The 72,089-nt window shown below is 40.0% G+C and overlaps 2 protein-coding genes and 4 non-coding genes across 6 annotated transcripts; 4 read left to right on the forward strand and 2 right to left on the reverse strand.

Moving 5' to 3' along the window:
• Positions 1-14,607: 14,607 nt before the first annotated feature.
• On the reverse strand, positions 14,608-23,489 carry gypc (glycophorin C (Gerbich blood group)). The gene is made up of 4 exons (XM_026159380.2): positions 23,351-23,489; positions 20,842-20,937; positions 17,490-17,528; positions 14,608-16,690 (listed from the first exon to the last, which is right to left on the reverse strand). The coding sequence occupies exons 2-4, from the start codon at positions 20,924-20,926 to the stop codon at positions 16,491-16,493; spliced, it is 324 nt and encodes a 107-aa protein (XP_026015165.2). The 5' UTR covers positions 20,927-20,937; positions 23,351-23,489; the 3' UTR covers positions 14,608-16,490.
• A 4,597-nt stretch (positions 23,490-28,086) lies between these two features.
• s100b (S100 calcium binding protein, beta (neural)) lies at positions 28,087-30,321 on the reverse strand. The gene is made up of 3 exons (XM_026159381.2): positions 30,108-30,321; positions 29,086-29,242; positions 28,087-28,957 (listed from the first exon to the last, which is right to left on the reverse strand). The coding sequence occupies exons 2-3, from the start codon at positions 29,221-29,223 to the stop codon at positions 28,811-28,813; spliced, it is 285 nt and encodes a 94-aa protein (XP_026015166.2). The 5' UTR covers positions 29,224-29,242; positions 30,108-30,321; the 3' UTR covers positions 28,087-28,810.
• Positions 30,322-65,497: 35,176 nt separating this feature from the next.
• Positions 65,498-65,570, forward strand: trnar-ucu (transfer RNA arginine (anticodon UCU)). Its single transcript has one exon. It is a non-coding gene; the product is annotated as a tRNA-Arg (tRNA).
• Positions 65,571-66,381: 811 nt separating this feature from the next.
• trnar-ucu (transfer RNA arginine (anticodon UCU)) lies at positions 66,382-66,454 on the forward strand. The gene has a single exon. It is a non-coding gene; the product is annotated as a tRNA-Arg (tRNA).
• Positions 66,455-67,265: 811 nt separating this feature from the next.
• On the forward strand, positions 67,266-67,338 carry trnar-ucu (transfer RNA arginine (anticodon UCU)). Its single transcript has one exon. It is a non-coding gene; the product is annotated as a tRNA-Arg (tRNA).
• Positions 67,339-70,560: 3,222 nt separating this feature from the next.
• trnar-ucu (transfer RNA arginine (anticodon UCU)) lies at positions 70,561-70,633 on the forward strand. The gene has a single exon. It is a non-coding gene; the product is annotated as a tRNA-Arg (tRNA).
• The last annotated feature ends 1,456 nt before the right edge of the window (positions 70,634-72,089 follow it).

The following is a 72,089-nucleotide window of genomic DNA, read 5'->3' on the forward strand; positions in this document are numbered from 1 at the left end:
ATCTGATGCTTTTAAAATAAATTATATATGTTACAGAAGAGCAGCATCCAAAGTAAAACAGACTAGTAGAGCAGCAATTTGCCTGTAATCATACGTCTTCACTATCAAAGCATTTTGCCGAAAGTTGTCAGTCCATCCAATATTTTCCAAAGTGTAGAGAAATATAGGGTGTAAACAAAGCTCACGTTGCAGCCACCAGTGCATCATTATTTTTCTTGTTTCCTGTGAGAAAGTTCATACAAATAAGACTTTTAATGTGACACTTTCCAAAACACTGGGACACTTGTGTGGTTACACAACCTCCTGCATTTGTTTTAGTTTCTGAATGCAGTTGCAAGAAAAACTTTGTTTGGAATTATGGTAGTAATACCAAAAGTATTTGTATATCCATCCATTCATCCACCCATCCATTTTCTGCTGTTTATCCGGGTCTGGGTCATGAGGGCAGCAGTCTAAGAAAAGTGCCCAGATGCCTCCCTCTTACCAACCATCTCTTCTAACTCTTCCCGGACACAGCGAGGCTTTCCCAGGCTCGCCGAGAGATGGAAATTGTCTCCTGGGTCTGCATGAGAGTCTCCTCCCAGAAGGACATGCTTGAAACACCTCACCTGGAGCCATCCTAATTAATTGTCTCAACCACCTCCGGGAGGGTTAGCACCTCAACTCTGAGTTCCTCCAAAGTGACCAAACTCCTCACCCTTGGAGAACCTGTGGCCTTGCTCACCTATGGTCACAGGTGAGTATGGGTGTCTTTAGCTCAGAAAGTAGAGCAGGTCATCTATCAGTTGGATGGTTGATAGTTTCATCCCTGCTGGCTGCTCCAGTCTGTATGCCAAATGTGCTTGGGCGAAATACAGTCCCTGAGTTGCTCTCCGATACAGCCACTGGTGTATGTAAAAAAGACTTAAAGGGAACCCCGGCTATTAAGACATGTTTGCGCTAAAATATGTACTGTGCTTCCAAAAATACGCCAAATGTTTTCCTTTTAAGCACATTTTATATAAAACCGATTTACCAGTAGGCCGCCATTGTTATTTATATCTCAATGCACTCTGGGTAGTGACATCATACGGTTTCACTGCATCCAGTTCACAGTTAGCAGCGCACTGGAAATGGCTTCTGTTCAACCTCTCCAGTTTGAACCAGAGCAAACCGAGAGAGAGAGGATGAAAATAGTCAACCAGCACTTAGTTTAGATGAAGATGAAAACAATCCGACACACAAAGACGCCAGAGCGACGGAAAACTACTGGTGTCTATGCTTGCCAATGGCAACGGAGACTGAGAGCGTTTGTTGTAAAGCACCAAAACTTTGAAGCCGTATGTCTTAATCCAGATGTTCTTTGGGCAGCCCTTGTTAGCCTCCATGACCGGTATCCGGTCTTTAAGGGATAATGTGATGAATCCTGCTTCCGGGCCCAAAGTAGTCTGCATTGTTTTAACGCTTTGAATCTTGTTCTATTTAATCACAACAAGCCCCAAAAATCAGTCAGTGATCACTGTCGGCCTCTCTCGGTTTTTATTACCGCGAATCATTTTAAAGCTCAGTTTTTAATCCCTTAAATACAGGCCATTTACCATTTACCAGCTAGCCCAACTTCAGTAACCCTACAAACGTTGCTGCTGTTTACTTTCCTGTCTTCATTTATGTTAGAAGTGATAGCAGAGCTGTACGTTTTAATTTGTTTCATAAATCCCTGAGTCAGACCATGGTATATTATATTTAGATGGAAGCTAGCGAGCTAACTTCCTGCTAACTTCTAACTCAGTTGAATGTCATAAATTCCGTTTTCATGGATGCCTGGATGTTAAACTTAATTGTTACACCTGGCAGAGCAGCCACACTGATCATTTTATTACAGATGAACAAATTTAAACAGTTTTTCAGCTCTCAGTAATGCTGCAGTGATCATTTGACTTTGGGACCTGCAGCGGAGTTTGGGCCCAGACATGGCTAATAACGACAGACTCAAAGACCGGATAGTGCTGGTCTACCAAGTCGTAACCAGATCACTAATAGGCAAGTTAATTAATACCGTTGCTACACCAATACATGTCATCGTCCCAGAATGCATTGTGTGCGGAAAAACATGGCTGCTCCCACGGCTCCAAAATAGTTTTAACAACAAAGATTTAATGAATAACAAAAATATTGTAGTTATTCACAAGTATGATTTTATGTAGTGGAGATAATTTGCATCATATTTAGAGTAACTTGTCATAATAGTCAGGGTTCCTTTTGAGCATAGAAAAAAGTGCTTGTTGGAATGGGTGAAGGTGCTTTTAGTAAGAACCAATCCATTTACCATTCATATAAGACCTGTCCCCAGGTGAGGGGATTGAGCCACCTTCAAACATTTCTTCAACACAGCAGACGACTGCAGAAGTGCCTTTCAGTCTCTGTGTCTCATGACCCTGAGATACTTAAATTCCTCCACTCCACCTTTCAGACTTTTAGGCACCAATAGGCTGCAAACTGCCTGGGGCATTTTAGCAATTGAATTTAAAAGTACAGCATCACTGGGAACTGATCTGATGTACTTAATGGACTGGCACTACTGTGCTTACTGTATAGAAAGCTTCTGTACTATATTTGAGCACTCAAAGTGCTTTTTATTACTCATTCATTCATTCATACAAGTGCTTTTAATCTAACATTCACATCTCCAGTGGATGCAACATTACAAATCAGGTTTCAATACCTTACTCAAGAACCCGTTGACCGGAGGAGCCACCATTCAAACTACTAACTTTGTAGTTAATAGATTTGCTCCACCTTCTGAGCCACAGCTGCCCTAAATCAGGCCAAACACTAAGATACTCCATATGCAGGAATGGGTTTCTTGCAACCTTTGTATATTTTTGCATATACAAAAAAAAGTAGTGCTCCCTGTAAATTACAGAGTAATTTGTGTCAAGGTTCCTTTGGCCTCCAGTGCTGATGTGCTGTTTCTATCCACCTCTCCCAGGTCTTTCCCCTGCTGGCTGATTTGTGGCTCATTGTTGCTGCAGCTCGGGAAGTAGAGCAGGTCACTTACTAATCAGAAGGTTGGTGCATCGATCCCTGACTGCTCTCGGCTGCATGCCAAATATCCTTAGATACTAACCCCAAGTTGCTCTCCAATGCATCCATTGAATGTTCCATTGAAAGAACTTACACAAAAAAAGTGTTTTTGTGAATGAGGCAAGTCAAAGTCTTTTAAGACCTCAGAGCAAAAAAGCAGTAAACCAGTCTATTTGCCATTCATTGGCAGTTACTCACCGGCAAATTGGTAGATTCCCTTAGATATGCTAGTGGTTTTTTCTAGTTGCCTGTAGTTCAATTCAATTCAGTTTTATTTATACAGTGCCAAATCACAAAAATAGTTGCCTTAAGGCACTTTATATTGTAAGGTAGACCCTACAATAATACATACAGAGAAAACCCCCAAAATCATATGACCCCTATGAGCAAGCGACAGTGGGAAGGAAAAACTCCCTTTTAACAGGAAGAAACCTCCGGCAGAACCAGGCTCAGGGAGGGGCGGCCATCTGCTGCGACCGGTTGGGGTGAGAGAAGGAAGACAGGATACAAGACATGCTGTGGAAGAGAGACAGAGGTTAATAACAAGTATGTTTCAGTGCAGAGAGGTCTGTTAACACATGACTGAGAACAGTGACTGAAGAAGAAAAACTCAATGCATCATGGGAATCCCCCGGCAGCCTATGTCTATTGCAGGATAACTAAGGGAGGATTCAGGGTCACCTGGTCCAGCCCTAACTATATGCTTTAGCAAAAAGAAAAGTTTTAAGCCTAAACTTGAAAGTAGAGATAGTGTCTGTCTCCTGAATCCAAACTGGAAGCTGGTTCCACAGAAGAGGGGCCTGAAAACTGAAGGCTCTCCCTCCCATTCTACTTTTAAATACTCTAGGAACAACAAGTAGGCCTGCAGAGCGAGAGCGAAGTGCTCTAATGAGGTGATATGGTACTACAAGGTCATTAAGATAAGATGGGGCCTGATTATTTAAGACCTTGTAAGTGAGGAGCAGGATTTTGAATTCAATTCTGGATTTAACAGGAAGCCAATGAAGGGAAGCCAATACAGGAGAAATATGCTCTCTCTTTCTAGTCCCTTTGTTTCAATAGTTCTCTTTGTAGGAATTCCCTGCTTTCTATCCTCACATCCAGATCTCCTCCCTTTCTCTGGATTACCCTCTGTTGCAAAAAACAGATTAGCTGATCTGTCTTCTTAAGAAATTTGGACCTCAGAATTCCTCGTTTCCCCACTTGAGCCCTTTTGTAATGCTGCATTCCAGACACCTTGGAGCTCAGATGTGGAAACAAGTTAGGGTGTTCTGGAAAAAGCAAGGAAAAAAAGGATTTGTTTTGCTCTTAACAAGGTAAAGCCATTCAAGTATCACTAGCAATACAGCACAATACTTGCTTTTAGAGCTTACAACCACCACTGTAGCACATTCATGGATAGAGCCTGATCAGTGCTCTGTGTGTGGTTTATTTAGTGAGTCACAAATATGCAACAGTGGCAGTACAGATTACAGATTAGTTTTATAGTTTCACTACTGTTTATGTTCAGTACCGCCATCTTGAAGTGGTAACCACTTTGCCAGTGGCAAATTTGAGTTGAGTGGGCGTTCCAGATTCAAACTCCAGCTGGGAACTTGGAAATTCTGACTTCCAACTTATTCGGGAATTCAGCATAAATAAGCTGTTTCATTTGGGTCCAGTGTTTAAATTGTTGTACTGCTTGTTACATTACTTTGGGTTACCCTGCAAAATGGCCAAAACATAACAGTTTTTTGTTGATTTCATTTCTAAATAATTGGAAATAACACACAGGTTTAGCCTCAGAGGCCTGGGATCAGGTCAAACTCCCAGTCAGTCACCCTCCCTTTTTGCGTCATAACTTTTGCACTGTCCACTTCCTGCTGTGACAAAACAAATTTCCCACGTGTGGGACTAATAAAGGTTATCTTATCTTATCTTATCTTATCTTATCTTATCTTATCCCCCTTGCGCACATGCATGTTTTTAGGAAAACCTTCTGGGATAAAGCCCTATTGTTTTGCAATTAAAAAAAAAAAACACTCCTCTGACGTTACAGCTCTATAAGTTGTTATATTATCATGTCATAAATATGCAAAGAATGCGTAAATATGCTGGCTTTCTTGTGTTGGAAAAGAGTCCACAAACCCTGGCTACAGATTCAAAACAACACTGTCCCGCTTTGACCCTTAATGCAGCCTGACTCACAGCCGAAGTGAATGGAGAAAAGTTTGGTAATCGGGGCCTGTCAGTGAAGGACGCACTCAAACAAACCCTCCCCATCTGAAAAACCCTCAGAGAGCTTCTTTCGCACGCGAAGGTGCCGCTCCGGCCCCCTCGTCCCGACATTCTCAGGTGGTGAATTCAGAGCGAGCGTGTGGGCGTGTATGCGGCCGCCCCTCGAGTTTTGGGGGGCCGACAGTCAAGACTGTTATTACACACACACACACACACACACACACACACACACACACACACACACACACACACACACACACACACACACACACACACACACACACACAGTGACTCGGCTCGTCTAGCCTCTTCGCTCATCTGGCATTGATTAACGTTACCCCACACACACACACACACTCACAGAAACATGAGTTGTGGTCTGTTACTGAGTAAATTGGGTTGGGATATACACACATAACACACACATATGTGCACACACACACCAAACAAAGAGTCATGTGACAGCGGCATCCCATGAACTCGATCACCCCTTCAAAATAAAAGCTGGCTTTGGGACTCTGTCTCTTGTTTTCTTGCTTTTTTGGAGGCCAAAACCTTTTCAGGACTTTCCAGGTGTGGCTTGTTAAACTGCAATTTAAGAATATTTAGTAATCTGAAACCTCTGACAATCCGTAGAAGAACTACAGATACTAACAATGTCATTTCAATCAGTTAAAGTGACAAATGCATCAGTTGTTGCGCACAACATTGTTTCTTCCAAGATATCCTGGTGGACATTAGCCAAACAACACATTTCTACAGTTCTAGTAGAAACAAATGCAACGAATGAAACAAAAGAGGCTTTTAAATAGATCAAATTGTTTCTGGGGAGGTCTTTTGCCCTTAATGACCTCCTCTGTTCCCTCAATAACGACAATTTTTCACACCTTGGTATGTGTCAACAAAGTTGTGGTTTAATGATGATAAGAATGGATTCTGGGGTTTTCCAATGGTAGCTGCATAGGCAGAGCCCACCCTCACTAACTTCTGATGCAAAACCAGTCATTTTGTTCTATAAGCTGGCCTGAAATATGAAAGAAACCTCTCAGCTTAGAGACAATTTCAAGGGTTACTCCTAGTCAACTTTCAGGGGTTAAAGGATTCGGTTCTAAAAAGAGAGCGGCTCAGCATTTCTACAAGCTCCGACCGACCACACCGGAGACGTACTTTGACACTCAGCACTAGGTCAAAAAAATCTGTCTTGTTAAATATGATATATGCGTCACATTTCTGTAATGATCTTTGTGGGACTGGTGGGTGGGACTCTGCCAAACTTCCTCTCCACTTCTCTGAAAAAGGCAGAAGAAATTAGCCGTCTTTCTGGGGAAATTCATATTGCCTTTTATCTTTTTTTTATTCCTTTCCCTGCTAAAAAAACAACAAAAAAGCAGTTCCAGCTCATTCTTTCCTTGGCTGCCGCACCGCTGTTGTTACCGAGAGCTCTGTTAGCTCAAAATCATTTGATGAACAATGAGCTAGTGAATCATACATAAAATTTCCCACTTTGGCGGAGCTCCAGTCACTCAACAGTTTGGGCCTTAATGGTGTTTTTTTGTAGAGGGAAAAACCTGACAAAGTCCAGACGTTTTTGTTACATCCTCACCTGCTTGATTCTTAGCGTGTACAGGAGAATTATGCAGATGCTGTCTCATCACAGGCTCATAAAGCTAAGAGTTAATGAACCATCACATTGTGCAGTTCAAAGCCGCCCTGTGAACTCTCTCCTCCTCTGCTGGTGTGAGTCAGGTCTGTTAGTTTTAGCTAAAACAAGCATCGGCAGCTGCTTAGTGTCACAATTGTATGATGCAGGTGGAAGCTTCCTTCAGGGGAATAAGAGAGCAAAGGGATTAGAGATGCCTGAGACATTTTTTAATCTAAAAAACTGTTAAAAAAATACATTCGGATCAGTGTATGAAAACTACGCAAACACCTGCTCTGGTTTGTTTTCAGTTATTCAAATGGGTGCCTGCGGAGGTGGATATTTGAGCAGGCGCGACCAAAATAAACAACACGTCCTTCAGTTCAACTATTCATTCAAAGAACCTCACACAGAATTTAACTATTTGAATATTGCGTGCAATTTTAAAACCAGTACAAGGAGATGGATAACTCCCTGTATCAGTACATAAAATATCTAGATCCTTACAAATTATAAACTAATGATGTAAAATTATCAGGTTAAGTCTTAAAGAATAAACATTTGACTTTCTGATTAGCCTGTGCGCTGAAAACAACAACAACAATGATCAATTTCCTCAGCGTGAACCAGGAAGTAAACCATCAGGAAGCTGTCCTGCATGAAGCTTTTATTATGAGCATCTTCTTCCTCTTTTTTTCAGCTGCTTTCTTTAGGGGGTCGCCACAGCTGATCATCTGCCTCCATGATCGTTGGCATGTGTCACACCAACCTTTTGCATGTCCTCCATCACTACATCCATGAACCTTCCCTGTGGTCTTCCTCTTTCCCCCCTGCCCGTCATTTTTGTGTTCATCAGCCTTTTTTTCCCAATGCATCCACTATCCCTCTTCCGCACGTGTCCACACCATCCCAGGCTGAGCTGTCCCTCTGATGTACTCATTTCTAATTTTGCCTATTCTCCCAGTGAAAATCTGATCATCTTCAGCTCAGTCTCTTATCTTTTTGCCAGTGCTGCCGTCTCCAAACCGTGCAACATAGCAGGTCTTGCTAATGTCTTGTAAATCTTCCCTTTACCCTTTCTGCTGTCACAAACCACCCCTGACACTCGTCTTCGCCCACTCCATCCTGCCTGCGCACTCTTCTTCACCTCTCTTGCGCACCGTCCGTGGCTTTGGGTGGTTGACCCCAGGTATTTAAACTCATCCACCTTCACTGTTACACCTCTCTCTCTCATTCAAACAAATGTATTCTGTTTTGCCTCTACTGACTTTCATTCCTCTTCTCTCCAGAGAATACTTCTACCTCTCTAGGCTCTCCTTCACCTGCTCCCTACTCTCACTACAGATCACTTAATTAGCAGCATGCAAAGAACTATGTAATAAGTTTTGCTGGGTGTCAAAAAGCCATGCAGATTCACAGCATTTCCCAGCAGAAGATGGCAGTATACTCTGTCATATTTGTTTGTTTTGTTGTACTTCTTCATGTTCCTGTTTCCATGTTTTTCTGACTCTTTCAGTTGTTATTTAGTTACCTTTGACATAAGTTTTTTCATGTGTCTTATTGTGCCTTTTCCCTCCTTTCTGCATTAACTGCCATTCCTTTGTTGTCCCCACTTGTGTCACTTTCCCCATGCAGCCCTCAGTGTGCTGTATATCTAGCCATTTCTTTGTCTTTGTCCATCTGTCCATCACCCTGTGTTACTGTGCTTCCTGGTTAATCTTGAATGAGTTTGTCTTACATGGTGTTCCACAGGGATCCATTTTAGCACCATTACTGTTTACCGGTTAACTTCAACAAGTTACCACAAGGTCAGCTGTTATCAGAAGCAGAATGACAGTTATGATAAGTATGCCGATGACATGTGATAACTGGATGGCTAATGCCTTTCTGCAGTCACATCCTGATAAGATGGAACTCCTGATCGTTGGAGCTAAAACTGAAAGTCTGGAAAAACTCTAAACTGTCCTAAAAATGTCACATGGATAAAGAATCTGACTGTGCTGAGGTTGTTACACTAGAACTGATTTTAATGTTACATACTGGGGACATACTAGTCAACAATGAACTAGCTTATCTTCGACTCCATCTCCACCTCCACCTTTTATGCTCCAAAGAACATACTGTCTCGATCACAGTTTAAAACCAACTGAAAAGATTCCTGTTTAGCCTTTCAGCAGTTGAATTCCTGATCTTTAGGATCCTTTTTACCTTACTTCTGAGTTTGTTAGTGGATATCAGTTTGTAGGTTTGATTAATTTTACTGGACTACTGTAAGAAAAATTATCTTTTCATTATACTTTTACTGCTTTCATTAGTTTTTATGCATGGACTACTATCCTATTTAAGGTTGCCTTTTGTTGTTTTTATTGGTATTTAATGTTTTCAAATTATTATTTTTTACTTACTTGCGTCTGTCTATTGATTTAACATTTCATTATCAACAGAGACTTATTTTGGTAGTATTTTCAAGGGGTTTTCTTTTTGGTTCTCCACATACATTTGTGTCCTCTTCTGAATAAACCCTGACTCTGCATGTCTGTGATTTTCATGTTGTGATTCTGAAAAATGCTTTAAAGATGATCTTCAGATGAGAGTTTGGCTTCAGGCCTCATCAGTTTCAAAGCAGCTGTCAGTAAAAATGACCATTCGGTCGCTGAACAGCTGCAGTCAGAGTTTGGTTTGCATTGCCGGCAGTAGTCAGACCTGTTTCTCGTGGGTGACTCTGCCAGGACTGCCCTTTATCACCAGTTCTGTTCATAACTTTCAGGATTTCTCAGCACACCTTTTTGGTGACCTCAGCATCACCTCTGCTTTTTGTGGACAATGTGGTTATTCTGGTTTTATCAGTTGGTGACCTTTAGCTCACACTTGGGAATGAGAAGTCGCACCTCCAAGTCTGAGGCCCTGGTTTTCAGCAGGAAAAGGGCGGAGTGAAACACTGGGATTGGGGATACAAGCAGTGTAAATGAGCTTCCTCTGAAGAGGGTCTTGGTTCTAAATTGGAGAAAGGGAGTGGTCATTCAAGACAAGCTCAGAGTAGAGGTGGTCTAAGCATCTGGTCTGGATGCCTCCGGGATGCCTCCTACTTCAGGTGTTCCAGGCATGTCAATCTGGGAGGAAGCGATGGAGCATACCCAGGAGAAACAGGAGGAATAACATCTGTTGGTTTGACTTGAGAACTAGAGGAGGGTCTGAGGTTCTGTGCTTAGATTGTCCATGTGACCCGATGGATGGATGGAAATTCAAAGCAAAGTATTAATCAAATTAGCAGTAATTTGATGATTTAATAAGAAGCATTCAGTGTTTCTGTTACAAGGTGGCTTAGGTGGGCTTGTGTGTGTGTTTTGTCTGAAGGCAGTTCATTTCAGTTAACAAGGGTCACATGGTTTCAATTTGCAGCTTTTATTGGCTGATAAACACGCAGATGTGATAAATTTACTCTGACACTCAGGCTCTGTGTGTGTGTGTGTGTTTAGATATTTAACAGTGTAACATGAGCACACTCCTGTTTCTATAAAGATAATAAGATCAGATTACTTTTCCTGTATTTAAATTCCCTCATTTGACTGCTCGCATCTCTTTCTTCATCTCTGATCTTTTGCTTTTTCTTCCGCCCTCTCCCTCTGCTTTCCCCCTCTTCTTTAAATTCAGTGGTATTGATCATAACTAAACTGACTTGAATGTGATCGCGCCCTCCGAGTCTGTTTCAGTGCAACAGCACACACTGCAGGCCAGTGTTGGCATTACACCCCAAAAGGGTTCATTTTCTGTCAGTTTTCTTGCTGTCAAAAGCCGAGAATTAAAGTAATTTAAACTCAAATACTATGTTTTAGACATTTCATATTTAATAGGTGTTTGATTCAGGAACAAGTGATGCTGAGAAAAAAGAGTTACTGGAGGAGAAAACCGAAGAAATTAAGTGAAGTGATGTGATTATCCCAGCTGAGAGGCAGGAGGCAGAGTCACCCTGGACCCTGTGTGAGTCTATCACAGATCATATGATTACAAATTTAGATATTTATTCTGAGTTGTTGTAGTTTTGATCATTTATGAACCTTTATTGCTGTTGTTTACAAGTAGGATGCTGCAAACCTAAAGAAACCAGGTCGCTGTACATGTGGTAAGAACTTGTTTGGATTTGGGTTTTTTGTTTATTTTATTTTCCTCATGTTTCAACTCACCAAAACGTCCACCCGGTTACCAGAAGTTACCAGAAGTCTGTGGTGACTCAAATCTAAAAACGAAGGCCAGACATTTGTATTCAAACCATCAGCAGCTTAGAGGAATAACAACAATAATCTGGCATTGTGGATCGGAGCTGAAAGTGAAACCGGCCGGACCACACACACACACCCTCAGCTCCTTCCTGCAGCGAGTCCAAGTCAAGCTTTGGATGGAGCTGATGGCTGTTACCCGAAAGCATGAGTCATCATGGACGACAGATCGAAGTAAAAACAAACATACTGAAGTTCTTCCACTCTGACGCATCCTGCTGCTGCTGGTCAGACACAAAACAGCAGCTTTGCCACATCAAGGCTTCGGTGGCTGTTGGGCTCAAGCTGCTTTTAGAGCCTCATGGCCACCAGGGAGCTGATTTCTTCTTGCAGGATATCTTTGCCATGCTACTGTCACGCCGTTTGGACCAGCTTTTAGCTTCATGTGGTGATCATTAAACTGATATTTATGTTGCAAACGGGATGAAAAATCTTTAATTTTGTATTTTAAATTAATCTGAGGTTCATCCAAAAGAACAGGCCCTCAAACGCTGTTTTCTCTAAATTATATCTTTTAAATATACAGTGGGGCAAAAAGGTATTTAGTCAGCCACCGATTGTGCAAGTTCCCCCACCTAAAATGATGACAGAGGTCAGTAATTTGCACCAGAGGTACACTTCAACTGTGAGAGACAGAATGTGAAAAAAAAAATCCATGAATCCACATGGTAGGATTTGTAAAGAATTTATTGGTAAATCAGGGTGGAAAATAAGTATTTGGTCAATAACAAAAATACAACTCAATACTTTGTAACATAACCTTTGTTGGCAATAACAGAGGTCAAACGTTTACTATAGGTCTTTACCAGGTTTGCACACACAGTAGCTGGTATTTTGGCCCATTCCTCCATGCAGATCTTCTCGAGAGCAGTGATGTTTTGGGGCTGTCGCCGAGCAACACGGACTTTCAACTCCCGCCACAGATTTTCTATGGGGTTGAGGTCTGGAGACTGGCTAGGCCACTCCAGGACTTTCAAATGCTTCTTACGGAGCCACTCCTTTGTTGCCCGGGCGGTGTGTTTTGGATCATTGTCATGTTGGAAGACCCAGCCTCGTTTCCTCTTCAAAGTTCTCACTGATGGAAGGAGGTTTTGGCTCAAAATCTCACGATACATGGCCCCATTCATTCTGTCCTTAACACGGATCAGTCGTCCTGTCCCCTTGGCAGAAAAACAGCCCCATAGCATGATGTTTCCACCCCCATGCTTCACAGTAGGTATGGTGTTCTTGGGATGCAACTCAGTATTCTTCTTCCTCCAAACACGACGAGTTGAGTTTATACCAAAAAGTTCTACTTTGGTTTCATCTGACCACATGACATTCTCCCAATCCTCTGCTGTATCATCCATGTGCTCTCTGGCAAACTTCAGACGGGCCTGGACATGCACTGGCTTCAGCAGCGGAACACGTCTGGCACTGCGGGATTTGATTCCCTGCCGTTGTAGTGTGTTACTGATGGTGACCTTTGTTGCTTTGGTCCCAGCTCTCTGCAGGTCATTCACCAGGTCCCCCCGTGTGGTTCTGGGATCTTTGCTCACCGTTCTCATGATCATTTTGACCCCACGGGATGAGATCTTGCGTGGAGCCCCAGATCGAGGGAGATTATCAGTGGTCTTGTATGTCTTCCATTTTCTGATGATTGCTCCCACAGTTGATTTTTTCACACCAAGCTGCTTGCCTATTGTAGATTCACTCTTCCCAGTCTGGTGCAGGTCTACAATACTTTTCCTGGTGTCCTTCGAAAGCTCTTTGGTCTTGGCCATGGCGGAGTTTGGAGTCTGACTGTTTGAGGCTGTGGACAGGTGTCTTTTATACAGATGATGAGTTCAAACAGGTGCCATTCATACAGGTAACGAGTGGGGGACAGAAAAGCTTCTTACAGAAGACGTTACAGGTCTGTGAGAGCCAGAGATTTTCCTTGTTTGAGGTGACCAAATATTTATTTTCCACCCTGATTTACGAATAAATTCTTTACAAATCCTACCATGTGGATTCATGGATTTTTTTTTCACATTCTGTCTCTCACAGTTGAAGTGTACCTCTGGTGCAAATTACTGACCTCTGTCATCATTGTAAGTGGGGGAACTTGCACAATCGGTGGCTGACTAAATACTTTTTTGCCCCACTGTAACTATATGTAAGCTTTTATTTATTATCAATAACGTGTGTAGATTTCTTCAGTGAAAAGACTGCATCCTTAAGGTTTGGGTTTAACATAAACACAGTTTAGTTAATGTGTAGAAAATGTTTCCTATGTTTTGTTTGGAAAAAAGCACATTTTTAGAAGAAACTGTTGATAAGTTGCAGTCACGCATAAGCCCCAACACAGTACTGCAGTACAGCACTTTGCGTGAGTGGACTCGGTCTTCGTTTGTAATTTCTTTATCTTTAAAAAGAAAGTAAGAAAAAGTGCTGGGCTGAAGGTCAGGAGTGCAGTTTCACATTTCAGCCACCAGAGGGGGTTTATCTTCAGCACATTGACGCACCAGAAAGTGACAGTGTCACAAAGTATCAAGTTTATTAATGTACTTTTAGAAAAACATCAGCAAATAAAATAGATTTTACTAAAACAGGATAAAATCAATAAAGTCTGCTGGAGCAGAAAACTGGAGCTTTGATGATGGGAAAACAGACAGAAATGCACCACTCTGGGCTGGAAATTTACAAAGATTTTTTCCTCCCTGCTGATTCATAACTGTCACATGTTAGTCAGACTCCAACCTGTAGTTAGTTGTTTATTACTTTGACCTCAAAATATGACAACAAACACAATGGAAAATCACCAGCAGTAAGCACTCCGGTAGATGTTTATCTTCATCTGCTAGGCTCATTTGAACTTTCAGCTTCTTTGGCAGGATGGTGCAAAAACTGCCTGACAACATAGAGACTCGCAACAGCTGTAAAAGTTTTAGAAATAAGAAGCTTGTGAAGAATGTGAGATCTGAGGCCAAATTCTTGAAACGCTGAGAAAAACAACTCAGTACTCAGGAACAAAAATGTTACCAACGTTAAAATAAAGGTTATTTAAACGTGTTGCTATTTATTTTGGTCATCAATCACGTGAATTGTTAATAATATGGACTCAGCGAGTTGTTTCTGTACGAAAATCTTTATGCTGGCCCCAAGGTGCACAACACAGCGAGAAAATGGTAAACACAAGATGTACACTGCTCTGCCAAGAAAGAAAAGTCTGCCTGGATTTAAGAGCTTTCCACTGGATTACTACTGCAGTCATTAATATATTTCTGCTGGCAAAAGCTTATTTAATGCTAACAGATGCTGTGAGAACTTCTTTCTTTTGTTAGACAACCATGTTGGAGGATGTATCGAAGGGATGTGGAGAAGATGTTACACTTTTTTTTTTTAACAACGAAGGCCATTTCTGAAACTGCAAAAACTGGACAATGATAAAAATCATGAAAAATAAAATAAAAATCTTTAATGATCATTTAAATATTTAGTGAAATCAAATCATAAAAAATGATAATAGAGCTCATGGCAAAGTTTAATAACCAAGTTAAGAGCACTTCCACAGGCAGTGTGAAGAGAAAATCAGGGGACTGGCATTAAAAGGCTGTACAGCCTTAAGGAAACCACCGATCAGTGATGCTAACTGAGAAAACAAAAGGACAGGGAGCAAGCAGACTGGGCTCAGGAGCAATGGGAAAAGGTCATGTCATCTGGTGAGCGCATATTTAGCTCCAGAGGGATGGGTGCTAGGGCTGTGCCATATTCACACTACAGGCACAACACAGGCACGTCTCACAGTGAGAGAGGGCTCTGAGTAAAAAAGAAAGCCACTTCAACAACCACCAACAAAATACAGTACGCTGCAAAATATGGAGGAAAAGTTGAGGCAAAAAATACATGGTTGAAGGCACGTGAGGAGCAGATGCTAGCAATCAAAAGGAAACAAAGTCAAGCTGGCATGGCTGGAGCTAGCTCCACTCTATAAGATTGGAAGAGCAAGAAGCAGATGGAAATTTCTAAGCAAGGTCAGGTTGAAATTATTTTTCAATTTTATTTTATTGTTCACCTTCTGAAGATTTACAAGGTTCAGTTATGTTAGCACTGTTAAGCTAATTATTTAAGCTATTTCCCTGCCTGGGCTACTTTTGTACCTAGATCTGACTAAGGTTGTGGCACAGTATGTAAGGCTACTATTGGACTATAATGCCACTGCAGCTTGGTGCTGGCACATTAACTAATCAACCATCAGTAACAGTAGCTCAATGGAAAAGAAGGAAAATGCCCTTTGTTTTGTTTGCACTCATAAATGCTGCTGTCTGAGATCAAATGTAATTCAGACACAAATATCATTATCACAAATGTCCTTTAAAAATGAAATTTTGAGGTTATATCAATCATCATTGGGATGAAGTAGCATGCCTAGTGCCAACAGTAGAGACCTGTGAGGGGAGTCTTATGATGTGAGGTTGAGTTCAGTTGGTCAGGTCTACGTTTATCAATGATTTATGTTCAAACGGTGAGGCCAGCTGACTGCCTGAATGTGCTGAATGACCAGGTTCTGCCTGCCCTGATGGTGCAGGCATCTTACCAGATGACAATGGCAGCATGAGGCATCATTTTCACGCATGGATTGGTCACAACAGAGTCCAGACCATAACCCCACCTTTGACATTTGCTGAAGAACCTTTTATGCAGCCATCTGACCGCACTCATGATCAATACACAGCCATGGAGAAAAATGAAGGCCAATCTGAAGGGAAATAAGTGTAACAATGCACTGAATAACTTTTCAGTTTTTTTAGTTTATGTTTTCTGCTGCTTTTAAAACTGTTTTTGTTCTTTTTGCAGTTTTTTCTGTTCTTTCTGTTTCATCTTCCCTCTCTTTTTTATTGTAGTTGAGCTCATCTTGGGTTTTTTTTTTCATTACTTTAAGTCTTGTGTTTTCTGCTTTTTTCTGTTTGGCACCTTGGGGCCACCATAGATTCAGGATACCACAGTCAGTCATAGCATGAAAATGCCTGCTTGTAATTTATGCAGCGTCGCTGCATTAAAGTGGAGCTTTTAAGGAGGGAACAATGTAAACACAGGTCTACCGAACACAAACCACATCTTAGTTTCTTTTGGTTGTTCACATTCCTGAGAAGGGCTCACATTTCAGACAGTCGTGCTTTGCTCACATTTAGTGGTGCCAACGTGCAAAGGTGCTCAGTGCAATTTTTAAAATCGGCTACTTCTAAAAACGTTAAACTTCCCTTCTCACATATTTGTTGTTTGCTGAGTGCAACAAAGCTACAAAGCTTTTGTCACTATTTCCCATTTCCCCCCCTTTATTTCTCCTCTTTGGCTGTCAGAGGTTCCTCAGATTGGAGCGCTTCATCAGAGCCAACAGAGTCGCCGTCACCGCTGTCGGCGTCCTCGTCTTTCTCCTCCATCTCGTTGGTCACGTATTCGCCTTTATGTCTGGACAGGCACCACATCAGCACGGTGATGACGCAGATCATTAACAACAGCACTACACTTACGATTCCTGTGACGACAGAGGGAAATATCATCACAGAGCCCCCAACTATGCATTTAAAGCATCACTTTCATTGCAATTCAACATAGAATTCAATATCCTGCCTATGGAGTCTGCTGTGTCTCTATTTTTACTTTTCACTTATAAAGCGAAGTTCATGTATTTCATGAACTGATATCTGTAATGAACTGACATAAAAACCTGATATATATTATTAACTGACATTTGCATTTAGTGAACATTTCTGCTGGAGTAACAATTATAACAAGAAAGAAAAACTAATAAAATAAAAACTTCTTTTAAAAATCCAAATTTAGAAACTTTAACACATTAAAGAATACTTCAATTTTATATCCCACTATTAGTAAAAACTTCATTAACTGAAACAAAAAATTCTGGAGAATACGAGACCTGTAAAAATTTTTCTTTTAACAAATTAGAACCAAATTTAATCAATTACTAAAATTATAGATTAAAGAGGTAGTTACATTTCCAAACATGTTCTTCTATTTCCTTATTTATCCCTTAGATTTAATAATTTAATTTAAATAAATCTACATCTACAGTTTAGTCTTTAAAACTTGCATTTTATATTTAAAGCTATTAGTATTATTATATTGGTCGATGATTATTTTATCACATTCCTGACTACATATGATTTGGTCGTTGGAAATAAGATTTGAAAATCATTAATCCGTACAGAACAAGTTATTAAGCAGAACATCTTTTTCATTCATGTGAACTGAAATAAAATTCAGCAGATTCACACTCATTGTTGAACATCATAAGAAAAGAAGTCACTTCTCACCACCAATCAAAGCGGCAAAATCTCCAGTGTCATAGGTTTCTGTAAAGACATGAAAATTAAGTCAAACTCAGGTGACGTTTGATATCTAAATCAAATGACATACAGTAGAGGTTAAAATACAAACTTCTGTGTCAGATTCATCTTGTAGAAAAGCTACAGAGGTCCAGATAAAAGTCAGTGACAAAGGCAAAGTGAAATTTTGAATCATTCTCTCAATCTACAGCCTCCTCGCTCATGTACTGTCACAAGCAGCAGCTCACAATATTAAGTTATCTGGGGGACACAAACAGCCGTTTGTGTTTACATTTTCCCTCAGAGTCCAGCCGTGTGTGGCATTCAAACAACGGCCGTCAATTTAAGAGCCTCAGTGTGTGTAGAAGCAACATGACTGCAAGGCCAAAAAGAAACGTTACACACCATATTTTAGAAAACAAGTGAGCAAAATCAAGAAAGATATATATATCAGTGTTTATGAGGTTTATGGTACCTAAAAGTTTCATAGTTTAAGAAAATCAAAGCCAAATTTAAAGGATAATAATGATGAAATTTGATGAGAAGTTGTTGTTTTAAGTTTGCTGATAATAAAAATGACTGTTTATGCAAACAGAGCTACTCTTTCACTTTTAACTTTCCAAAGATTTACCAAGAAAAAAAGTTTGCTGTAAGTTCCTGGAAAAGCATGTTAACTCATTAATACCAATACAACTGTTGTGTATAGGTGTGTTTGTTCAGAAATAACTATTTTTTGCTGTTCATGTACACAAATAGCCACTTTTTTTTCTTGTCACTGTGCATACATTTGTAACATATTTCAACAGGTAACAGTATCCGCTTCAAAAACTAACCTTTAATTGATTAACAATAATGCTTTTGAGGAACCTAATAAAAAGTAAAATTACTGTTCAGAAAAAAAAGCCAGTATCTTAAGAACATAACTTCCAGATACTGTTGATCTGCTATAGATAGTTTTAAGAGCTGATGCATCTTTTCTTTTGTCCTCCACTTGTTTAGTTCCTCAAATCTTTTAAGGACACACTGCACACCATGCTGAGATATGCCAAGTTTTCAACTAAAGCTCTTTGGGAATCAGCTTGTTGGTGCAAAAATATTATTTTATGTCTGTAACTGTGTTAACTTTGGTATTTAATAAATTAAAGAAATTTGAACAAATGATATATTTTTGTGACAGGCTGCTAGTAACAAAGTGCCTAAAGATGCTATTTGAAATTCATTCTTTGCTAAGTTGTCTGATATTTGTAGACACAACACTGGATCGAGGCAGCACGGTGGCACGGTGGTTAGCACTGTTGCTGCACAGCAAGAAGGTCCTGAGTTCAATTCCACCATCAGGCCGGGGTCTTTCTGTGTGGAGTTTGCATGTTCTCCCCGTGTCTGCGTGGGTTCCCTCCGGGTACTCCGGCTTCCTCCCACCGTCCAAAGACATGCAGCTTGTGGGGATAGGTTAATTGGATAATTCAAATTGCCACTAGGTGTGAATGGTTGTCTGTCCCTGTGTGTTAGCCCTGCGACAGACTGGCGACCTGTCCAGGGTGTACCCTGCCTTTCGCCCTATGACAGCTGGGATAGGCTCCAGCGCCCCCCGCGACCCTGAAAAGGATAAGCGGAAGTGGATGGATGGAACACTGGATCATCCCTTGAGTTAAGTGCCTTAAGTGAAAATGAGTGAAAAAGCAGCCAATATCCACAGAAAAAACTTCAGAAGGCCTAAAGATCTGTTGCTCAAGAGAACTTTATAACATTACTGGAAATTCTGGCTCCTTGGAAGCAAAAATATAAAGAAATGTTTCTCAAGACTTTTGCACTGCAGGTTATTTTGCAATGGCATGTTACAGTTTGTTTCTGTTTGTAGACTTCTGATTGGCCAGTGTTTCTGTATCGCCACCTGTTGCTATGGCATCTTGACAATGCTTAACATCATTTTTTTGCATTTCACGTCGATAGACCTTTCAAACTGAAATTGAAAATCGCAGTTTTTTGAAAGATACCTGTGTACACGATGACTTATTAACAGCAGAATTCAGCAATTTGTTGTTCATATGTGTTAAATCTCTATATCTGATGTGTCTAATATTAATCAAGCATTCTTCTAAAAAGAAGCAGAGAACACTAAGTGTTTAACAACACTTAAGAAAAGACCCTTTGGCTGTTGCAGTTCAATATAAAAGTTATTTCTAGGCTGCGTTGGTCCTGCCAGGCCCTGCTGTGGAAACGAGGACAGGTACGAGCGTTTTAGGCCCTTATCTCCACAGCGACAGACCCCCGAGGCGTCACGCTCGCTCCTTCCCATGCTCCACTCTGACATCGGGCTGATAAGACACTCCCTGCTAACGCACACAAACATCTCGGCTGGTTCACTGTGTTTGCAGGGTGTTTGTCCCACAAACTGGATGTTGAATTTTAGTGTCCTAAAATCTAAATCTATTAAAAAAATGATTATGCATGTGATAAGATTTTTGGGGCTGGTTTAAATTTGTTATTCAAGCAAAAATAATGGTGCAATTATACAATTTATAAGGCAATTATTTTGTGATTAGTGGGGCAATCAGCTGCTTTTCCAGTGTCCCACTGAGTTCTGCACATGGACTCCAGCTCCAGTCTGTGCAGACATCATGACCAATACAGATCCTAATGAAAAAAATCTTTGATAGGCATTAATCACCGTGATTTTAGTGGTCTTCTTCGATAATCAGACATCGGACACAGACATGTACAGTGCTCATATACAGAATAGTCTTGAATCATTATGGAATGCACTGTGTGAAATGTAACCATCACATTTACAAATACACGATAATCTCTACAGTACCTGACATTAAACTGAAAATAAAAAAATCAGCACTTTGTCATAACACTCTGGATCCTCCTGTAGGTCATCTTTGTCATCTGTGATAAATCAATACACCCACCAGTGCACAGGAGAAATAACAGCTGTAGCTAAACCGGCAAATTGCTCTTTCAAGATGTCAACAAATCCTGTAGCGCACCAACTCTTTTGTATTTGTTTTTGATTTATTCATAAGAAATAACTATACAAATGCGAATATTTTATTATAACTGTAATCCTGTGTAGCAGAATTAGATTAATATAAAATATAAATCAACTAATCTCTTTATGAACACTGTTAAGATTTTGAATAAACACATATACAAACTTATCAAACAAATTAAAATAATAATAAAAGTGTAAAAAAAACATTTAAGCAGCAACAACAGACAGCAGATAGATGAGTGATGTTTCCCTGTGGTCTACTTATGCTATATTCATGTTTATTGAACAAATGTTATGGTGAAATAAAATAAAAGACAATTCACACATTTTCCAGGCACATACCCTTGGGTCCTATCTTGGTCACAAGGTCTGAAAAAGGAGAGGGGCTTGTTCCTGACAAAGGGGGCACTGTTGTGTGAGCGTCCATGCTGAAGTGACCTGTGAAGAAACAGCATGATTTATGAATAAAATTCTTCTTGCAGTTAAACTGATGATAATTTCATTTACAGCTAGTGCAGCTAATTTCCTACAAATTTTCCTCTTAATTAGCTGCATTTTCGCTGCAATATTTTAGTTATTTTACGCTGGACCATCTGCTGATGTAATCTCTCCAGCATGTCCTGGCTCTGGCCTGGGGCCTCCTCACGTAGGACGTTCCCACTCTACTCTGAGCCCTTTATTAAAGACCGAGCTCCTCACCGTCTCTCTAAAGTTGATCCCATCCACACTTTGGAGGAATGTCATTTCAGCTGCTTGTATGTGGGATCTCATTCTTTAGGTCACAACCCACAGCTCGTGATGATTGGGGATATTGGTTTGATTGGTTTATTGTGTTATTAATTCTCATTAAAATCTATTTATTTAGCTTTAAGCAATAAAGGCCACAGAAACTATTCTGTTAGGCTTAGGTGTTAAAAACTACTTGTTCAGGAGTTAAGAAGTAGTTTTAAAGTTTTGCTGACTGTCAAGAAAGAAAAAGGACATAAACATGGCTAAACATCATGGATACAGTTTATATGGCCCCCTGGATTCTGGAAGGCTAATCCCTGGTCAATCCCTGTGCATTTTAATGTCTTGTAAGGGATTTAAATGCTCTCTCACTCTGAACATTGACATAGATATGTGTTTCCAGCAAATATAAACTAGAAATTGTTGAGACGAGCATGAGAGAAATGGCTACAGGCCTTACATAATACTTTGTGTTGCTTCCACCCATTGAGTCTGACTCTAATGACACTTTACAGATGTGCACTCGTAATCAAGATCAAGTTTGAAGATGCAGTGCAGTCGGGGAATTTTTGTAAGTTCAGTAATCATTGGCTAGAACTTTGTGATGACGATGGACGTAGCGGCTGCTTAACGGACTGATACTTATGGAAAGGAATGTTTTACTACCAACCCCATTCACCATCCAAACACCTTCATCCAGTACTTTATTCTGTTATCATGGGTACTCAAACAGTCTGATAGATGCATTGGGAGGAACTGGGGGTTCAGTGTCTTGCTTAAGGACACTTTGACACATATGCTGTAGGAGCTTGGTATCCAATCACTGACTACCTGATGGATGGATGGGTGGATGGGTGGATGGATAGATGGATGGATGGGTGGATGGATGGGTGGATGGATGGATGGGTGGATGGATGGATGGATGGATGGATGGGTGGATGGATGGATGGCCCACTCTACCTCCTGAGCCATAGCTTCCTCCTCAACCTTAATGAGTTTGGTATAATGATGATGATCAACAAATTTCTGTCTATTAAAAAAGTGACTCAGGTTGTTGAATCAAGAGTTCAGGTTTAGAGATGCCTCAGCATCCTCTGAACATGGATATTGATTTTGTTGACTGCAAAGCCAATGACCAGTGTTCATCAGTTTTTGTTCAACTTACCTTGTGCTTGTTTGTTTCCCTGACACCAAAAAAGCAACATTGGTACCAGGTCAGACTTTCATTTTCTTGCCTGACATCTTTACAGTCTTGTCAGTGCACACATTAAGCTTTTCCCACCACAAACAACACCCTAACTTGGATCCTAACATATTAGAAACTCAATACACAAAGGTGCCTGAAATAATGTTCAGTTTTCATTTTATCCTATTACCTCATGTGAATCCTTGAGGCTTACGATCAGGAAATTTTTAAAGAAATGTTATGAGGAGCATATCCAGGAAATAAGCTGGAAACCCAAACCAACAGTTGTATAACCCTTCCTTTTAAAGTGATTAGTTTTAACTTCTTGTATCGTGATCCCCTCAGGAACTTTTTTCTCAGAGCCAGATTTGAATTCTCTGCCAGATGTTTTGACAGCAGTGAACTAAGTTTGTGTCTGCAAGTGAGAAATCCAGTCAGCATCTCCAATTGTGTCAGGGTTTTTCTGACCCGGTGAACATTTCATTTGTAAAATGCTCCATCTTAGCACATTTCACCACACAATAGAGCCTTTCAAGGGAAATCCATTTTTTCCTGACTCATGAACTCGAGGTGTCGCACTAAAATGCATCCAAAGCGTCGACTTTTGCCTCCATAACAAGAGTCATGCTTCGGGTAAACAGCTGCAGAGCATTAAAGTGTAATGCACAAATATGACACTTTAATCACCAGGTTATTTGAGTTTAATGCTCTTTAAACATCCCTAACTGAGGTGCCTAAGGTTTTTATTTGTTTCCACTAAAACAGTACGTTAGTTTCACACATGCAACTTTTAAAATAAGTGAGAACAGATTGTTGACCACTGACTATAACCTGAAAACAAAGTGCCCAACAGTTTGTTTGCAGAGCAGCTCGTTCTGCTCAAAGCAACACAAAACCACAGCAAGGATTTTGACATAAAGACAAAAAGAAGCTCACCAGTTTCTGAGAGTCAGCAGGCAACTCTTCCTACGCCGACAGAGTGTACGTTGGACAACACACACAATTCAAAACACACTCACAAACACACATACGGATGGGTGTGGTGTCAGTCCCCAGGGTCGAGATCTGTTCCCCCTCTGGCCAATAGCGGAGCTGACTCCACCTCTCTGATCCTAAACAGCCTGCAGATGTCTGAGTGCATGCAGCTGACAACGCCTCTTGCATCATCTGTTAACACACAGAGGAGCACTTCAGTGTGTGTGTGTGTATGTGTGTTTTTGTTGTTTGGCCCTTGTGCACGTCCTGTGCTGAATAATCCTTACCTTCAGCCTGGTTATTAATGTGAACCATCTTCTTTTAGACAAATAAAGATGGTTTCTTAACAAGAAAATGGTGTTAGTTTTTTGCCTTCCTGTTTTACTTTGAAAGTTAGTCTTGCTTTGGTTTGACTTCCTGCTTTTGTTCTTTTCCCTCCTTTGTGTATGTCAGATTGTTTTGTTGCCTTCCTGTGTTCTGTACTTGTGGTCTTGTTTTGTACTTTTGGAGTTTGTCTTTCTTGGTTGCCTTCAGTTCTTATACTAAACTATATATCTAGCACTTTTTTGTTATATGTTTCATTACATTTTTCTTTTGTGGAGTTTGCATGTTTTCCCTGTGCCTGCATGGATTTCTTCCAATAGTCCAAATACATGCATATTGAATTAATTATGGATTCAGTGCAGGAATTGATGGTTGTCTCCATCTGCACTGTAATAGACTTGCACAGCACACTTTCATCCTGCTGTGTCACATAATGCCACCAATGCTATTCAAGGTGTATGACTATCCCTGCCAAAAAATGTTTGTTAGGAGGTTGAAGGAGTGGTGGAGTTAAGAGGCATTTCAGCCGTTAGTACCTCTGACCTTCATTTATGTTCACTTGTTGGTTAGGTTTAGACACTAAAAAGTACTTGGTTAGGTCTGTTTGGTATTAAAACACACCATTAGACCATTAATCTTTGACAGAAATCTTGCCATCTTGCTAATGCCACAACCCAACATCAAAAATGACACCTAATAGTGGCTGTTATGCTACAGTTACACTTGGGAAAACAGTTGCTGGGATAGCATGACCAATATTATTACTGAACACAATGAATTTGGGAACTTGTTGCCTTTGAAGTGGTTGCTTTGTAATTGAATGGGGTCAAGTTGCCAATCGGTTTGTGGCAATGCAGCGATTGACTGTGATAAACTCTGTCGCTGTCTGCATATACAGAAATTATCTACTCACATCTACAGTCCAGCCACAACCTAAAAAATCCGAAACAGAAATTCTTGCATAGTTTCTCAGGACAGTTATTTAACTGCAACATGACATAGGCATTCACAATTCTAATTTTTTTTATTCGAATATACCCAGAATACAACCAGTTGGCAACCAAATCCCCTGTTGCACCGTGTTTTTCTTGGTACCAAGGATGTTGCTATCCGATTTTTACTCTAGTAATAACAAACAGCTTCCGTCGATGATAAAGGGAATGATTAGTTTGATGTATTTTTCTTTTAAGCTCACACTTGTGATGAATGAGTTTTGATGGCTGTTCTTGAAGGAGCACGTACAGATCACCAGAATTTCTTGGACTGTTATAACTGTGAACTGCTGATCAAAAGAGGTTGTGGACTTCACCTGACTCTCCTTCATATTTGTATCTTATTTTATTATTTGAAGTATTTCCATTAAACTTTAAGAAATGTTGGACTTGTTTAGCAATCCATTCATGTTCTGATGACCTGTCATGTACCTCATCATCATCCCAAAATCAGCATGAATAGACTCCATCACCTAAGAGACCGTAAATAGATGAGCCATTAAGAAAATGAATGGATGCTTTAAAAAACTGTCATAAAGATGAAACATGCTGATTAAGGTGCACTCTAAAGAGAAATATCCACTGATGCCACTTAATTTTTATGACTCACACTGAGTCATATTTGTGCTGCAAATGTGAAGTTACAGGAATAAAATACTAAACATTTCTGTGCCTCAGAAAAGACTAACCACTGGACCATTTAGTGTATTTATTTAAATTTCACTGTGTTTTAGTTCAGTATTGGTCTCAATAAGTCTTAAAAAAGCTTCTCACATTTCCTTAAAAAAACATCTTCTAAAAAAATGTGCTAAAAGGACAAACTGAACTTCAGTTTTTCCTGAATAGCCTCTTTGCTAAACAGGAAAGACCTGCAGGCCAGTGGCATTCGAAACACTAAAAGAGCACTGTTAAACTAAACGGCTACAAGTATTTCGTTGTCAGGGCTCTCTGAATACTTTTTTGTTATTGTCACCGTGCTCACTTTGGCATAACACAAATATATTAGGAGTAAAACCACAGAGAAAAACAACATATGAACTTTTAATGGTTGAGCAACTCTGCAGAACTGCTATGTAAATATTACTGCAGTGCGTCTCTGAATTCTTCTGACAGCCACCCAAGATAAGAATAAACAGCCTTCTTTGTCCCCTCGCTACAGAAATATTGACTGACTAAGTCACAAACTGACCATTTAATTAAATTCGTATCACCAACGTCCAAACAACCCAACATTCAACATGTCATGATGCACATCCGACAAACTCTTCTGTTGCACTGCTTAACTGATCATTTCTACATCTATAATGATTTAGATTTGCTTCTCATGCTGAATACATGTAAACCTACAAAGAGCTACAGCAACTACAAGCTAACATTTAAAGTCACTTAAAAGTAATTTTAATTACTTGCCTACCAGCAACTATTTTAAGATACGTATTAGTCATTTTAACCATTTTGACCTCGATGTAATTTTTACCAAAACATCAAATAAACGTAGATGTAAATAACACATAAAACATGTACAATCTACAGTTTTATTAAACACTCTGACTTCAAACTATTGAAAGAGGTTTCCAATGTGACGTCTAAATGAAAACTCACAAGCCATTTTTGAGTGTCTTTATGAGCCAATTAAAAGTTGAATTTTAAAATCTGATAGCCGTTTAGACCTTTAAGAGGGATAGACTGTTTGAATTTCATTATCTTAATAGCCATTTTTCAGATTTAGAGATTTTGAGAGCAAATGAAAAAAAGAATAATTAGACAGAAAACTACCAGCATTTTTTTTTTCTAACAAGAAAAAACAAGTCGACAATATCAGGGGTTAAGCAAAGCAGCAGCTACAGTGGGACAAAGCACCAAAAAATAAATAAAATAAAATCTTTGCATTGCCAATCAAATAAGATTTAAAGCTCCTACTGTCTTTGTGAATATGTTTGATGGTATACGCAGTTTCATAAATGAAATCGTTTTAAGAATATGCTTAATGTTGATTCGCATTTAAGCAACTTTCTCAAGATTTAGTGGCCATTGATGACTTTTGACCTAATAAACTCATTAAAGTGTCTCCAAAAGCTGACTATAGCAACTTTACACAAACCTAAAATTTACTTTTAAAATTTGATATTCATTTTTTAATTCATTTTAACTTGCCAGCCACTTTATCAGTTTAGTGGCTTTGTCGAATTTTAAAAATGTAAGGAATGATTCAGAAGACAAATATTAAAAGAACTAGACGATAAAATCCTTTTTAGGCGCTTTTCAACACCTGTGAAGTCTCTAAGTAATTTGAGTTTAACAACGGAGGAGCTAGAACACTTTAAACTCTCTAGCCAAACTGAACCTTTTACAAGCCAATGAAATATTTTTTTGTGTGCCTAAATTGCTGCATTCAGTATTTGCTATTTTATATTTATCTCCAAATCACTATGTTGTGAATTTTAACAAGTCCACAAACCAAATTCAAACTATGATAGTATGTAAGATTAAAAACAAACCAATAGTGTTCTTCAGATTCTTGATTGATTCCTAAAGCTATGAAACTTTTTCAGTTTCAGCGCTTTATTCAATTTTCAGGAATGGATTGAGCTCCGCAAACAAATCCCAAACCCATCTGCTGTTTAAGTGCTTTTAAAATGAAGTCCAACTTACCAGGTACTTTTCCCCCAACTGCTATACAGTTAAAGTTAACAAACGAGGTGTTAGAATAGCTCATACTCACAAGCCATTTTTAAAACTTTTACTAGCTAACTTTTCTCCCCCTCATGACTCACTTCCCTCTTTTAAAGTTTCACTATCTGCAATATTTCCCCCTTTACACAATTATTTGGCTCCTAAAATAGCTGAGTCATCTAACTTTAAGTCAACTTTCTCAACTTACTGACTATCCAGAATCTCACATGCAAAATCTTAAATGACTGTTAGTCTCTTAGTAACTGACTAGCCCACAATGCAAACTGCAAATATTTTCAAAATGTGATATTCAGATAGATTTTTTAAACCATGGATGCATTCTTGTGGCTGCTAGACTGAACTAACTTATTAGCTACTTTCTTAGTTTAGTATTAAAGATTTTTAAGATTCATCACTGTCTGAACAAACCTATTCACTAGCTATTCAGGAGCTTTTAATATAAAGCTCAGCTTACAACATATATTTCCAAACTATGATACTGTGAAGTACTGAGCTGCAAGCCACTATCAAAACAAAGCCCTTCAGGCAGTTTGTAGTTTGAAAAACATTCTTTTAAAAGCCGTATTGAAGAACTTTGTGTTTGTCATCATTTGTCTGACATACTACTTATACTACGACTAAAGCAACCAAATACTGTTACTTATTTAATGCCCCTAATGATCAATTTAACAAAGGACCCACAAGTCATTTTGAAACTTTTACTAGCCAGTTAGTTAATTTATTATATGACATCAAACCTTAACGTTGCTTTCAATATTTGATAGTCAATATTTCATTTAGTCAAATAACTGCCTAAAGGGGGCTCTTTAGTTAGTTATTTGACTCCTAAAGCGGTTAACTTGATATGGTCATTCAGGGTTTTACATGCAAAGTCCCAAACTGACGGTTTGTGGCTGTAAGATTGATTTAGCAGTCCATGATGTAGTATATAAACAACTTTTATAATTTCACTGCTAGAACAGCAGCCAAATGTAGCAGCCATTCTCCAAAACCTGTAACATATACAAAGCCTTTACTTATACAAAGTGATGGGAAATGATAAAGAGTACGGGAATAAAGGTGTAACATGTATTGATTGATAAATGGTTGGCTTTGGTGGCCAAACATATAGTGAAACACTTTTAAGATTTGTTCTGCTTGAGCTACTTTAGTTCCTCCTTTTGTACCAATCTTTGCCGCCATTTTGAAGACTTTACATGCCATCTAGAAATGAAAACACAAACGAGGCTGATTTCAGACACTAGACTGGAGCTTTTTACCAGCCACCAGCCACGTAATGGTGGCTGGTGGCTGGATTGTTTCCTCCACCCTGCGCTGCTGTGAGGGCATCGACAGTTTGTGCGTTGCTAGGCTTCTGCTTCTTTATAATGTACTGTGGCTCCCCTTTGTCTTCCCGCCCGCTGCCACCTCCTTATTCGTGCTCGTCCTTGAAAAACTCGTGGCAACAGACGGTAACTACGGAGATGAATGTCATGAACTCCTGAAAGTTGCACTCGGCGTCGCCGTCGGTGTCCAGGCTGTCCATCAGGCTGTCCAGCGCAGCCTGGTCATTCACATGCTGCAGGGAGGGAGGACGGGTTCAGCTCGGGACAACAAAACTCCAAACTGGTGCTTAACAGTTTATGTCATATGCTTTTAAATCTCAATATATATATATATATTATTATTACAAATTTCCCATCTCACCGCCATCAGATCTGGGAGCTCGTCATGAAGCAGGTCCTTCAGCTCGCTCTTCTTCAGTTTATGTTTGTCTCCTTCTCTCTCCGAATACTTCTGAAACACAGCGAGGATGGTGGCCATCGAGGTCTCCAGGTCAGTCATCGTCACCTGTCTGTTAAACCTTGAAAAGTAAAGTAAATAAAAGCGTTAATCTTAAGACCATTTTGGGAGATTCAAAGAAAGTTAAATCACTTTTATATATTTTTTTGAAATTATATATATTTTTAAATATATATAATATATAAATATGAAGTCGCTGAATTATTTTCTTATATATTATATAAATTATATTCTGATGAACTTAAAAGTATTGATTTATGATTCCTGAAAAAAACACAAGTAAAAGTACTTAAATAACACTAATCCACATAATACCAAGGGTTGTTCTTTTTAGCATTTCTAGAATTTGGGAGTGGACCACATTTATTAACATGTGGAAAGTACAAGGATTGGCTCTGTATGACTTTATTTGACATCTTTTTTTTCTGACCATTTGGCAAAGAAAGGTGGCCATTATGCTTGAGTAAATGGACCACAGTTAAAGCCTGTGCAGGTCCTCAGTTGTGCAGGTTCATGGTAGCTTAAGTGCTTGAAATGAAGGCAGATGAACTTCATTTTAGGATTGTGGAGGGGTGAAATGTCTTGACGAATCAAAAAGAAGTCAACTTGCCTTCATTTTAAGCACTTAACCGCAGTTAACAAAACTTTTTTTACTCACGTGCTGATGATTTTCCTTTGCAGATATAAAAAAATCGGACTCCATAATTAACAGAGAGACTTAAATTAATTCGTTTTACCAGCATTACAGAGCAAAAAATGCCCCGCTTTAGCCTTAAATGCCGGGCAGTATTGATACGGTAACGAATCCTTCTTAATTTTAGATTTTCTTTTTGTGTTTAACAAGTCCTTGAAAAAAGTCATGAAACTTACTAGAAATAGCTTTTGTCTCTTTGCTGCGACATAAAATACAAAAAACAAAGACTTACTGTTGTGCGAGTGCAGGCAGAAGTCCAGAGAGCAGAGGCTGAGGATGGGCTGCAGTCTTTATACTGGACCAGTATGTGGGTGGGGGTGTGAGGAGGTGCAGGTCTGAGGTCAGTTAACCTGTCATTCAAAGTGCTGACCAATCCCAAGTGTCCACCTCTCCTCACTCCACTGCAGCCCTGCAGGAACCAGCACTGACTCTGCAAACTTTAAAATAAGAGAGCAGATTAATTTCGTGGCCTATTTTCATGACTTCTGATGTCATCACTCAGTAATCTCCACACTGCCCTTCTGTATGTCCTCCTTGTCTGAAGTCTTCCTCTTTTTTTCATACTTTACCTTCAACTTCCTTTGTCCAGTACATCCATCCCTCCTCTAACATGTCCAAACCATCGCAGCCTTGCCTCTCTAACTTTGTGTCCAAACTGCTCCACCTGAGCTGTCCCTCTGATGTACTCATTTCTAATCTTGTCCATCCTGGTCACTTCCAATTAAATATTAACATTTCCTGTTTTTATTCCAGTGCCACTATCTCATAGCCATGCATCTTAGCTGGTCTCACTACCATCTTGTAAACTTTGCCTTTCACTCTCGCTGCAAACCTTCTGTCTCAAATCATCGCTGACGCCTGTCGCCACCCACTCTAACCTGCCCGCACTCTCTTCTGCACTGTCTGTTGTTTTGGATGGTTGAGGTATTTAAACTCATCCATGTGCACTACCTCTGCTCCTTTCGGCTTTCCCTTTACATGATTAAACTTTTTATTGATCTTCTCTTCAGAGCATACCTCCACCTGTCCAAGATCACTTCGACCTGCTTCGACCCTTTGACTACAGATTGCAGTGTCATCTGTAAACATCAATGCATATTTATAAAGTATTCCCACCTGATTAAAGATGCCAAATGTATTGCCTTTTCCCTGTGACCTTGGCATTATCCCAGGACTATAGTGTGGTGTTAATAACACCGACGTCATAGGTTCAACTCCTATGCTGGCTATAAAATGGATAGTTGCAAAGCCTGTGTCATATTTAATGCAACAGGCATTATACTTAGGTTTTGCATATTCATTGTCAGATATCATGATGCATTCTCAATCATCCAGGTAACTAAATCCCAAAAAGTTGTTTCTGTTCATCTGGACGTAGCCTTTTCATCCAAGTGACGTCTTTAGTTGACTAAAGACGTCAAATGGCGAAGGAACGTTTCTCCCACAGAAAATGCTACATCCAGATGAACAGAATCAACATTTTGGGATTGTCAGATAATGATTTCACCACCAGCACAGATGTGGTGGAGAGTTTCAGTGACTCTAATTAGCTGACATGAAGACTGGCTGACAGCTAGCAGCTACACCCACTGTTATGGCTCAACAGTCAACTTTAAGCCTTGACAGAATTCAAATGAATAAGTAATAAGAATTAATTCACCTCTCATAAACTTGTCATGAAACTCAGTCACTGAATATTGTTTGGTGGAGAATAAAACTGCTTCAAGGTTTGTACACAGCAGCTGGTTAACTCCAAGGTCCAAACCTCATACTGGCTAATAATAATGGATTGCATTTATATAGTGCTTTTCGAGAACCTCAAAGCGCTGTACAATTCCACTATTCATTCACTCTCACACACTGGTGGAGGCAGCTACAGTTGTGGCCACAGCTGCCCAGGGGCAGACTGACAGAAGCGAGGCTGCCATATCGCACCATCGGCCCCTCTGGCCATCACCAGTAGGACACAATGACCGAGACTGTCCAAGCTGGGACTCGAACCGGCAACCTTCTGATTACAAGACGAACTTCCAACTCTTGAGCCACGATCGCCCTAGTGAGAAGGAAGAACATGTGGTATTGTGCGGTTAAGTGTACATCCAAGAAGTTTGTGCATCAGTTTTGAGTGAAAGCAGCCCATCGCTTAGCACTAATTTGTTAATTACTTAACAAGCTACACTTGCTAGAGTTAGCTGATAATGTAGCACTCTATCTTCTAAACATGGCAACTCTGGCTCCAAACAAAACAGCATGGCGGTGGCTAGCCTCAACTGTTGAACCCTGAAAATGCCAGAAACCAGCAGATGACATCTCTGTGACCTGGTCCAGTCCTGGCGTTTATATGTGGTTAAATGATTAAACACACAAAAATTTATTTGAGTTATTAATATGCCATGTTGGTTAAACCGAGGAGCGTAAAACTGAAATTTATTTTCCAAACACCTCAGGACTAATTAAGATTAACTGAGATAAACAGACAAAGTGCCAAACCTCTCCCTCTGTGGCCCTCTCTCTGTTCATAATGGCTCGTATAGCATCCATCTATGTTCTTCTTTCTGCCTCTTTTCGCTGTGTTTGGGCATCTGCTGGGTGACAAAGGCCTGTTTCACAGGAAGCGGCTGGCTGTGCATGTTAATGAAGACGCTCTTTTCACTGCTTAAGTTGGCCAGACGTGTGCCCTCTGCAGCCTAATGAGGGCTCACAAACAGCACATCTGCTCCAGCCAAATAAGCTGAAGTTGACGCTGAAGTCTCGGTGCCAACATTTTACCCCTAAATGCTATAAACAAACATTTCAGGGGTGTACAGAAAACAAATAATTAGTCAGCATCTACACTTTCAGTGCATTGATTTTGGATGTTCAGCCAGGTGGGACTTTGCCTGGTAATAAATAAGGTTTAATACCACAGCTTAGAGTATCTCCATGTGGCCTAATGGACAGGGCGTTTGACTTCAGCTCAAAAGTCTGATGGTTTATGTCCCTTAGTGATTCTGTTCACACAGGCATACGGATCAGTTTGTCTCTAAGCAGAGGCTGCTGGGGTTGGGAAGCCGTTAGCTATATTCAAGGTTGAGATTTCTGTTTTCTTTACAAGTAAAATAACCAAAAACTAATCTGCTTTTTAATGATGACTTCAGTTCAAGTGGGGACAAACGCTAGACAAACCCACCACTTTCCAGGTGGTTCAGCTAAAACATAAAACAAAAAACAAAAAAAAACAAAACCTCGCATACAGTGTGTTTTTGAAGGGGAAACTGTCTATGCTGAGCAAGGAATGGCAGATTGATTTTGGATGTTGTCAGATAGGACTATGCCCCATTATAAATAAGGTGCAGCTGAACTGTATGAGCATATGGCTTAATGGAGAAGGTGTCTGGCGAGGGGACTTTACAGTCAACCATGACGCCCTTTGTGGTGCTCAAGTGTTTCAAAATGACCTGGTGATTCTGGCATCTTCCATATTTGGTCAAATTAGAAAAAAATCTGTTTTTCTCACTGCATGTTTGGGCTGCATAATTCAGAAGGTTAGAGCCTGGTGCTACTAATGCCAATGTAATGGGCATGGGCCACATACTGGCCACTTATGATTAAGGCTGTCAGAGATAACATAATTGCCTTAATGATAACATAGTTATCTTATCAAGTCTTATTTTATTAGTCTTATTAGTTTGACTACCTTACCACTCCTGCTCAGTTTGCAGCCCCAACATCTTCTCCTCTCCAGAGCATAACTTGACCTCCACCGTTCGATTAAGGTTTACAAATAAAACAACACAAATCTAAATAGTTCTCGAGTAATGCCCATTGGTTTTGAGATTGACTTGGATCTCTCGGCAGATTCTTTATTTGCATGCAACCAAACATGACCGGTCAGTATCAGCAATCACTAGCACTTTGGCTTTTGATTCCTAAGCAGAAACCAGAAAGCTTACAGTAGCAGCAACTTTGTCCAGAGCCTACATATGACAATAAAGTTAGCATTTGAATCTTGACTCTTGCATATTTTTTCATTGCAGTTGTAGAAAACTAGTCAAATGTACTCTTTCAGTGATGAGGATGTGCACATCCTGGACATGGCTGAATGCTGGTTTGAGTGGGGATTTAAGGAAAAAGGGTATGTCTTTCACCATCTTACAATGCTGTGAGTGCTATGGAACGCCAGGACTGCCATAATGAATTAATTAAATACACCATGAATTAATTAAATACACCATGTGGCAATAATTAATTAAAATTGGAATTAATTAATTAAATAAATAGTTATGACACATGTAATTAATTAATTATTGACAAATTTAATTAATTATTTATGTATTTCACATTTTAATTAATTATTGACACATGTAATTAATTAATTATTGACACATGTAATTAATTAATTATTGACACATTTAATTAATTATTTATGTATTTCACATTTTAATTAATTATTGACACATGTAATTAATTAATTATTGACACATGTAATTAATTAATTATTGACACATTTTAATTAATTATTGACACATGTAATTAATTAATTATTGACACATTTAATTAATTATTTATGTATTTCACATTTTAATTAATTATTGACACATGTAATTAATTAATTATTGACACATTTAATTAATTATTTAATGATATATTTATTTATTTCATTTTGGCAGTCCTGGCGCCTGGCTCTCATCATGAAATAATTTTATCTGTCAGCCTCACCCATCAGTAGTGCACCGAGGGGGTTACGTTAACCGGTTTGTTTACATATTCCACTCTCCGTGTTCCACATGTTGCATTCGCAGATTCTCATTATGGCAGTCCTGGCGTTCCATAGAGTGCAGCCACTCTTTGTGAATGCTACTTATAACCATTGACCAATGGTAGTGCCATTTTGCATTTTAAGGATAATGAAACTGAAGTCACAGCCCATTGTCTGTCAGTGGTACTAGTTTTGGCCATTATGCCAATGTACTGTTTATAAGGTTAAGGAAACCTGCAGTCAGCTAAGACTGAAGAAGTTATTTGCATCAGTGACGAAACATTGTGTTTACATGAACTGCATCAGCTTTCTGGGATTTCCTTACCAGGATGACTGAGAATGCATGAAGACTTTTTTGTTATTTAATTGGCTTGAAAGGCACCAGTAGCTTAAGTATACAGTGCACAGGTTCAGGGCTAATTGTAGCTGTCTCTGTGTGTGTGGCCACGTGGCCCAAGGCGTCTGACTTCGGCTCAGAAGATTAAGGGTTCGAGTCCTTCCATGGTTGCATTAGTTGCTTTCCTTTAACATAAAGATGTTCAGCTTGGTTAGGCTCATGGCATTTACAATGATTACTTTGTAGTGAGGGCACGTATCTGATCACCTGCAATTGAAAACAGCATCCTTTTTCCCCTTGGGCTTTGCTGTCATGGTAGTGTGTCCATTGGGGGTCACCGTTGTAGTTACACTCCACTGGTGCCCACTAAATTTTTGTGACAATTCCTCCCTGAGGAGCTGCTGTCTTGCCTGCTGTTATGTCCTTATGTTTGTCTTGTTATTGGTGGGTCTGCTGCTTCTTTGCTCTCCTGATGGTACTTGACCACCGCTGCATGGTTCTTCTGCTTTTTTCCGCTGACTGACTGCTCCGTATCCAATATTCCTCTGCCCATGTCCAAACAATGCCAACTTCAGCACCCAAACTTTTGAACAATCTGCTTCAGCCTATCAGGATGGCTGAATCAATAGTTTGTTTGAAACAACTTGTTTGTGTATGCAAGCTTTTCATTAAAATTCATCCCAGAAATGTTGGGTTAGATGTAAAACCATATGTTTGACTGTGCTGTAACATGTATACTTATCTAATATACTCTTACTTAATATTTTTTTAAATGTGTTTTTTTTTCTTTTTTTTTCTTTTTATGGCAAACAGGTATCCTTTCAGGTATAAGCTCAGTTAGCTTAATCTTTCTGTGGTTGTTCATTTTTAGACATTTATCTTTGTTATTCTATGTTTTATTTTACTTTGTTTTTATTTATTCTGCAACCTCATTGTTGATGAACTCGGCCTTGACATGTTGTGTGGGAGTAGTGGTGAACAACTTGCCCTTTTTCTGGGATTAATAAACAACAACAACAACAACAAACTTTATTTATATAGCACATTTAAAAACCAGTGGTATACCAAAGTGCTTAACATAGGAGAGGGTCAGATAAGTAAAAGAGAAAGATGAAGGCCATGGCAAAGTACCAAACATGCTAGCAGGTTAATGGCATTAAAAACACAGAAACAACAGAAATACATATAAAAGCATAATAGAACATTATGTGTAAAAGACAAAAGAGTCAAGAAAAATTTAAAAATAATTAAAAGAGGTTAAGAATAGAACAAAAGTAGCAACAAGCATTAAACTAACTAACTAACAAGCATTAACTGGTAGAGAAGAGTAGAGTTAAGACCAAAGTAAACGGAGTTGCAATAATCCAACCTAGATGTCACGAAGGTGTGGATAAGCTTTTCCAGGTCCCTGTGCGGGAAATAATGTCTGGCCTTGCAAATAAGACGCAATTGATCAAAGCAAGATTTGACAACAGTAGACACTGGTTTGTCGAATTTAAAAGAGCTGTCCAGTAACACGCCCAGGTCACTAACAGTGTCGGTAAGGAAACTGGCAAAGGAACCAAAGGCGTCACGGAGTTGGCCACGAGGGATATTACAGTCAAACACAAAGATTTCAGATTTCCTGTCATTTAAGATAAGAGAGTTACCTGAGACCTCACGCATACACTCACAAAAACATTGCAAAGACACAATAAAGCTTATCTAAATCTGGATTTTTTCTGTGTGTCACTAGGCCAGTTAGCTCAGGTGGTTAGAGCATGGTGCTAAAAGACCAAGGTCATGGGATCAACTCCCATACTGGCAATAAGGTAGTTGGGTTAACACTAACTTAATTGCCTTAAGTTAAAATTAACTTATGACGGTGTCTGCAACCCACTTGCTTAACTGTAACGTTACTTATCATGTAGAGAAATACAATGCTTGAGCATTGTATTTCTCTACATGATAAGTTTTGACTCTTTCCTTCGAAGTAATTGGCTGTGCGCTCTGCAGGTTTTCAGGTCAGTTAGGTCAGATGGTTAGTAAATGGTGTCCAAAAGACTAAGTTCATGGGTTCACCTCAAATACTGGCAATAACTTAACTGCCTTAGTGATAAAGCAGTTAAGTTAGCATGGAATTAACCATATTGATGATGGCTTAAGTTAGCTGTACCTGTTGTGCTCACTCTGCTTTTCCCTGCCATGTCTTCCGAACACTGTGAAGAATTTCTGATCTTTTCCATCTCTTCAACTCCGTCACCTTCAGCTCTTCCTCTTGTCTCTTCTACAAGTTGTTTTAGATAGTTGATGCAAGGTATTTAAATTGATCTACTTTACTATTAAGGAAAATAGGGAGGCAGTCAAGAACAAGTGCAGCTGGAAGGACGTCGAGCTGAGCATCAGGCTGAAGCAATTGCTGGTTTCTAAATTGACCCATATAAATTTCTACAAGGACAAACATGATTTCTCAGATTTTTTTGGTAACTCAGACTACCTAAGTTACCAAAAAACCGGCTGTGAGTCACTTATCAGGCTAACACAATATTGTGAACTTACCTTGCTTGCTAGTGCTTGGAGGTTCTCTTCAATAAATTGAGTTTCTCTCTGACTCCTCTCCTCCTGCTGCAACTGAACCATTTGAATGACAATCCAGTTCTTTTCCTCATTAATAAAATTGTTGTCAAATTCCCTTATCCTATACCTACATGTCTTCATATCACGATCATTTCTTTTACCACAAAGTGAGAAGCGTTTGTGTTCGAGACTACTCAGTGTGAAGTGCTTAGTGTAATGCTGGAAAACATTATATATTTTAATACCATCACATGGTGTCTCATCCAGTTCATCCAGATCTCATTTCCACAACAGATCTTGTTGGTATCTTCCTTCTCGACACTTTTAAGGCTGTCATACATCAATACAGTGCTTTTCCTCTCCACTCGCACCGCTGTTTTGGCTATATACCCTGTATATAACCATTTTACATTGTCTAATATTATACTGTTATCTTATTTTGCAAAATCAGCTGCTGTGATTGTGCTCAAAGGTACATTGGGAAACCCTGGGTTAACTTATTGATTTGATAACCACCTTCATGTGACCACCTGTCCTGATTGCCAATGTCAGGGTAAGGGAATCTGAAGCTGCATATAAAAACTCGTTTAAAAATATTTTTAGTAAAGTTTTAGATTCTTAAAGTTATTTCAGCCTCATATTCATTCAAGTATTCACATTTTCTCCAAGATCCAGCTGTGACAGACATTTTTCAGATTTACAACGCAGTCAATAATCGATTATTGGTCAGTGTTCTGTGTCAAAAGCTAATTCTTATTAAAATGGTGATTGTTTCAATAACATACAGTAAATGTTTGCAGTGCAGGGAAAACTGTCCACAGAGTTGCAGTGTTAGAAATATAAACACTATCATTTTTATTCTAAGCAGATAAGAAACTACTTGTCATTAATTTAATGCTAACTTAACTACCTTACAGCTAAGGTAGTGAAGTTGTTGCCAGTATGGGGGTTGACCACGTGACCTTGGCATGATCAGTACCATGCTCTAACCGTGTGCGCTAACTGGCCCACAGAAGGACATGCATTGAAGTAGATTAATTTTCCCACCATTGCACTTGTGACTGCAAGTTACCCGTGGTCTCCCAATCTAGCTATGACTGTGTTCAGATCACAGAGGTGGTGCTGATGGTGTCTGAGCAGTTACAAATATGAACATGTGTGTTTGCAGCATAAAACTATAATATTAGAAATACACAAAGAGGTTACACATAGTACACTATGAGAGCAAAAGGTTCAACAGCAAACCATAGTCTTGAGTAGGTTAGGTCTGCAGCACACATTACTATGGCGATTATACTGGATGAAGGTAACCAACCTTTTAGTACTGAAAACCTTGCCTTGTGGTGCATATTCCTGCTGCAACATATTTTTATAGTAATTAGTTAAAAGATCAGTTCAGTCATCTAGACTAGAAATCTAAAACCTCTAAATGACTCCAAGTTGTCTAGGCGTCTGCGTTTGGATCTGGTGGTTGAGGGTTTAAGTCCCATCACGTGCAACTAGTCTTGGCCTCCAGGTTAAACTGTGGGATTGCTTCTTGAGCAGAGATGGGCAGTAACGCGTTACAAGTAACGCGTTACTGTAATCCGATTACTTTTTTCAAGTAACGAGTAAAGTAAGGGATTACTATTGCAAAAACGGTAATTAGATTACCGTTACTTTCCCGTAGGAATGCTGCGTTACTGCGTTACTAAAACCGTGATTTTTTGCGAGAGTGTCTCATGACAGTGACGTAAGCGAGTGCGCCGTTCGTGACAACAGCTGTGTGCAGATCAACAATGGATAATATATAGAGTGCGGGAGAGAGTATGAGCGTGGAGCATTTAAAGCGTGGAAGTACTGACCTTACTTTAAGTTTGATTCCATAAAAAGTGACAAAAACATTAGCGTCCGTTGTTCGTGGGAAGAAAACTTCTTTTTACAGCGAAAAAAACCCCTAAACTTCCAAGCAAGCACCGAGTGTGCTACCACGTAATGGGAAACTCACAGAGAAACTCGTGGATTCTTTCACTGACCGCTGCGGCACACCTGCACCAGGGTAAACCTCCGCCTACCCCACTCCTGCTTTACAGGTGAAAATAGAGCAACAGGACCGCTGAGTCTTTGACTTTATTTTCTGCTGTGTTTTACTTGCATCTATTTGAAAGACTGAGTGTAAACACAAAAAATATTTAATTTTATGTGCGGGAATGTGTAGAAAATAGGTTTAAATGTTAAACTAATTTATTCAAGTCAGAGAATATTGCATATAAAATTTAATTAAATTTTTGCTTGATGCATAAAGTTAAAACATTAAAACTAATAAAACAAGTTTTAAAAAGAGACTTTTCCATTTGATTACTTTTTGTATGATGGATTATGTAGAAAAAGTAGAATTGGGCTGAAAGATCTATCGCTTTATCACCTATTCAGGTTGTAAATTGTGTTTATAAAAAGTAACTAAGTAACTAAGTAATTAATTACTTTTGAAAATAAGTAATCAGTAAAGTAACGGGATTACTTTTTTAGGGAAGTAATCAGTAATTAGTTACTGATTACTTTTTTCAAGTAACTTGACCAACACTGCTCTTGAGAGAAGCTGTTTGCCTAAAACATCTCTTTTGCTCAGCAATATTGTTACGGCCCTAGCAGGGCCTCTTTTTGAAGTTGCCCTTGTGGGGGTAAATGGTAAATGGCCTGTATTTGTATAGTGCCTTTCTAGTCCCTAAGGACCCCAAAGCGCTTTACACATCTGACCACCACGATTACAAGGCGAACTCCCAACTCTTGAGCCATAATTGCCCACAGATCGGGGTGTGGTCTCTCTCCGCCTCCTCTTCTCTTGCTCCACCCCTCTGTCTCTGGTCGTGTCCAAATTCATGGGCTGCATCCTCCTGAGGACCCGGCCTTCGTGGTCTACGTGGGCCGGGTCCTCAGAAGGTCGGGTAGGCCGGAAGTAAACGGCCGTGAAATTGGACGGTCTAGCCTTCTGATTAGCGTCGCCGCTGTCTCGGTGGAGTTTAATGAACTCAGCCGTCTGCTCCTTGCTATCTAAAATATAACAGGACACTGGCGTTTAAGTCCCATCACGTGCAACTAGTCTTGGCCTCCAGGTTAAACTGTGGGATTGCTTCTTGAGCAGAGATGGGCAGTAATACTGTAATCCGATTACTTTTTTCAAGTAACGAGTAATTCTCGACCGTCTCATACTTCTGTTTAATCAGTTTCCTGTTTGACATTTAGTCAGCTGTGTAAAAACCAAGAAGGAACCCACCTGGGGAATTAATAAAGTTTTATTTTATCTAATCTAATCTAATAATTTTAATCTCAGCCAAACCGATTTACTCACAAACAAATAAAACACTGAAAAAAGCCCAACAATAACATTTTTAGGTTGTCTAAGTGACTTATATATTACGTTTAACCCGAGCAGCGAAAGTCCGCGGTGATCTGAAAATGATGTGCCGGGAGTTGTGCCGTTCTCGGCCGCATCAGTAACCCTCGAGCTCCCGGCTAGCTATCGAGCTGGTGGGTAGCAGACGTCTCCGAAAACGTCGACGCACTTTTGCAAATATGTGATATCTTGATAAACCGAGCAGATATTTGATGTTTACACAGCTACTTTCTCGCCTGAAAATATGTTAAAAGTTTATTTTGTGACGCAGAAAGATTAGGATGAGTAATTTTAAAACTTAGTAGCGGTCGCCATTGTTGGAAACTGGAGTTTGGCTGGGCCGCGCTATGAATTCTGGGATATGGTGGGCCACGAAGGACACACCCGACCCATCCTTCAAATTCGGGGAAAAGGAGGACGCATTTGTCAGCTGCATTCGGAGGAGTCTACGAATTTGGACAGCCTTCGGTGCGTCGCTGTGACGTAATCGGTCTACAAATGCGGCCTCAGGAGGATGCAGCCCATGAATTTGGACACGACCTCTCTCTCACTCTTCTCTCTCCCCAGGACACAGCTGCTGTTCATTGGCCTCATTTACCACCTGGGCCCAGTCAGCAGTCACCTCTCTGAGGTCATATAAGCTGGGGATAAACTGGATGTGGGAGGGTGGTTTTCTCTGGTGTCTACAGATTGTGTCCTAGGTGTCGGAAGAGATCCTATGGTGTGTAGTTGTGGAAGCAGTGGGGAGTATAGCCCAGTAAGAGCCCCCGGAAGTGCCTCTTCATGGTGTGGAGTTTTTTGTTAGGTTGTTGGGTTCTTTGTTGTTGTGACCTTTTTTCTTTTTTTGTAGCGTTGTTGGTAAAACGGCGTTGCTAGCTCTTTACGTTAAGATTTTCTATAATAAAAACTATTTTATTTACTAAAAACCTCTGTCTGTTTTCCTTTCATTCTGGACCTATTTGTCACCAGTCCCCACACACACCCCTCGACCTTCATCGTTGGGACGTAACAAATATATAAATCTTCTGTTAATAATTGTGTTCTTGAACATTACTTGATTTCTTGCATGCAACCAACAGTGATTGGTCCATAGCACTCAGACTACAAGTGAAAACCACAAAGCTTATGGTACCAACAGGCTTGTCCCATATCTTCATATCAAGGTCATAATTTCATTATATTCCAGCAATGATCTCTGCAAAAATGGCTTAGCTGCATCCAACCAAGCATGATTAGTTGGATAGCACTTGGATAGCAAGCTTAAAACAGAAAGCTTATAGTGTCAACAAAACTTGCACCACACCTACACATCTTTATATGAAGATATGTCAGAAGTGCAAAACAGTCCAGAACATTAGATGTGTAACTGATAGTAGTTTTGTGTTCTGCCATTTAGGCCAACAGCTCCAAACAATGGGTAACCATTTCTAAGGTTACGCTCCTACAATGACCTCCCAGCAACAACAGATTGTTGGCGCTACAAGGAACCAAAGGTCAGGCAAACCAGACAGATTACAACACCTAACTATGAAAGCTTCTCATACCTGTAAAGCAAAGCAGGGTTTCATCTTATCCTGTCCAGGTCAATTCAAGGTCAACCAAGGTTTTGAGTACTATCAAGATGTGTTCCTTCTTACTGGGGTATATTGCTATGGTAACGTGTGCTATAGAGCTAACCTGCCGCAGGTCAGGTAATGTTCTAGATTAACTCTCATTTAGTTATATTTTAAGTTTTGAAGCTTTTCTCCTGAAGACCTCACCAATGGCCAAAAGTAATAGATAAGAAATTAAATTACTATCTACTACAGAAATGTATGTTTTTGACAGTTGCTTGACAAAAGGATAGTTTTGACTGTTGGTATTTTGTTTTAGCCAGGATTAAATTAAAATAAAAATCTCTTGTTTCTGGTTATGTGGATTAAAGTGTGAAATAACCTTTTTAATATCTCACTTTTGGTTCAAAGCCAGCAGCAGTTCTTCAAAGATGTATTTGATCCCTAAACAGGTAGTTTACCTGCATTAAATCAAAACTTGCACAGTGATTTTGGTGGTTAATGCTGGAAAAAGTTACATTTTTACCTGGATCCATGAGGCCAGTTAGCTCCGATGGCTCTAGTATAAAAATAAGCAGACTGGTAAACTATCCACAAATTGATTGCATAGATAATTAAATAATAAGTGCTAGTATTTAACTAACTAACATCTTGTAGTTTCTGCTTGTGTGGGCTACACTGCCTAAGTACAAACATTGTTTTGTGCCCCCTGTAAGTCAGTCAAGCACTTCTGCATTCAATACAGTTTTCAAGTACGGACTTCCATGTAGCTGATGTAGCAACAACTACACATGCACCACAGGTGGAGGGTCTCCAGCTGTCCATTTCTGTGGCTGCAGCCATGTGTAATGGGGGCTTTTGTCTGTTCAACCAAAGTTAGAATCCTTCTACATTAGAGCACATGGTCAATCACATCTGGAGCTCTTGCTTTAGAGTCAGGATTAACTATTAAAGGGTGGTCCTTGAATTCAAACCAAAAAATTGCTCCTACAAGAATATTTCCTCAATTTAAAGAAAACAAGATTCAGAAATTGTAAAGGAAAGCAACAAAATAAAAGATGTAACATCCTTCAGTTCACACTTTTAATGGATTGTTTGAATAGTCCTGTGAGATTACGGCGTAGTATTCAAGGTCACTGGATGGAGTAGGCCGAGTCACATTTTTCTCCGTTTAGCTGTAAAACAAACCTTCACACAGGCGTTTGTAATCACCATGAAAAAACAGGTGTGATTTGTGCAGATGATATTATGAGGCAGTCATCTCTACAATGTGCTGAATTCCCCAGATGACTTCCTCCAGCGCCCGATCTGACCTCTGACCTCCCTTCACTCTTTGTGTTTCCAGTAATGGAGAACAGAGCCGTTTATTACATGATAAACCGTGTCTTTGTTTGATGATAAATACACTCCTCACGCGGACGTCGACAGACTGTTTCATTGTTCGCTTCAAACACTGAAACTCTGTGCAAAGAAGCTAGCCGAGAATCGGCCAAACATGCTGGAAACCGGACTCACAGGGTCTGGCGAGGCAGCACCATCAATCATGTCTCTCTCTGTCTTCATTTTTTTTTAAAATCTGTCTGCCTTTTGCTGTCAGAGTGAGACGTCCTCCTGAGACATACCAAGTCATAATGTTGAGCAATCTGTGGTTTTGACTCATACTTTAGATCAAGAAAATCAAAATGCTAGCCTGTTTTCATCCCATATTTTTTTGGATATTTTTCTGAAATACTTGGGCTCAGTTATTTCAGGGAGTAGAAGGTTACATCTATGCAGATTCACAGTACTCGAAGGTAGGTTCATTAGCTTGGAAAGAAAGCGACTGGCCTTCTTTAAATTTGCTGATGAAGTTTCACGTCTCATCCAAGAAGCTTCTTCATAGCGTGTCCCAGTAGTCGTGCACCAACAACAGCCAACTTCTCAAGCCTTGTCTGGTGTTTTTGGTTAGTCCAAAGGTGCTAGTAAGTAAACTAATATATAAGGTGTCTGACTTTGGGGTTGTCCTGTGGTGGCTGTGCATCATTCAGATGATAAGTCTGTCTTTGTGTTTGAGGAGAAGCAGCTGAGCATGAGTGTGGTTCACTTGCTGAACAATGATTACCTTTCCAGTCATGTCTTGGGAACAACTACTGAGCAAGATCAGCTATTGTTCACTCTTCTAGCTTTACATACAATATCATTAATAATCCACAAGAAGGTGGAACTCGACAAGTCAACTGTATCATGTAGAAACTGTATCAATAATCAATAATCCTCTCTATTAGTAATAGGCTACTAACAGAATCATAGTTTTTCAAGCCACAGTGTTGATGTCATTGCTTTTATTTACAACCCTTGTGTAAATTAAAAAAAAAATTGAATGAAAAAATATTTAGATCTCACAAATTCATATTTTATTCACAAGAAAATCTGAAAACTACCATTTTTAAACTGAGACAATGTGCTGTTTTAAAACTAATATTAGCTCATATTAAATGTAATGACAGGTCATGTGTAGCATCCCCTCTTCTTTTAACAACAGTCTGTAAAAAGCAGTCTGGGACAAATGTTGTTAATACTTACCTTGACTTGTATGGAGTTAAATGAGGGCCAAACAAAGGTTTTGTAAATTAGATATAAAAAATATATAATTCAACACTAATAAAATAAAATTTTATTATTAAACTTTGGAAAAAAATTTAATTTCCTTCCTCTTGTCTTCTCCATGTCCTCCTTCATTACATTCATGAATCTTCCTCTTTTCCTTCTGCCTGGCAGCTCCATCTTTAACATCCTTTAAACTCCTTGCAAATAGTTTGTCTCTTGTCTACTCGTCCCTGCCTCTGCTAAATCATTTTACAACTTTATATATGCAGTATATGTAATTTAAGTATTATAAAAACTACTAATCAGTTTTATGACCTGAAATCTACAACATCACAGTGAGGCATGGGGAGACCAAGTTAGATGTCCATGTAGGTTCTCATATACGGATCCTCGCCCACTAGAGTTAAAGCAAAGAATTAGCCTTTATTCAGTCATATGCGTGTCCATATAATCCATCATTTGGTAGTTTTATATGTTTTATTCTACATTGATTTATGATCTAAGACATTAAATCCAGGAAGGAAGGTGTTAAACGTCCTCAGCGTGTCCCTGTGATGATTTACACATGTGCACGACCAGGTGAAAGTATGTCAGATACTGTAATGCATTCTTCGGCTGCTGACACTGTTTTTATCCCAGTGTCTGGTCTATAGAATGAGAGCAAACCCTCAGCAGATCAGCCTCTTTCTCTCTGTCTCTCTCCAGTGTTTAGTAGCATTTTTCCTCCCAGGAGACGGTGTTGTGTGAAAAGCTGAGGAGTCTATGGTCAGCACCTCCCATTGGGCTTCATCAGGCCGCTGAGTCACAGCCTGGCAGCCAACCAGAACGTGGGATTAACACACAATTAAGCTAAAGGTTTAAGTTTTTCCCTGAAGGATATCAGTTATTTGTAGTTTTTAAATTAGTTTTTACTTTCTGGGATCTGATATGTTTACAGCAGACAGCCTCTGACATCTGAGCTCAAACGCCTGATTATAATGCTCCGTAAATGACATCTTTTGCTCTAGTACAAACTTAAAGTAAAGGCTGTAATTCCTGGTTGTCACCTCTGGAGGGCAGTGTGAGCCACAAACATCAGTTTCTTTGACGAGCAATCCAAGCAGCAGGCAGTCAGCTCTCAGTCTGTCAGCTGCATGTAGTTTTCCCCACACTTTAGATGACTTTATGTTGAAAGTTTTTCCTAAAAATAAATAAATGAGTAAATAAGTAAGGAAGTTAAAAAAAAAACCCCTAATGTTTTCACTTCACTTTTTCCACAGTAAACTCTGCACTATGTGGCTTTTTTGCATCAGTTCAGCGATGTTTCCTGACAATTTACAGTTTTTTAAAAGCAGTTTTACTTTTTTATTTTCTTCTGTGTTTTGTGGTTGTTTGTGGCTACGTCTCTTTTTTCCATTTTAAATTCATTTCAGATTGTTTTGTGTCTTTATGTTTTTATATTATTCCTGTAAAGCACTTTGTAACAGATTCCTGTCTTAAAACGTGCTTTCTAATAAATGTTACTTTTACTTAGTTACTCTTTCTTGGGTTTGTTTTTTGTGCCCCTGGTATTCTTTTATTTTATTTTTGTTTGTCGGGACTCGGCATCTTTTCTCCATCTCCATGTGACTGTTTTACGTCTTTTTTATGTTCATTAAAAGTTTTATTTTAGAATATATGGCTGTTGTTTTGCACTTTTTGTGGTCATGTTGTGTCTTTGGGATTGATTGTGTCTCCTTTTGGCAATTGTTTTCTATTTCTCTGGGTTGACTGTTTCATTCTTTGTGATTATTTGATAACTTGCTGTAATCATTTTCTACCATTAAGGGTCTTTCAGCGGTTGTTTTGCAGCTTTTTGTGGCTAGTTTTATTTTTGTCTCAGTCTTTTTGTGTGGATTTTTTTGTAACTGTGGTGTAACTTTTTTTACAGTTGCTTCTTGTGGTATGTTTTTATGTTACCTTTTGATATCTTTGCAGACTGTGAATCTTTTCCATCTTTTTGATGTAATTCTGGTTTCTTTTTCTTTCATTTTAGCATCAGTCTGATCCTTTGAAGTGATTTTGTATCTGTTCTTTCACATTGTAAATCTTTGCCATCATTTTTGGGGGGTTTTCTTGAGATTTTTTTTTAGCTTTTTGTGGCTTTTGTGATGGATTTGTTTTTCTCTTTGTGGTGTGTTTGCATAATTTTTTGATAATTTTGGCATAATCTTCTCTTTGTGGTTGTCATCTTTCTTTTTGTAATTCTTCCGGATCATTTTCGGTCTGTTTTTGTTCTTTAGTGTCGCGTTTGTTGTTGTTCTTTATCCCTTTGTTGTATCTTTTTGAGTTATTTTATGCCCTTTGGGGATTTTCTTGTGCCACTGTGTGTTATCGGGTCTTTTCATGGCTTTTTTATTCCTCTGTAATTGTTTTGCATCTCTTTGTGGTCATTATGTGTCTTTTTTGTAAATGTTAAGCGTGATTGCTATGTTTTCGTGGTTATTTTGCATCATTTAGGGATCATTTTGTAGCAAGCTATCATTAGTTTGGCCCTTTGTGGAGTCATTTTGCGTTGCTGAAGGATCATTATACACATTTGAGGTTTGTTAGTAAACTTTTTTTGTGGAGTTTTTGGATTCTTGTGGAGGTCATTGTGCACCATCAGTCACGTATAATTTTCCCTGGCTGTTGTTAGCTTCTTGGTGTGCATTTGTCTGTTTTTATTTTGTGGCTGTTTTATGGATCTCTGGCTATGAAATTGGAAGTGAAGAAACTTGTGACGGTAGAACAGGTCAAAGTTGTGGCCTTAAGGTGGTGCTAGAAGACAGTCATTCATCATACGTCCTCATGAAAATGTCTTTCTTGTGAACATTTTGTTGATAAATTGCTGATAGGAGGATTAAAGCTTTAACATGACATGCACTGATGGATTTGTAGTAGCAAAAACACCCAGAGATGATTTAAATAAACTACAAAAACTGATGGAATAGACACTGTGTATCAAACAAACACATTGTGTATCAAACGTGTATCATCGTGTATCTATAATAAGCTATAGAGACAGCTTGTTGCACGCTGAGGTTTGTCCAGCTCTTCATGGAAAGCCATCCTGTCCGTGCCGATCCAGTTTTCTGGCTGCCGCTGTGTTGAGGTGGCGTGGTAATCTGGACAGATCCTCAGTCAGTCCCATCTGGCTCATTTTGTTGTTCACACAGCGGCGGGCAAAGTGTCATAAACACAGATAAGGCCAGGAGGAAAATGTTTTGTGAGGGTCAGGGCTGCTGCGAGCGTTACAGTGCTGGCATTACGCTGAGTTATGGCTGCAATCAAGCCACTCAGGTGATTTGTGAAGGTCGCCTGGAGCGCAGAGGAAATGATTTTTCCTTCATGTCTCTGCAACACTCTGTAGCTATAAAATGACATTTCACAAAAACAAGTCAGCTTTACATCCAGGTTCTACATCTGATCTGAAAAATGTTGTTATAACAAGCACCATCCATATTAAAGACACTTTAAGTCTAACCATAGCCATTTTACTCTTTGTAGTAATTTTTCTGACTGTGTGCAAACTATACATCACCTTGAGGTCTATTGCACCAATTTCAAGATAGCAGACACATTTTGGCCTGGTCCGGTTTTCTTTCAGTCACTTACTATTCAAATATGGCAAATGTTTTACGTCAAAGTCAGAGTTAGAGATACAGCCGTAACATTTGAATAAACTACTTGAATAAACTGTTATTAAAAAAATTCTAGTCCATATGTAGCAGCTACAGGATTGCTTCTACTGGCTGGAAAACAGCAGATGAGTTAACATTGTGCTAACTAGATATCTTCATGTAAACTGCCAGTTTTCACATTCAAAGTCAACTTCTGCATCACCTTAAGTTAACTCACATGAAAAACACAAACTAAACACCTGAATTTTTAGCTGAAACCAAAACCTCATGCATATTGTCTAATTAGCTACAAAACAAGGTTAATAGAATTTCACTCAGTGAAAGTGCAGCACAAACAACTTGGATCCTCTGTACCATACAGCAAGCTGTAATTTTAGTCATTAAATTGGCTCCAAAAGGCAACAACAGCACAAATACACAGCGGAGTTCATTTTTATGACTCATATTAGTGGAAGTGAGGCTAAGTGGGGACACCTGTTAGACAAAGCCACCAGTACCCAGGTGGATGAGGTAAAGACTAATTTACCTCTGATTAGTTGTTGTGAACTCTCCATGCTGAGCGAATAATGGTGGGTTGATTTTGGATATTCAGTCAGCTGCAGTGAAAGACCTTCAGGTGTGAGACCACGTGGCCTAATGGATAAGGCGTCTGACTTCGGAGCAGACGATTGAGGATTCGAGTCCCTTCGTGGTTGTTGCCGAGAGTTATTGTTGAGACCCACTAGTCTCTAGGGGATGATGTGGCACCTGGGTTCAACTGGTGGTGGATAGCAAACTGAATCTTCCAGTAAGCTTGTCCAATGGTTCCTCTTCTTTCTGTCCACACACCCTTTGCAGACAATTTTATCAGGTTCTTTCAACCTCACCAAGTCTCTCATCCACTTCTGTTTGTCTTTGTTTAATCTGCTTTCCAGAAGAATTCAATTCAACCAATTATAGATAATCATTGTATATAATTTACATGCCCCTCGTATGTGGAGTTTCTCAGGCCTCATTCCTTGGTCCTCTTCAGTTTTCATTATACATGCCACTCTTGGTTCATCTACTAAAAACATCCGCCTCTTCTACCTGAGTGAATGATTCACTACCAACAATAATTGATTGGTTGTCTTCCAGTTTTCTTCCTCTCAGCACTGGCAAAAGTGAAATTCTGGCGTTCCACCCTGAAAACCTCTCTACTTAGGTCAGTCATTACATCAGCACCCTCCACAGCAAAATGAAATTATAACTGAGCAGCATTTGAAGTTTGAATCTCTCATCTCATCTCTCAAATTTGCTTGGCAGAATGCAGAAGCTAGGCTCCTAGTGCCAGTGCTGACACGTCATGCCTATTCATAATTCCCTTCACTGGCTTCTGGTGAAATTCATAATTCATTTAAAAACATTTAGTAACATATAAAGGACGACCTTTTCAGGCTCCAGACATTATAACAGGAAGCTCAGGGTCCTCTAAAGTGAGGTGATCACGCCTGCAATCCAAAGCAAAGGTTCCTATGAAAACTTAATTTTTACATGGCTCGTAATGCCAGACAAATATTAGTCTTTAGGACCAAAGTTCTTAAAGGCACTGTTATGATGTCTATTTCAACTGAGCTCTCCCTTAGAAACACAAGGGTTTACTTCACTTTCTCCAGAGGCTCCCTAATTCTGCCTAATTCTTCCTGTGGCCGTCCCCGGTCAACTTATTTAGTAATCCATCTATGCTTTTAGTGCAGTCCTATATGATGTAAACTTCCACTCATAAAAAAACCCCTGTTATTTAACTAATACAGAAGCTGTGGAAGTCATGCCTATCAAAACATTGTTATTATGGAAATTTAATAATATTTTGCTCATGTGCGCAATTATAATCACATAATGCTGTGCTACTTTAAATGTCAGTTAATCATTTGAATCAGATGTGAAGAAGGACTCTGAAGCCAACACTCGATGAAGCCAACAGAACCACATCATCCGCGAAAATCAGAGATGAGATTCTGAGGCCACCTAAGTGAAAGCCCTCCGCCACTTGGCTGCGCCTAGAAATCCTGTCCATAAAAATTATGAACAGAATCGGTGACAAAGGGCAGCCCTGGCGGAGCCCATCACCCACCGGGAATGAGTCCGACTTATTGCCGGCCATGCGGACCAAGCTCTTGCAACGGTTGTATAGGGATCGAATGGCCCGTAGCAATGGGCCAGACACCCCAAATTCCCGCAGCACCTCCCACAGGACACCCCGAGGGACACGGTTGAATGCCTTCTCCAAGTCCACAAAACACATGTAGACTGGTTGGGCAAACTCCCATGCACCCGCAAGTATCCTTGAGAGGATAAAGAGCTGGTCCAGTGTTCCTCGACCAGGACAAAAACCACATTGTTCCTCCTGTATCTGAGGTTCGACTAACGGACAAACTCTCCTTTCCAGCAGTGTGATCCCCTTGTAGTTGGAACACACCCTCCGGTCCCCCTTCTTTGGTTCTTTGTTTTATATTTCTAGGGAAAAAAGCAATTTGGTATTTCTTACAGAGAAAAACTAAGAGCAATTAACTGGTTTTGTCTATCTGGATTACTTGATGAAAAATGGGTGTTTATAGGAAAATTTTGATTTCCAGAAATTTCATTCAGTGAAACTTGACATCTTTTTGGAAAAGTCACCAAAGTGAACTGAGGTGTTCACATGGTGTGATTACTTTCAAAGTCCATGCAGTGAATTGTACTGATATGAATTTGCATAATAGAAGTGTTTCCAATGGCAACCAGAACAGTGGGACAAACCTACTGAGGACACCTATGGCAGTACCAAATAACTTTAGTTTCAGATAAATTAGTTCTATATACGGCTGTGGCTGTGGTAGACTGTGTCGACTACCGACTAAAAGGTTGGTGGCTCAATCCTTGACTCCTCCAGTCTGTAGGTCAAAGTATCCTTGGTCAAGGCACTGAATCCCAAGTTGCCCCCAGTGAATCAGTGTGTATGTGCAAATGTTAAAAAGTGCATAGGTATAAAAAAAAAAAACAACAACCAAACAAAAACGTGCTGAATGAGTATGAGTGTGATTAAGTGGATGAAACTTGCTGCACTGAAGAGAAATGCAGTATGAGTACGCATCCATTCACCACTAAACGGTTTCATCTATTCAAACTAACTTCTGGCTTGACAAACCAACATGGTTGCCAAGATACTGCTGTTCAAGTTTTAAAATGCAGAGTCCAAGATCAGTGAGTATCACGGTGGCTACATCCATTTTTTATGTTGTCTTTGGTATTTACAGTACCGTGCAAAAATCTTGAGCCCCCTCATTTTTTTATATTTTGCTTCATGGAAACTAGAGTTTCTTTTCATTTTTAAAGTGTTCTAGAGCTGTAGTTCTCCAGGCTGATCTTTCAAAGATCTTCCTCACTCATTTTCAGCCCAGTACTTGCATCTGACCATTTTCAGAGGAATGTTTTTTGTTTGTAGTCACTGACATATGAATCATTCAAGCATAAAAAAGCTCCTCAAAGAATGAGCCAGACAACAACACATAACAGACAACTTAGCAAAGAACCAAATTTAAATTGTATCTTTAGGTACTTTGTTACTAGCAGCCTGCCACAAAAACACATTATTTGTTCCCATATCTTTACTTGAATCTATGAAAAATACCAAAGATAACACCATTTTAGAGACAAAATATTGTATTTTTGCACTAACAAGGTGATTCGGAAAGAACTTGTCAGATATTATAATGGTGTACAGCTAGCTTTGAGAAAACTGGACAAGTTTCTACCATGCTATATAATCTGGAAAGAATTTGACTGGCAGTAGCTTCATCTTTCAGATCCCAAACTGTTAAAAGCAAACTGGGTGAATTATTCTCATTGCCCATCTTTTGTTTTCTAATAAAGTACGGATGTACTGTTTTTTTATTACATGTATTTGCTTGTGTGAGATTATGAAAAGGATGTAAAAGGCTTTACAGATGGCATTATGGTAAAAGGCCTGTATTTGTATAGTGCTTTACTTAGTCCCTATGGACCCCAAAGCGCTTTACACTGCATTCAGTCATCCACACATTCACACACTGGTGATGGCAGCTACATTGTAGCCACAGCTACCCTGGGTCGCATTGACAGAGGTGAGGCTGCCGGACACTGGTGCCACCGGGCCCTCTGACCACCACCAGCAGGCAATGGGTGAAGTGTCTTGCCCAAGGACACAACGACCAAGACTGTCAGAGCCGGGGCTCAAACCGGCAACCTTCCGATTACAAACTGCAACTCAGCCATGATCGCCACAATTGATTATATTACACATAAGTGAAAAACACACATTTGAAGTTCATTAGAATCACCTCAGCTGACTGAAGGTCATTTTTTTCTTTGCTGTGAGACAATATGCAGGACTTGAACCCTTTTTGCCACCATGGTGACTTCAAACGTGCCAGCCTGCTGGGGTGCAGCTGCAGAGTGGCCATCTCATGTCGCATCTTCTCCTCTCTAATCCCATAATCCCCTCCCCCCCCAAACGCCGATCGGATTAGAGGCTCCTGGATCAGAGTGGTGTATCCAACACACACACACACACACACACACACACACACACACACACACACACACACACACACACACACACCTACCTGATGGCCTACATATTTACTTCCTTCCCGTTTGGGATAATTGAGCAGTTGACAACAATAAACAGGCTTCCAAGCCGAACATGGCAGACTCTGGACTGAATAGAAGTGCAGTTGGGAGCAGCAGCACATCCATTGTAAGCTGTTTAGTCTCACAGTGATCCGTTAAATCGTATTTTTCTCAGAAAATCTGATGAAAGGAAGCACTGTCATCATCCCCAAGATCATATCTTCATTACTAAGTCCAAAAACGCTTTAAAAAAAAGCCTGATAGTGGAACATAAAGTGTTCTGGTTTAAAAATGTAGAACATTTCAGAGAAATTGTGGTTACTTTTTATTGCAATTTGAATTTTTAATTAGATAAAATAGGTGTAGAAACACAACGGATGCCTTGTATTGCAAGTGTGGAGCGTCTAATATATTTCGAATGAGTGCTGTTCAATTTGTTTGTACAAAATATCTGACACTAAATCACATATAAGGAGGTATTTTGGAGTTTCTAACAGACTTTGGCATCGTTGTACTTTATCATATTTATTTATCACCTGTGCAAGAACATTAATCTCCTAAGAGCAGAAATCCACTGTACCAGATTTAGGTACTAGCTAATTTCTATCTGCAGTCCCTGAGCAATCAAACAGGCGTCAGATTATTTATTAGTCCATTACTTTGTACTAAATCACCGCTCTCTATATCTGTGCATTGTACCTGTAGAGTTTACGAACTAAGTTTGCTAACCAGGGTTGCAAATTAAGTGATAATTTGCACTCCACTTGATTCGTATAACGTAGCTTCTTCTTTACACAGCAGTGGCCAAAATGCTAACAATGAACCTCCAAACGGGTAATAATAAACCAGTTGGTGACATCATGGTAAATAGACATTAATTTAAAGCTAAATCTCCCCTTAATTTTAATGCTTACATTGCCAGGTAAACCTCTATATATCAGAGTTATTTAGGGGGAGGATTGATATAATTGGTTTACTTCAACTAGAATAGTTTGCCAGAGCTCAAGGCTATAGATGAACAGATGGAGATGTCAGGCTGTTAAATTAAATTAAATGAAACGCTGGCTTTTTTTTCTTGAATACATTTATTAATTAAGCTACATTTTATGAAGTGTTGTTTCATTTTGCTTAGTAGGCTCCAGTCAGTTACTTAAGTCACGTAGTAACTTATTCTATGGCTCGAAGAACTCCAACTCCAAGCAGTCGAGTCATCCCACAACTCTTCAGAAAAAGGCACAAAATGATGCCAGGTTGTTTATTTAAATCTGTCCTGTTGATATTTTTTTCTTTCATCACTGGTCATTTGTTGTTTAGAAAATGATACATGGCTGGATTAACATACTTTGAGGACCGGGGGCAAAATGTTGCCACACAGGCCCCAGTCCCACCCCACTTAAAAGCACCGTGCACGTTCTACAATTTGTTTTGCATTTTTGGGAAACCTTTCCTTTTTACAAAGACAAATAAAAGCATATCATTTAAATAAACAAACTGATGAAGGATATGGGTTTAACTGATGTAAAAGAAAAGAATTTCTGTCGAACCCTGGCGGGGTCATCAGAGCCATTTTTAGCTCGTTAGTTAATTAACTGAATCAGGTCACACAGCTGGTGGAAGTCCTGCCGCAGTCTGGAGAAAAGCTTCGCCCTCCCCGGCCTGGTTTTCCCGTCTCAGTTCCAGACAAGGTTTCTGACCCCAGACAACTGTGTCAAAAAAAACAACCTCATGAAACTCACGTGGTTATTTCTCTAATGAGTGTTTTCTACCTTCTCGACCTTTAGCTATTCTCTAAATTCTTAGGTTTTTATTCAAACTTCCCTGAAAACATCAATATAATGAAACAGATCCCTGTACTGGGACAAGGCTGTATCTGATATAGTTCTGCTTTTGGGAAGCTTCAGAGCGTGGCACATTACGCTGCTGTGACTAAAATGGATGCAGCATTGTTGTGCTTTGCTTCTTTTGCATGAAATTTGATATATTTGAAGTTATGAGTTTATAGAATAGATTCAAAAACACTGTTCTCACACAGTTTTGATTAGATGGAGGTAAAATCTCTTTTCTGCTGGGGTTTTTCAGATTTACTTGTACTGGGGGATACATCTTCTGTAACTAATTTTCAATGATCCACAGAGCCCAAGGTTGCGTCATAAGGGAAAAACTCTTTCCAGCATGGGGGCAGGGATAGCTCAGTAGCTAAAGTGGTCGCCCCATGATCGGAAGGTCGGCAGTTCGAATCCACTTAACGGCTACCCTGAGGTACCCCTGAGAAAGGTACCGTCCCTACACACTGCTCCCCGGGCGCCTGCTTAGTGGGCTGCCCACTGCTTCACTGAGTGAATGGGTCAAATGCAGAGAAAAACAAGTAATTTCCCCATGGGGATCAATAAAGTATCCATTATTATTATTAAAAGCTGTACATATCCACTAGGGCTGCCACGATTTGTCGACTAGTCACGATTACTATCAAAATAGTCGACGACTGATTTAATAGTCGACGCGTTGTTTGAAGCTTTGTAAGATCACAAAAGACGCAGGAATGAGTAGTAGGATTTAAGAGTGTAATAACGGACTGAAACAGAAGATGGCAGCACTGCATGTACAAGGATGCCAGCTGCCGTTAAACCCCGAAGAAGAAGTTGTGTCCCAGAATTCATAGCGCAGCCCAGCTCAGTTTCCAACAATGGCGGCAGCTAGTTAGTTTTAATATTACTCTTATTACTCTTTCTGTGTCACAAAACAAACGTTTAACATATTTTCAGGCGAGAATGTAGCTGTGTAAACCTCAAATATCTGCTCAGTTTATCAGGACACCACATATTTTCAAAACTGCTCCGATGTTTTCAGAGACGTCTGTTACCCACTAGCTCGATAGCTAGCCGGGGGCAAGGCTCATTAGAGCCGTGAGAAAACCGGACTCCTGGCAAATCGTTTTCAAACCCACCGCTGTCTTTCGCTACTCAGGTTAAACATGATATATAAGTCACTTAGATAACTTAAAAATGTTATTGTTTGGCTTTTTTTTTTGTATTTTATTTGTTCCTGAGTAAATCGGTTTGGCTGAGATTAAAGTTATAGTTCTTACACAGCTGAATAGTCAAGCAGACAGCTGATTATCAGAAGTGTGAGATGCTCGAGAATATACTCCTGTGTCCTGTTATATTTTAGATAGCAAGGAGTTTATTAAACTTCACCGAAACAATCTGCAAATTTCATAAAAATTTAATAAACTATCATCTTGTCTTTATTTTTAGTTAGCACATACCTTACACACTTAAAGCTGTAAGCTAATGATAGTTATATAAGAGCAGATGCTGCTGGTGCAATAAGCTGTACGTTTTACTCCAATGGATGATGATCTGATTAGTCGACTAATCACAATAATCGTTTGTGGCAGCCCTAATATCCACCAAGACTGCATGCAGTGTTTGGTAAAATTTCATCTTGAAACCTTAAACTAAATTTGACTGACACAGACAAAGACAAGTGACATGTCAGTCACAAGGTGGGGTTTCCCTAAAGCATAGCCTGCCTTATTTTCTGTTTCACTCTGACGGTGTCACAATTTTCTAAATTAATGTGGTATATTGTAATTAGAAAGACTAGTGATATCACAACCTCTGCAGAAAAGTGTTTACCGAGTTCAAAAATCAAGCAAGAGGGGTCATTTTCTCATGGATGTTTAGTAATCCAAAGAGGGCAATAGAAGAAACACATGTTTATGGCACTTAAGCTTTTCTTAAGCAGCTGTGGCTACAATGTAGCTTGCCACACATTCACACACCAGTGTGTGAATGTGTGTTTGAATGGGTGCATGACTGAATGTAGTGTAAAGCGCTTTAGGGTCCATAGGGACTAAGTAAAGTGCTATACAAATACAAGCCATTTACCATTTTTATCATTTTATTGTAATGGGGTTATATCCATTTAAGTAGGTACCGTATTTCCCGGACTACAAAGCGCACCTGAATATTAGCCGCACAAGCTAAAATCAGGGGAAAATCCTGTTTTGTACATACATTAGCCGCACCTGACTAAAAGCCGCAGGTGTTTCAATGTTGACTTGTCATATGTAAGAGAATATGCACAAAGCGAATTGTCAGGAAAGAGATGGCTGTTTGGAGACATCACTTTTATTAATATTTTGAAAAACAAGTTATGGGTACATATTTGCATAACTTTTTAGGGTATATGTACAAGTAGCGGTAATTACAAGTACGAAACAGGTACTGTGCTTCATAAATGAGTAACAAATGTAGTACATAACAGTAACCTACAGCACACCAGAAAAATAGATTCAGACTACCTTTTAGGCTCAGGTGCAGTGACATGGCTTCAACAAGAAGAAAAGTCAGTCATTCACCACCATCTTTCTCTTCTTCCTGCGCACTAAAACCACCAAAGTCCTCTTCTCCAGTGTCGGAAACGAACAGGCTCAGGATGGCTTCGTCATCCACTCTCCGCTTCTCTCCTTCGTTGTCACTTTCAAAACCAAAGATAATCCTCATTGTCATTGTCAGTGTCGGAGTCGAACACCCTCTGAAGGGCCGTGGCGGTGTCCTCCTCTTCATCATGCAGCAGTCCAGCCCTTCGAAATCCGTTGGTGACCGTGGATGTTTTCACACTTTTCCACGCTGTCAGATTCCACCGGTGGAGTTGGGCATAACTTGCTTTTCGCAAGTTTATCGCCTCTCATCATCCACGACTCCAGCTGAACGCGTAGCGCTACTTTGAAGTTTGTTTTTCGCGCTACTTCGTATGGCACTACGTTGCCTGGCGGACGGACATGTGACCAACATACCACTCTTGAACCCCGATCCTTCCGCCAGGCAACGTAGTGCCGTACAACAGCGGAACAAACAAAACAAATCGTCTTACGATATGACAACAATCATGGAAAATCCATAGAAAAGCCGCACCTGACTAAAAGCTGCAGGGTTCAAAGCTTGTGCAAAAAGTAGCGGCTTATAGCCCGACAATTACGGTATTTAGCCTGCAGAGACTAGATTTTTAAATCTTAATATAAAATGAGTAACAGTAGGATGGACATTAGGTAAGGCTGCACTTTTTGCAGCAATCTCGTATAGAAAACTATTCTGCGCATATATAAAACAGGTCTGCAGCTCCGAACCGTAGTAAAGGGACCTCTGGCTAATACGTCGGGTTCTGTGTCGGGCTCGTAGCTGAAAAATAGCTTTACTTTGTTGTCTGGGTCAACTTTGCTAGCGAGAGACAGCGAGAGAGGCGTTGAAAGACCGTTTCAACAGAACTTATTGTTTCAGAGGAAAACACGAACACGGTGTGCAGTCAAGTCTTAATAGCTTACTTACAGCTGGGCTCGTCAGGCACTCTCTGTGGCTGCAGTGGTTATTTTTATAATCTGCTCAGTGACAGCTCTTACTTTTCAACTCTACTTTTTCTCCCTCCCTCCATTCTCCCTGCAGCACAGACTACACTGCCCATGAGGCTACATTCTGTAGGGCTATGCCTGTAACACTCTGCCTATTGCCTTCATATTAGATAATTTTTTGAACAATAATTTTTTTAAATATTTCGTCACGTCATTATGCAGGCCGCAAGTAGGGGTGACATGGGCCACGAGATTGAGATACAGACATTTGAGCCTCTTAATGCGTGTTTTGTTTGGGTTTCCTCCAGCGTGGATACCCAAAATAGAGAGACCATAGCCTAAGATATGAAACAGGAAAGTACCGCAGTGTAATCCATTTATTTCAACAAAGTAACTGTATTCTGAATACCACCTTTTTAAAAGGTTACTGTAACGGTACGGTGGCACGGTGGTTAGCACTGTTGCCGCACAGAAAGAAGGTCCTGAGTTCAATTCCAACATCAGGCCGGGGTCTTTCTGTGTGTAGTTTGCATGTTCTCCCCGTGTTTGCGTGGGTTCCCTCCGGGTACTCCGGCTTCCTCCCACTGTCCAAAGACATGCAGCTTGTGGGGATAGGTTAATTGGATAATCCAAATTGTCACTAGGTATGAATGTGAGTGCAAATGGTTGTCTGTCCCTGTGTGTTGGCCCTGCGACAGACTGGCGACCTGTCCAGGGTGTACCCTGCCTCTCGCCCTATGACAGCTGGGATAGGCTCCAGCGCCCCCCGCAACCCTGAAAAGGATAAGCGGGAGCGAATGGATGGATGGATGGATGTAACGGAATACAGTTACTCATATTTTGTATTTTAAATACGTAGGTGTATACTGATTGGTTCCCTTTCTCTGCTCCACATTAGCTTTAGATGCTCAAGTTGTTCGGCGCTTAGAGCTTAATTCACTCTTTTGCCTTGAATCTATGTAGAGCCTATGATGTACCCTATGCAAGAGTCCAGCAATTATCTGCAATTTCTCCACAATAACACACATTTAGTGGGGTTTCACTCTTCAGTTGATCCACTTTCACCCACTCAGTGAAATCAATGGTGGCAGAAGGAGTAGTGGCAATGGGCTGCCTCAGTGTGATGGGTAGTTACATTTCTGAGGGGGTTCACATCAGGTTACGGCACAGGGTTTCAGATGGTTTTGCAGCTTTGATGTACCTAGAGTTAACTTTATTCAAAAGGATGTATCCACAATGTTGGAAATGAAATCTAGGGCATAAACATAAGCTGTGAATCTGGAGGTAGAGTTCGTCATCTACTAACCTTGCAGTAAGGTGGGCTGAAGAGTCATTGGGCAAGATACTGAACCCATAATTGCCAAAGATGCATCTTTTTGAGCGTGGGTGTGTGCAGGATAGTAAATATGCATGTGTGAGTGGAGGATGAGTGCATGTCAAAGTGAAAAAAGCACTATGAGTACTTGAGTAACAATCCATTTACTGTCACCAGGGGACAGTATCAAAATATGTGAAACAACCATGTGGGCTCTAACTGTGTCACAATAGAGAAGGAACTTATTTGTAGTGAAAATTGTCCACTGCTGTCCAGAACTCTGCTTATTACCCTGCTTTGTAGGATCTAGTTTTTTGTTTGTTTGTTTTTTACCCTCTTTTTTGCTTACTTTACTTTACTTTACTTTACTTTACTTTACTTTACTTTTACTTACTTTTCATGGGCACGTTTGCTGTTTTCCCTTTGCTGGTCAAGCCACAGACAGTAGCAGTTTTTGATTTGGGCGAGATGGGCGGTTGCCCAGGGCGGCATCGTGCGGGGGGTGGCATCACGGGCATTGGCAAAAAATAAAAATTAAAAATAAAAATTGTTCGTACTCATGCATTTTGGGGATGGCCGATCGGTTTTCTATCGCCCATTTGCTGGGAGTAAGGGCGCCCTCCGTTTGCGAGGTGCGCCTGCTGCTTGCGGTGCAGGGAGGAGAGGGCGGGGCAGCGGGGGATTCACTGGCTGGCTGGAGCAGCATCTAATAACCAACTCGCAAATAAAACAAAATAAAAACAAACCAACAAACATGAAAACACCAGACATGATACAGACTTATAATTTGCACCAATGTTTTTTTCGAAATTCTATAAAGTGAGCGCGAGAGCCCTCGGTGCACCTGCTTGCTGCTGAAGTCAAAGTAAACTTTAGCGTCATCTCCGCTACATACAGTCCAGTATTTAGAGAGATGAGACGATGAGGCTCCAGTTACAGCAGTGCAAGTAAACAAACAATAAATATAAGAAGAGTAAGACAATAAATATACACTTTAGGACTCGGGGTAAAGGGATCAATAACAATTTAAAATTTACAATTTACAGTTTGATAATTTAAAGTCTTGTTGTAAATCCAAGCCCATTATGTATTCATAATTTGAATCCTGGGTTGGTTCGATCCCAGATTATGGAAATATGGGATTGCTACTGGTTGCAGAATCTTTTCTACAGTCAATAGTGAAAACTTCTGTTTACGTTTGTCACTTGGCTATGATAGTAAACAGTAGACACTGATGTAGCTTACTGAATCTTTTGGACTGTGTTCAGCACAATATTAATTAGTCAGTGTCAATTGTTGATTTGTCCTGTTCTCATTGTATGACGAATTATGATGGCTGTTTGGTAGCTGTTTGCATAGTATGCATACTCTCTCTCTCTTCGTGTGTGTGTGTGTGTGTGTGTGTGTGTGTGTGTGTGTGTGTGTGTGTGTGTGTGTGTGTGTGTGATAGATATCAATCCCGGTCCATAAATCCTGCATTATAAACACATTGGTTTTCCCTTTTCAAATTTGGAGGTCAAACAGTCGAAAATTTTTCTGTTTAACAATTTCTATTTTTGTTTATCAGAGTATATCACTGGCAGGATGTAGTAAACCGGATCAAAAGCATAACCTTTCAATTCTGGGTTAAGTTTGGAAGAACTAAAAGAGAGAATTGGATGAACTTTAACTTTCAGTTTTGCTGAATTTTTAAGAAAGATGGATCATGTCAAGTGATGGTAGTCAGTCAACTGAATTTCTTTTAGTTTCTTGAAGATAGTTGATGAGAAGCTGATGGGAAGTCTCATGTATTTAAACTCTAGCCCAGGGCTCCCTGTCAAGTTTTGTAACCGGATGAGTGAAAAGTCTTCAAGAACCTGAAAAGTTTGGAGCTGAGGGGTAATTTGAACTGTGTTGGTAGATAAGCAAATAAGAAGCCACAGGGAACTTCCTTAAAAGACATAAAACACAAACAGCTTAATGAGATCGGAGTTTAATCAGTCTGAGGTGGAATCTCCGCTGTCATTCTAATGAATATAAACCTGCATTGTCTGTTTCCTTTTCGTGCCCTCTCAGTGCAGATATCTGCGGAGTGACAACGACCACATGCAGCTAATCTTCCCTCCTCCGCGCACACACAAAAACAGCTCCTGACAACCACAACAACATATGGTGAGCGCTAAGCTGCCGTTGGGTCACAACAGCAGAGCTCGAAACTCTGAGAGCGGCGCATACGTCGCTGCCCCGGGTTCTCTGCGGCCGTCAGAGGGGATTACCAAGGAGCTGCACTTCATCGAGCTGAGACTTCTAAGTCAATACAATGACTGACACAATGCAAAGAAGTAATCCTGTTTTTGGAAGGTTTGCGGGTGCTCTTACGTGGCTGGTTTGAAAAATAGGAGGCTTAAGAAACTGTATATTGCAACCTTTGAAGGAAAGACAGTTTAAGCAGTTTGAGGTCAAAGCCAAAACTTTGTCTGGAATAAGTTTGAAGTTCAATGAATCTCTTCATGTTTCCAGCAGCTGAGCACATTTTGACTGAATAGAGAGAAAGCAACAATTTCACCCTTTGGAGAAGCTGGAAACAGTGAATGCTGGCTGAGTGACCACAGGGACCTCCCCCAGCTTTATTTTCATGTCCATGCAACAACGGACAGAAATGACGCTGTCCTGATCCCCTGTAGTAAAAACTGTGTTGCCAGTGTAAATATAGCTATATACAGCTAAATAATATATTCATAGGTACAGAAACAATTTTGTGCTAAAAGAACAAGAAAAAAGAAGGAAAAGAAAAGAAAGAAAATGCACCGAGTGATTTGGTCCACTGCCTGTTATCCCCTAACTTCTTTACAAATGATGTTTGTTAATAATGGCTTCTTGACAGCCATCCGTCCCACTGAGACCATTTCAGATGAGACTTCAGCGAACAGCAGACGGATCAACTTAAGGTCCAAATGCATCTCTCAGGTCGTGTGTCAGAGAGCTCGATCCCAGACTATGGAAATATGGGATTGCTACTGGTTGCAGAATCTCATCTCGATATTTGATGAAGTCTTTTGCCCAAAACTCAAGCCACTGTGCAGTTTCATTTTACTGTGTACCTTTAATCCGTGTGGTTATTTATATTTCTTGGACAGTAGTCGGGTGGAGCACACAGCATTTACTTGTATATGTACAATGGCAGTAAAGAGCTATTCTATTCTATTCTGTCTGCACTGAGATTGTCTCCAGTGATGGCAAGCATTGGTTTTCCAGTGAGGGAGATGTGGCAAACACCATCATACTGCCTCCACCAAAAGCTTTCCGCATCTTTACTGCACTTTGACCCTACGATCTAACTGCTGTAGGCAGAAGTTCCTCCACATGTTCAGGTTCCAGCATATGTGTTGCAGATGCCAGTGCCACTGGGCCTGACAATGAATAGCAGTCATAACATTCTTAAGGGCCCTCAAATGTAGAAACATTATAAACATGAAGTATGACCAACTACACCTGTGCAACATGCATGTTTGCTGACAGTCTTCATATAAGGGATACAGAAGTGTCCATTGCAATTAAGCACAAACATATGTTAGGAGATTTTTGTACTTTGCAAGCTACTGTTTGAGGATGCAGAAAAGTGCTTCTTTTCACACTTCTATATCTATGTTTTGTGGTGGTAAGTCGTGCCAACAAACATGTAATAGTAGAAGTAGAATAAAGAGTGTTAAGTGATCTAAAAAAGATGTATTTGTGATAGATTGTAGAGTGACTTTTAGTGTCTGTTAAGTCAGCATGTAGAAGAACAGCCGGCGTTTTAAAACTGTTAATGTTAAACACTTCTCATCATATCCAGGAGGAGATTTGTTCATCGTGTTTTTATCCGAAGATACTTTGACTCGAGTTTCGCTCAGAGTAGCTTACAGCAGATGCCGTGTGACTGACAGGCGGGTTAATCAAGTTGTTTTTAATCTTGCTGAAAATCTCTCCGGCCTTTTCCTATTATCATAATGAGCTCTCGTGTTTGTCTCAAGTCCTCACTGCGGCAGCTGTTAGAGCGTTCACATTGGCGCAGCGAGGGATGGAATGCACTTCCTGTCGCTGAAAGGCCACAGGGTCAATCTGGGGAAAACAGTTGCTGCTGCAGGCTGCTAATCAAATTTTAATTTCAGCTTCAAATCAGTGAATCTGACAGCGTTTTTGGCTGGTTGCAGTGAGTTTGTATTTAAAGTCTTCAGGTTTGTTACATTGAGAAGATCTGCCGGTAACAGTGTACAGGTGAGAAAATATAACATGACTTAAACCTGCCACAACAATGACAAACACCATTTGTCAATCAGGTGCTGCAGTTTGAATGTTTTATCCAAGTGTTCGAGATTTCTGTTTAAATGAGGTGCAGAAAGCCGATGTGTGCCAATGTGAATTCACATAAATGGTCGCAAATAACCATTAAAGACATACTTTAACTCAAATGATCCTCTTTATCGTACATTTTTATCTGTTTTGATGTGAAACGAGTCCTCAGTTACCCACACTAGCATAAAAACTAATTAATCCACCTTGCTGAAAACCTGCAGATGGTGTGAGTGCACAGAAGGAATCGACCCTATAAACGTGCTTCTCTCAGCTCAGTGAAGCTAAGACATTCAAGAAGGGGCTTTTTTTAATAAGGCTGGAAAGTTATTAGCAATATGGCACAATTAATTTAGGTGTTTTGACTCAAAGTGGAACATTAAACTTTGCTCCAATGGAACAAGGAAATTAGAAATAAGGAAATTAGCTCCTGTATTGATTTCTTTGTGCTTTTTACTGAGGCTTAGACCCAGTGGTTCAAGTAACCTGAGGGCTACGACTGCAGAAAACGGGGTATGTGGACATGTACCTTACCCGGTTGATCTGATATCCTCGTGTTGGTGTTGTTCCCAGATCATCATACTAAATGTTGTTCCAGGATCAACATTGCAAGTGACCAATCAGAATGTTGTGACGTCATACTTTTGCGACTTCGGGAAAAACCGGCGTAAAACCAAAAACTGTACTAAAGCTGCGTGAAACCGCCTCTGTCCGCCGATCAACAGACCCTGACCCTGACCCTAACCCTAACCGTAACCCTTTAATAAACAGTAAGCAGAATTGATATTGTCCTTGCAACATTGGAATTTCATAAATGCACGAATGGCTTGGCGCACAAAGGAATAACGTCACAACAATGTGATTGGTCACTTGCAATGTTGAACCTGGAACAACATTTTCATGATGGTCTGGGAACAACACCAACACGAGGATATCAGATCATCCTACCTTACCCAGTTACTTTGCTAGTGTCCATTTGGACCTTTCCCTTCAGGACTCCTTTAACTCTTGGCAAAGAATCAACAGGTATTGTTCATGTTGACATGACAGCCTCACACACTTGTTGCAGATTTGTCTGCTGAACATCTATGATGTGAATCTCCTGTTCCACCAAATCCCAAATGTGCTGTGTTGGATTAAGTTCTAGTGACTGAGGAGGCCATTTGAGTACAGTGAACTCAGTGTCATGTTCAAGAAACCAATCATAATCACTGATTATTGACTGTTGACTGTAACCTGTGCTGTTTAAGTGCAGCCCCAGTGGCCTAATGGTTAGGGCACTGTCCTTCTGAGTCAGGGATTGTGGGTTCGAGTCCCACCTGGGGTGTCCCAATGCATTACAGCCACCATCTGTTAGATCTTTTAGATAGCCACTTGTAATTGCAGGTTAAGAGTTTAAATTTCAGCTTGTCCAGCTAGCTTTAAAGCACTGCTCCAGTATGTGAGGAGTTCGCACAGGTCTAGAATCTGGTTGGTGACAAATGTGTTTTCAGGTGCTGGTTGTGAAAGTAGTTGTAGAAAGTTGCTTGCTGTGGATATTTGAAACTAGTTACAAAGAAACATATAGTGCTGCACCAAAAACATCCTTGCAAGTGATTCAGTCACTAGCAGAGTGGGTCACAGTTGACTGTAGTTTCTACAGAAAGCACCAAGTTTTTGCAAACTCTTACCGATCACTTGCTAAACAATTGTGAAGCTATGATGGAGGCAAACAAAACCAGAAATGGAAACCATTCACCTTCAGTTTAAAAGCTGCAGCTTTTCAAATGTGTTGGTTTCAATGGTAAGGCAAAACTTTTACTTTGAAGTGTAGAATGACATCAGTTTCAGTCAAACATTGCTATACCACCATTTGTCACTCTGTGATCCTATAATTTAATATTGGCATTTAGATGTCTTCAGACCAGGACTGTTATCAAATAGAGGTTGGAGCAGATTGGACAATGTTTTTTCGTGTCACATCAAAACACTGATGATGTGAATCTCCTGTTCCACCAAATCCCAAATGTGCTGTGTTGGATTAAGTTCTAGTGACTGAGGAGGCCATTTGAGTACAGTGAACTCAGTGTCATGTTCAAGAAACCAATCATAATCACTGATTATTGACTGTTGACTGTAACCTGTGCTGTTTAAGTGCAGCCCCAGTGGCCTAATGGTTAGGGCACTGTCCTTCTGAGTCAGGGATTGTGGGTTCGAGTCCCACCTGGGGTGTCCCAATGCATTACAGCCACCATCTGTTAGATCTTTTAGATAGCCACTTGTAATTGCAGGTTAAGAGTTTAAATTTCAGCTTGTCCAGCTAGCTTTAAAGCACTGCTCCAGTATGTGAGGAGTTCGCACAGGTCTAGAATCTGGTTGGTGACAAATGTGTTTTCAGGTGCTGGTTGTGAAAGTAGTTGTAGAAAGTTGCTTGCTGTGGATATTTGAAACTAGTTACAAAGAAACATATAGTGCTGCACCAAAAACATCCTTGCAAGTGATTCAGTCACTAGCAGAGTGGGTCACAGTTGACTGTAGTTTCTACAGAAAGCACCAAGTTTTTGCAAACTCTTACCGATCACTTGCTAAACAATTGTGAAGCTATGATGGAGGCAAACAAAACCAGAAATGGAAACCATTCACCTTCAGTTTAAAAGCTGCAGCTTTTCAAATGTGTTGGTTTCAATGGTAAGGCAAAACTTTTACTTTGAAGTGTAGAATGACATCAGTTTCAGTCAAACATTGCTATACCACCATTTGTCACTCTGTGATCCTATAATTTAATATTGGCATTTAGATGTCTTCAGACCAGGACTGTTATCAAATAGAGGTTGGAGCAGATTGGACAATGTTTTTTCGTGTCACATCAAAACACTGATGATGTGAATCTCCTGTTCCACCAAATCCCAAATGTGCTGTGTTGGATTAAGTTCTAGTGACTGAGGAGGCCATTTGAGTACAGTGAACTCAGTGTCATGTTCAAGAAACCAATCATAATCACTGATTATTGACTGTTGACTGTAACCTGCGCTGTTTAAGTACAGCCCCAGTGGCCTAATGGTTAGGGCACTGGCCTTCTGAGTCAGGGATTGTGGGTTCGAGTCCCACCTGGGGTGATTTCAAATATGGTCAAAAACAGGCTTAGACCATGATCCAGTGGCAAATGGAGTCACTCTCTCCTAGAATAGCCAGCTTTCTGTTCTTGTTGGAATGGAAATTGTTCACATATATACTCACTGTACATGCTAATACCTGCTTGGGTACCATTTAGGCTTCAAATCTCCCTTAATTTCACCAAATCCTAAAGGTACTCTATTGGATTTAGAGCTGGTGACTGCGGAGGCCGTTTGAGTACAGTGAACTCTGAGCTTTGTGACATGGTGTGTTACCAGAAGATGGTACACTGTGGTCATAAAGGGATGAACATGGTCAGCAAAAACACTCAGGTAGACTATGCTGTTTAAATGATGCTCAGTTGGTGTTAAGGCCCCAAAAGCAGGCAAAGAAAACACCTTCTACACCACTGCACTGCCAGCACCAGCCTGAGTTGTTACACATACTAGACAGAGCATGTGGAAATAGTACACATGACACACGCGATTTGTTTGGTGCCGTTTTGGTCTGCATAGCATATTAAGCTGGATAACTGAAGCCTGTATTTACAGGATTTGATTTAATTTATTTTTTTTGCTCATTTTTTCAAAGGAAATGCCCATGTGATTACCAAGCTTGATTATTTTTTCAGACCCAAATAAACAGATCTGACCAATCAGATCAAAGCATTTGTACCTCAAAATGTGCACCAGCTTAAATATACAATGATATGGAAATAGTAAAATATTACTACATTACCTCAGACACACAGATAGATGCATCTCTGAAATGATTTCTCTGCCTCCTCAGATGTGATTCCAACTCTGCCAACACACGTCAAACTGCCCCACTGACATCCTGAAAATCGATCACGATAAAGCTTCAACACCGGGATCAAATCAAATTTTCCCTGCTCCTGGTTTCTACTGAGAATTGGATGAACCAGAATCTCAGTTTCTTTTCTTTTTGTTTAGAAACATCAGGATAAGCTAATCATCGCTTGATTTTGTCTTCATTTTGTTCATTGTGCGTCTTTGAGAGGGAATTTTCAACAAAAACACACCACGTGTGTGTGTTAGTCCCCATAGGGAAATAGTTCCTTTGCATTTAACCCATTCACCCAGTGGGCAGCCACCAATACAGCGCCCGGGGAGCAGTGTGTAGGGACAGTACCTTGCTCAGGGGCACCTCAGAGTAGCCGTTCAGTGGAGTCGAACCCCCAACCTTCGATCATGGGGCCACCACTCTACCTACTGAGCTATCCCTGCCCACCACGTTAGATGTGCACCTACAGTACACGGCAAGTTTGAATCCGTGCTGGCCTGAAATGGTAACACAGCCATAGGTGGGAGGGTCTCAAACCAATGTACTCCTACTGTTGGTGCCAAGCCAGGATAAAAGGGAAGGGTTGTGTCAGGAACCGCAGCCGGTGTAAAAATCTTTGCCATGATTGAATTGCTAAATTGCCAAGAATTTCCATACCAGATGCGGGATAGGGTGAGATGGAGTCAGACTCATAAAGGGGCCATCCAAAAGAAGAAGTAGAGGAAGAGTTGAATTAAACAGTTCAATGTAAGAGTTGGCACCTAATTTTAAAATGAGTGCAGATGATCACATTCAAACTACAGCAATGTTGATGAACGTGATCTCTTTGATGGGCCTTTGGATAAAATATCAGATAAACACAGTTGAGAAACGTTCTCTGTGAGGAGATCCTTCCTATTCGAACACACTGCTATCCCACTTTGTTCTACGCAATGGGATTCAAACCAGCAACCTTGACAGTGTGAGTGCCATCAGTTAATTAGCTATAACTCCTAGATTCAGACTCATAAATCATGTCATGCTGCTCGCTCTGCCCGAGTATGCGGCGTTTGGCCCAGAGGTGAAACAGCCATTTAACCTTTATATTGAGCTTTAATTCTCACTTGGCCTTCCCGTCGTTTTCTGTGGTTCACCAGCTTAGCCAATTAAATGAGATTTACACCAGTCCAAACTCATGCTTTAACACACAAACACAAACTTCTGATGAAATTAAAGCCAAGTTCTGACAGTTATGCTCAAAGTCATCGACCTCGTAAAGCGCTACGTCTCGCTTCCTTGACGGCTTCATCAATCATGGCTGATAATTGTGATTGATGGGGGAGGAGCTCGGGCAAATGAAGGCCAGAAAACATTTAGCCAAGTGCAGCCGGGAGGAGTGAGATTAATGGTGATAAAAGTGACTGAGCGAGGGTGAAGGTGCACCGCGCGGCATTTTAACACCAGTAAATCATTGGTACATTAATGCAGAGATGTCGGTGTAAGTACTGTAAACAAACAAGCAGCCTGTCGGCCTCTGCTGCCCCTGCTTTCCATCTTTTTCTGGGCTGGATTCAAAGGGAAACCTGTTGGTTATTTTCAGAGCAATAAACATAACAAAGAATAATGTTGCTCAGGAACATGCACAGCTGGATGTTTAAGACTTTCTACTATTAAAAAATAAATAAGGATCCTTTAGAGCAAATGTCTCTTTTTCTAATTATGTTTTAGTTGCTCATGATTGCAAAAAGAAGTGATTCAAACAGGAGATGTTAACAAGAAGTTAGTAAATGAAATTATTTAATGTCCAAATTTGTGGCAACCTGTGTGCTCATTACTGGGAGGTTTAAAAGGATTAATTTGATAATATTGGTTAATTAGAGAAAAAAAACATGACATCATGATTATTTGTTTCTGTAGATCTTTTAGTTTTCTTCAGAGAAATAACAACAGTGAATAACTTTTAAATATTCCAGAATCATCCATTAGGATCCAGACTCATAAAAATGTAACTGTAACATAACTTTATATCAACACTCACAGATGTTTAATTAGGTGCACCTTGGTAGTATCAGGTTGGACCCCCTCTTTCCGTCAGATCTGCTTTAATTCTTCATGACACAGATTCAACTAGTGCTGGAAACATTCCTCAGAGATTTTGGTCGATGCTGATGTGACAACATCACACAAATGTTGCAGATTTGTCGGCTGCACATCCATCTGTTCCACCAAATCCTAGAGGTGCTCTATTGGATTGAGATCTGGTGACTGTGGAGGCCATTTGAGTACAGTGAACTCTTTGCCATGTTGAAGAAACCAGTTTGAGATGACATGGTGAGTTATCCTGCTGCAAGCAGCCATCAGATAATGCCATCAGATATTGGTACACTGTGGTCATAAAGGAATGGACATGGCCGGTGAAAACAGAGAACTGCTCAAACGCAGCCTCAGTGGCCTAATGGATAAGGCACTGGCCTTCTAAGCCAGGGATTGTGGGTTCGAGTCCCACCTGGGGTGTCCCAATGCATTACAGCCACTATCTGTTAGATCTTTTAGATAGCCACTTGTAATTGCAGGTTAAGAGTTTAAATTTCAGCTTGTCCAGCTAGCTTTAAAGCACTGCTCCAGTATGTGAGGAGTTCGCACAGGTCTAGAATCTGGTTGGTGACAAATGTGTTTTCAGGTGCTGGTTTTGAAAGTAGTTGTAGAAAGTTGCTTGCTGTGGATATTTGAAACTAGTTACAAAGAAACATATAGTGCTGCACCAAAAACATCCTTGCAAGTGATTCGGTCACTAGCAGAGTGGGTCACAGTTGACTGTAGTTTCTACAGAAAGCACCAAGTTTTTGCAAACTCTTACCGATCACTTGCTAAACAATTGTGAAGCTATGATGGAGGCAAACAAAACCAGAAATGGAAACCATTCGCCTTCAGTTTAAAAGCTGCAGCTTTTCAAATGTGTTGGTTTCAATGGTAAGGCAAAACTTTTACTTTGAAGTGTAGAATGACATCAGTTTCAGTCAAACATTGCTATACCACCATTTGTCACTCTGTGATCCTATAATTTAATATTGGCATTTAGATGTCTTCAGACCAGGACTGTTATCAAATAGAGGTTGGAGCAGATTGGACAATGTTTTTTCGTGTCACATCAAAACACTGAAGTTGGCTTTGGCACCACCATCGTGTTGTTCAATGAAAACTCAAACTTTCAGAATACTTTGGTCACCCAGACTAAATGAGATGTTTTGATGATGGCATGAATTACAATAGAACTTGAAGAGAAGAACTTAGCAAAAAACGGATTAAATCCAAAGTGCCAGTACCACTGACAAATATGTATTAAATTTTGGTATCACCAACATAAGTAAGCAGCTTTTTTTTTTTAAACTGACACCATCTAAACAATTTGTTCAAATTAATCCAGTTAATTAATAAAGTTTGCAGAAGTCGTAAGAGTTCATTTAACTCACAGTTTTAATGTGGTTCAGGAACTTTTGAGTGTTTATTAGCTCCTTCTTGGCTTCTTTTGTGATTAGTTTGTGCCCTTTCTGCAGTCACGTTGTTAAAGTCAGCTCTTCTACTGCATCAAACTCCCACTGCTGAGTCACCAACTGACAGCTTTCAAGTCGGACTGTCACTGGGATTTAAACCATGTTCGTACTAATCCGGGTAATCCATGAATCTTCTTCTCTCTGTTTTGACCCTCCGCCTCTTTCATAACAGCATCTCTTTCCACTTTTTAAGTTCATAAATCTGAAAAGGGATGGTTTGACAGGCAATTTAGCTCTTCTGGGGTAACAGGGAGATGCTTGTAGACACTCATTCATATCATTGAGAAAAACAATTGTACCATATTTTAGTGTTTTGTTTTTGTTCTTTTTACTGTAAATGATTTTAAATACTGTTTTCATTGTTCCGTGATATTGTTAGTGAGGAACATGTTGCAAAATTTCCTCAACTACAAATGAAT

The sequence above is a fragment of the Astatotilapia calliptera genome, chromosome 23 (assembly GCF_964374335.1).
Source record: "Astatotilapia calliptera chromosome 23, fAstCal68.1, whole genome shotgun sequence".
NCBI classification, from domain to species: domain Eukaryota; kingdom Metazoa; phylum Chordata; class Actinopteri; order Cichliformes; family Cichlidae; genus Astatotilapia; species Astatotilapia calliptera.

What these genes read in the sequence shown, in the direction of transcription:
- gypc (XM_026159380.2), bottom strand. Translation starts at nt 20,926, where the DNA reads ATGGACGCTCACACAACAGTGCCCCCTTTGTCAGGAACAAGCCCCTCT. An exon ending in GACCAAGATAGGACCCAAGG is followed by an intron (nt 17,529 to 20,841) that starts GTATGTGCCTGG and finishes ATGTCTTTACAG; the next exon opens with AAACCTATGACACTGGAGAT. An exon ending in TTTTGCCGCTTTGATTGGTG is followed by an intron (nt 16,691 to 17,489) that starts GTGAGAAGTGAC and finishes CTGTCGTCACAG; the next exon opens with GAATCGTAAGTGTAGTGCTG.
- s100b (XM_026159381.2), bottom strand. Translation starts at nt 29,223, where the DNA reads ATGACTGACCTGGAGACCTCGATGGCCACCATCCTCGCTGTGTTTCAG. An exon ending in AGCTCCCAGATCTGATGGCG is followed by an intron (nt 28,958 to 29,085) that starts GTGAGATGGGAA and finishes CCCTCCCTGCAG; the next exon opens with CATGTGAATGACCAGGCTGC.